Source organism: Macrobrachium rosenbergii, chromosome 10, assembly GCF_040412425.1.
Source record: "Macrobrachium rosenbergii isolate ZJJX-2024 chromosome 10, ASM4041242v1, whole genome shotgun sequence".
NCBI classification, from domain to species: Eukaryota; Metazoa; Arthropoda; class Malacostraca; order Decapoda; family Palaemonidae; genus Macrobrachium; species Macrobrachium rosenbergii.
In genome coordinates, this window is record NC_089750.1 from 72,349,852 (window position 1) to 72,421,940 (window position 72,089).

The 72,089-nt window shown below is 36.0% G+C and overlaps 3 protein-coding genes across 5 annotated transcripts in view; all 3 read right to left on the reverse strand.

The window, feature by feature from the left end:
- LOC136843032 (carbohydrate sulfotransferase 14-like) overlaps positions 1 to 14,534 on the reverse strand; it is a 20,080-nt gene extending 5,546 nt beyond the window's left edge. The window contains exons 1-4 of one of the 2 annotated variants that reach the window (XM_067111022.1): positions 14,435 to 14,534; positions 4,342 to 4,615; positions 3,399 to 3,559; positions 1,910 to 2,070 (exon numbers count right to left, since the gene is read on the reverse strand). In XM_067111022.1, coding sequence (XP_066967123.1) covers positions 1,910 to 2,070; positions 3,399 to 3,559; positions 4,342 to 4,597 — 578 coding nt within the window. In that variant the 5' untranslated portion in view covers positions 4,598 to 4,615; positions 14,435 to 14,534. Of the gene's footprint in view, positions 1 to 1,909; positions 2,071 to 3,398; positions 3,560 to 4,341; positions 4,616 to 13,643; positions 14,335 to 14,434 lie in introns of those variants that run through there. The other variant, XM_067111021.1, reaches the window with a different exon arrangement.
- A 3,378-nt stretch (positions 14,535 to 17,912) lies between these two features.
- LOC136842851 (methionine synthase-like) lies at positions 17,913 to 37,677 on the reverse strand. 2 transcript variants are annotated; one of them, XM_067110725.1, is made up of 22 exons: positions 37,484 to 37,609; positions 34,887 to 35,093; positions 34,354 to 34,553; positions 33,884 to 33,981; positions 33,586 to 33,740; positions 33,232 to 33,398; positions 32,763 to 32,857; positions 31,665 to 31,895; positions 30,598 to 30,725; positions 28,846 to 28,937; positions 28,423 to 28,536; positions 27,231 to 27,416; positions 26,256 to 26,435; positions 24,596 to 25,462; positions 22,551 to 22,667; positions 21,967 to 22,141; positions 21,063 to 21,218; positions 20,353 to 20,540; positions 20,104 to 20,234; positions 19,687 to 19,855; positions 18,961 to 19,164; positions 17,913 to 18,428 (listed from the first exon to the last, which is right to left on the reverse strand). In XM_067110725.1, the coding sequence occupies exons 2-22, from the start codon at positions 35,047 to 35,049 to the stop codon at positions 18,336 to 18,338; spliced, it is 3,909 nt and encodes a 1,302-aa protein (XP_066966826.1). In that variant the 5' UTR covers positions 35,050 to 35,093; positions 37,484 to 37,609; the 3' UTR covers positions 17,913 to 18,335. The 2 variants fall into 2 exon arrangements, with proteins under 2 accessions (XP_066966826.1, XP_066966825.1); XM_067110724.1 differs by lacking the exon at positions 34,887 to 35,093 and having other exon boundaries at positions 37,484 to 37,677.
- A 3,141-nt stretch (positions 37,678 to 40,818) lies between these two features.
- Positions 40,819 to 55,076, reverse strand: LOC136843033 (protein Star-like). The gene is made up of 7 exons (XM_067111024.1): positions 54,898 to 55,076; positions 53,398 to 53,542; positions 48,209 to 48,255; positions 46,378 to 46,536; positions 45,043 to 45,248; positions 42,116 to 42,278; positions 40,819 to 41,382 (listed from the first exon to the last, which is right to left on the reverse strand). The coding sequence occupies exons 2-7, from the start codon at positions 53,519 to 53,521 to the stop codon at positions 41,173 to 41,175; spliced, it is 909 nt and encodes a 302-aa protein (XP_066967125.1). The 5' UTR covers positions 53,522 to 53,542; positions 54,898 to 55,076; the 3' UTR covers positions 40,819 to 41,172.
- Positions 55,077 to 72,089: the final 17,013 nt, after the last annotated feature.

Genomic DNA, 72,089 nt, shown 5'->3' on the forward strand with positions numbered 1-72,089 from the left:
TACTTTCTTTTTTATAATTTCTGGTAAGCTTCGATGGTCATGAATATAATTCATGACCTTCTGGTAAAAGCCTTCAGTATCTTCTGTTACTAGAATTTTTATATACTCATAAGCTATAAAATTTTATACATTTTCACACTCCCAAAAGTTCTTATTTCAGATCAGGTTTCGTAGTGGAAAAGATTTACTGAAATCAGTAGCTTTTCACTTTCGTTTTTGTATGTAAATTTTGAATTATTTGTACATATTTAACTAACAGAATATGAAGAAGTATTTATTACACTGAATATAAGGTGCAATATATATATATATATATATATATATATATATATATATATATATATATATATATATATATATATATATATATATATATATATATATATGTATGTATATATATACATACATGCATACATACATACATTCAAAAGTTTTTCGTTCCCTTTAAGATACTGTTAAAATCACAAAATGACCGATGGGCATGCGATTTAAAGCCATACTCTGTACTCCTATTGTAAAAAAAAATCAGAGGAAAAATAAAACTACAATAGAAAATGTGTTCAAACAAGAGAGAAAGCTGGATGCTGGATGATGTGGCACTTCGTGAAACTGAGTAGAATGACTGGATAACGAAGGAAAAAAATAGATTGTGTCTTAGCTGCTGAAATATGCAAAGTTAGGGAAAGGATAGTGTTTATGGTGCAAAGGTGATTGTGGAAACAGTAAGTGCGCAAACGTGTTCTTCCGAAGATTGTATTATTATGGTGAGGCGTGGCAAAGGCAAAAGTTGTAATAGTAACAGTAAAAGGCCCAGGGAAAAAAAATGAGTACAATGGAACGTTTCTAGAAGAATGACATCGTGTTGGTTGGATTTTGGCGAATGGGGGAGGTTGGCTGTGCTAGGAGAGTTAGACGCAAAGATTGTTAACAGAAAGACGAGGTAGTTAGTAGGTAATGAGTTCTGGAGTAAATGAAAACGAAGTTGCTTGGTTGGTAGAAATCTGTGGTTTCCAAAGAAGAATAATTTTGAGTGTACACTGGAAAAAGAACAAGTAATGCTATGAGGGTATATGAAAACCTGTAGGCAACACGGAGTTCTCTCTCTCTCTCTCTCTCTCTCTCTCTCTCTCTCTCTCTCTCTCTCTCTCTCTCTCTATATATATATATATATATATATATATATATATATATATATATATATATATATATATAAATATAAACAGGAGAAGACTGAAAATCATTTCTTCTTTTTATTTACAACAACGTTTCGGGAAAAGACTCCTGAAACGTTGGTGTAAATAAAAAGAAGAAATTATTATCTTCTCGCTGTCCTGTCTATTGCTAAACTTAAGCTCCCACGGAGAAAACCTTACAAGTTATATATATATATATATATATATATATATATATATATATATATATATATATATATATATATATATATATATATATATATACATATACATATATATATATATATATATATATTTATTTATTTATATATATATATATATATATATTTATTTATATATATATATATATATATATATATATATATATATATATATATATATATATATATATATATATATCTATATATACATACATACATATATATATACATGCATACACACATAACACACATACACACATACACACACACACACATAACAGACATACACACACACACACACACACACATATATATATATATATATATATATATATATATATATATATATATATATATATATATATGAGAGAGAGAGAGAGAGAGAGAGAGAGAGAGAGAGAGAGAGAGAGAGAGAGAGGTAACCATACACATACAAAAAGGGCGGGTGATTTGAGATTGATTTAAAAAACTTAAGTCCCAGACTAATCCGAGAACCGTGGCGCTAGCTTTCCTGACCTGACTGTGATGATCTTGGTCGTCTGAGAGAGTTGTCTCATGATCTTCTTGATCGGCTGTCGCTGTATCTTGATCAAACGCAAGTCTTTGAAGATCGGCACTGAAGGGTGAGGCCCCCTGTTCACGATCCTGAGGTGTTCTCGCCAGGTAGACGATCCGGACTGGCAAGGCGTAAGAAATATAAAAAATAAAAAAATAAATGAATTGAAGCGTTTACTGTTGAGAAAAGTTCAAGTAGGATAGTGCAAATATAAGAAAATCTGTATTGCTTTTAGGAGTTGATTACATGTAATATTCATTGCTTATGCAATATAAGTACCAAACACGCACAGAAATATATATATATATATATATATATATATATATATATATATATATATATATATATATATATATATATATATATATATATATATATATATATATATATATATATATATATATATATATATATATATATATATATATATATATATATATATATATATATATATATATATATATGTATGGGCAATCGAGATCTTTCTTTTAATATTTCTATGTGACTATTTGTATTCTGTGTTCATATGTAATTACACGAATAAAGTAGGTGTTTTGGGTATAAGTAAAATAATTACATTAGTGACAGAAGAGGGCGTTTTCAAGATCTAACATGTGGAAATATAATAGTCTATACTTATAAGAAGACAAGCCTCGGAATAACTGACATTTTTATGTAATAAAAGGTATTCAGTAAATATGAAATGACAAGTATGCCTGAAATAACAAACGTATTATACTTTGGCTGTATTGTTCGAGCAGAAATTCCAAGATCAAAAGTCGAGATATAATATTTTTTTTTTTAAGTTTCGACGTACAGCTCCCTTTTCCTGAGAGACTTCAACAACTATATGTAAAATTTAGAGGCTCGTAACAAAATCTTTCTTTTCCCGCCGAAAGAAAGTAATGACGGGATGCTATTCCACTGTTGGCACTAACCCCGTAGTGCCAACAGTGCACCTCGTGCGGTGCACTGTAAGCGTTACTTAAGGTTCTTTGCAGCGTCCCTTCGGCCCCCCTAGCTGCTATCGCTTTCATTCCGTTTACTGTACTTCCGTTCATAACCTCTTTGATCCATCTTTCTTTCCGCAACCCTTTCCTAACAATTGTTCCATAGTGCAAATGCAAAAATTTTTCCTCCTGTTACACCTTGCAAACCTTTTTACTGTCAATTTCCGTTTCAGTTCTGAATGGCCTTAGTTGCCCCAGTGCTTGGCATGTGCGCCTAAAATCTGTAAATCAGTCAGTCAGCCTAACAATTGTTACATAGTGCAACTGCGAAAGTATTTCCTCCTGTTACACCTTTCAAACCCATTTACTGTCGATTTCCGTTTCAGCTCTGAACAACCCCATAGGTCCCAGCGCTTGGCCGTTGCCCTAAATTCTAACATTCTATTCTATTCTACCATTCCATTGTTAGATAAATAGTCTTAGTATTGTCTCTACATACCTTCGGTATTGGGCAGACAGCGGCTTTGTAATCAAAGAAATAGTTGAACGAGTTCCTGGCCGTTTTCTCGACGGGTTCTTTGTGGTGCAGGTGGCGGCACACGCTCTGAATCCAGCGGCGACGTTTCTTAAGTCTTTCTTGCGCTGACGTCAAGTCGTCCTCTGTGTGAAAAGGTTAGGTGAGATGCCATAGTTAGATGTCGTTCATTTGCCTTTTTAGCTTTCCGAAAAAGGAAACTATTGTTCCGGCTTTGTCTGTCCGTCCTCACTTTTCCCTGTCCGAGGCTAGCTCTGCAAATTGGTATGTTGATCATCCACCCTCCAGTCATCATACATACCAAATTGCAGCCCTTTAGCCTCAGTAGTTTTATTTGATTTAAGGTTAAAGCTAGCCATAATCGTGCTTCTGGCAAAGTTTATAGGGTAGGCCACCACCGGGCCGTGGTTAAAGTTTCATGGGCCGCGGCTCATATAGCATTGTACCGAGACCACCGAAAGATAGATCTGTTTTTGGTGTCCTTGATTATACGCTGTAGCGGCTGCACAGAAAACTCGAATGCGCCGAAGAAACCTCGGCGCATTTTTTACTTGTTCCTTTTTCTTTGCACCTCGTACGTCTGTGGCATATAGTATTAGTCAGAAATGTTTGTGGTGATAAAGAGAGAGAGAGAGAGAGAGAGAGAGAGCGAGAGAACTTGTTAAAGAACGTCTGAGTTTGCAGTTCTTGTCAGAATGCAATATAAACACGTAAATATTTTGGTGAATATTCTGTTATGCTGGAATCACGTTTGTACTTTGTAACACACTGTCTTTACTGTATGGATTGTTACTCTTTAGATTTTGAATTATTAAAATGTATGCAGTGTTAATTTTTATATATCGTGCATTCACAGTATAAGAGGTTTAGATCACTCATAACAGAACTGTGAAAAATAATATATTACCTTCTGGGTTGTACTCTGTAAGATTGCGGCCCATCTCACGAAGCTCCGTCTCATTTTGCAAGAGAACCGCGATGGCAGTTTGCGTATATTCCTCGTCCTGTCGAATGTCCTTCTTACTGAGACGGTCGGTCGCGTCGCTGGAGATCTCTGTGAACGCAGCCTCCCACAGGATGTGAGCGTACACGGTCGTGGCGATTATTAGAGCCGTTGCGAAAACAGCCCACTGAAGGCTCAGCCTTATGCGCACCGTCCTCATGGTCGCAAATTGCTTGTGCTGTGTAGAGGAAGGGATTTTGAATGAGTTACTTTTAAATAATGCTTTGCATTGCGATGTCGTTAAGTCTTCGAAGTTAGAGTAAAGGAGGGGATTTTGAATGAGTTACTTTTAGATAATAATTTGCATTGCGATGTCGTTAAGTCTTCTTAGTAAAAATAAAGGGGGGGATTTTCAGTGAGTTACTTTTAAATAATAATTTGCATTGCGATGTCATTGAGTCTTCCTAGTTACATTAAAGGAGGGGATTTTGAATGAGTTACTTTTAGATAATAATTTGCATTGCGATGTCATTAAGTCTTCCTAGTTAAAGTAAAGGAGGGGATTTTAAATGAGTTACTTTTAAATAATAATTTACATTGCGATGTCATTAAGTCTTCCTAGTTAAAGTAAAGGAGGGGATTTTGAATGAGTTACTTTTAAATAATAATTCGCATTGCGATGTCATTAAGTCTTCCTAGTTAAAGTAAAGGAGGGTATTTTGAATGAGTTACTTTTAAATAATAATTCGCATTGCGATGTCATTGAGTCTTCCTAGTTGAAGTAAAGGGAGGGATTTTGAATGAGTTACTTTTAAATAATCATTTGCATTGCGATGTCATTAGGTCTGCTTAGTTGAAGTATATAGTTATTTTCATGGAATAGCATCGATGCTCGGTAGTACTGTACATCTACGCGTATACATTCGTCATTTTTGTTTATAAACGCTTTTGGTAATATTTATTTATTATTTATTATCAGTAAGCTAGAATATATTATCGTCCTTTACTTTCATTGTAAATATGAATTTAGGTAAACATCTCTTCTTGGGACAAACTGCAGAAAGAGCCATTCTCTCTCTCTCTCTCTCTCTCTCTCTCTCTCTCTCTCTCTCTCTCTCGTGTATGTCAGTGTGTTTGAGGTTATTTGCTCCCTAAAAAAATCTCCAGCTCATGCGAAAACTTACTCTTTTACCTCATATATATGTTTGATGCACACCTGGCTCGTGTCTAATTTATGCAAAACTGCTGTGACTGTACAGGTGTGTGTGTGTGTGTGTCGTTTATTTTATTTCTATTAATTAAGAACCAAGTGTTTTGTTCAGTTCATTTGTTCATTTTATCATGAGATCCTTGTACTTTAGATAAATTGAGCGAAGAGTAGCATAAGATTTCCTGGAATGACTGTAGAAACTAAAAACTTTGCAAACTGGTGTCAGGTTGATGAGTTCAGATTTCAACTCACGCCACTGGCCACATTTCTGGAAATGTATATGATTGTTACCCTTGAAAAATTAATTTCATTTTTTCTTATATATAAAAAAACAATGAGTTTTTTTATATAGTAGTAAAACGGTGTTAGGAGTTTGTCGGAAAGTCCCTGTCATCAGTCTTAAATGTCTAAAATCTAGGAAACTATTTGTAGTTTCTGTTGTAAGGAATAAGGGATCAAATTGGTTATTAGTAACGAGGATTAAACCACTAACTTCAGTTAAGCTGTCATCCGAGTCCTTGGGGCTAAATTATCACAGGGACGTTTGATGTCGAACGAATTCATTCAAAATCTTCTAACGAATTCGTTCAGAATTCTCCAACGAATTCATTCAGAATCCTCCAACTAATTCATTCAAAATCCTCTAACGAATTCACTCAAAATCCTCCAACAAATTCATTCAAAATTCTCCAACGAATTCACTCAAAATCCTCTAACGAATTCACTCAAAATCCTCCAACAAATTCATTCAAAATTCTCCAACGAATTCATTCAAAATCCTCTAACGAATTCACTCAAAATCCTCCAACAAATTCATTCAAATTTCTCCAACGAATTCATTCAAAATCCTCCAACGAATTCATTTAGAATCCTCTGGCGAATTCATTCAAAATCCTCCAACGGATTCATTCAAAATCCTCTAACGAATTCACTCAAAATCCTCCAACAAATTCATTCAAAATTCTCCAACGAATTCATTGAAAATCCTCCAACGAATTCATTTAGTCCTCTAGCGAATTCATTCAAAATCCTCCAACGGATTCATTCAGAATCCTCTAACGAATTCACTCAAAATCCTCCAACAAATTCATTCAAAATCCTCCAACGAATTCATTCAAAATCTTCTAACGAATTCACTCAAAATCCTCCAACAAATTCATTCAAAATTCTCCAACGAATTCATTCAAAATCCTCCAACGAATTCATTTAGAATCCTCTAACGAATTCATTCAAAATCCTCCAACGGATTCATTCAAAATCCTCTAACGAATTAACTCAAAATCCCCCAACAAATTCATTCAAAATTCGCCAACAAATTCATTCAAAATCCTCTAACGAATTCCAACAAATTCAAAATCCTCCAACAAATTCATTCAAAATCCTCCAACGAATTCATTCAAAATCCTCCAACGAATTCATTTAGAATCCTCTAGCGAATTCATTCAAAATCCTCCAACGGATTCATTCAAAATCCTCTAACGAATTCACTCAAAATCCTCCAACAAATTCATTCAAAATCCTCCAACGAATTCATTCAAAATCCCCTAACGAATTCACTCAAAATCCTCCAACAAATTCATTCAAAATCCTCCAACGAATTCATTCAGGATCCTCCAACGAATTCATTTAGAATCCTCCAGCGAATTCATTCAAAATCCTCCAACGGATTCATTCAAAATCCTCCAACGAATTCATTCAAAATCCTCCAAGAAACGTAACATCATGCGTCTTATCAGTCTTTTTAAAGGCGCGATTCCACCGAGGCAACACAAGCAACATGCATTGTGCGACTTGACTGCCTTTCAACAAGTATGTTGAATGCGGCTTTAAACCAGGAGACATGTTGCCTTCGACAAGGCAACACCGTTGTTGCTATTCTTCTGTAAACTCTACTGTTTTTCTTGCGACTGGCGGGAAGGCGTTCTAACTAGGCAACAGGATAAATCTTGTGGCATGTGTCGGGAACACGGCAACATGATGCCACCTGTCGCAAGCCACACAGTCGCATGCTACGTGTTGTCTTCTGTTGAACTGGTGGAAACACAATTGGCGTATGCGACATTGTGGCATGCCAAGTTGCCAAAATCTTGCCTCGGTGGAATCGCGCCCTAACTCTTACTTTGGGTTTTAACTAAGAAATAACGTCCCTGCAAAAGTGTTAGCTTTGCACTGCTTTGTACTGATCACGGCGTAAAGATTTCAAACACAGCACAGTGTTTTAACGGTTTGGGAAGTTAAATCGTTACATTGTTTTCATTCAGTAATGGGAATAGTAGTGGTATTGTTTTTATGAGATAACAGAAATAGTGGCTATTGGTGCTGATGTTTTTGTTGCCTAGCTTTACTCTCTCTCTCTCTCTCTCTCTCTCTCTCTCTACAAACGTTTCGGACGGACTCTCTCTCTCTCTCTCTCTCTCTCTCTCTTAACAAAAGACACTTGCAAGCTCAAGAATAGTTATCACTTTTGCTTCGTCCTTTCTAAAAGTTGGATCTGGAAAAGCAACTCGGCAATGCCGTGCCTTCGCGTTGAGTAATCAAGCATTAACTCTATCTTTACTGTACTTACCACCTGGTTCGTGTCTTCTGCAGTTATCCTTACACTTGAAGTCAACTTTAAGAGATATACACTTGTGTTTATTATGCTAATTGGCAATTACCACATTTTGAAGCTAATCAGTGCTTCTTAGTATTTTTCGTTTAGAAATTCGTCATCGCAACACTAAATTATATATGCTTGAAAAATTGTTAATCATTTAATTAAACAGATGTATATTAATTTTGGAAAGCTTTGGAAATGGTGTATATATTGCTTTACGATTAAGTATGATGTGGTTATGTAAAAGTTCCGAGCAGCATTTACCCTCGTTAAAAAATTTTCATTTTTAACATCATATGATTTACCTACCAATTTTCGGATTTTTTTTTTTTTAGTCAATTACCATTGATTGCTTTTGTGACTCGAACGGGATAAAAAGTACTTTTATGTAATTTTGATTCATATGTTTACTTCACCATTTTCAATACTGCAGTGCCGGTTACCTTAAATATTGTGAGGTCAGTTCATTCTTAATTAGACAGTCCCTCTCAGTTTTAATTTTCTATAAAAGAAAACTATCGTGTCGTCTTTGTCTGTCCGTCCGCACTTTTTCTGTCCGCCGTCAGATCTTAAAAACTGCTGAGGCTAGAGGGCTGCAAATTGGTATGTTGATCATCCACCCTCCAACCATCAAACATACCAAATTTCAGCCCTCTAGCACTCTGCTAGGCCCGAGTTCGAGTCTCCGACCGGCCAATGAAGAATTAGAGGAGTTTATTTCTGGTGATAGAAATTCATTTCTCGGTATAATGTGGTTCGGATTCCACAATGAGCTGTAGGTCCCATTGCTAGGTAACCAATTGGTTCTTAGCCACGTAACATAAGTCTAATCCTTCGGGCCAGCCCTAGGAGAGCTGTTAATCAGCTCAGTGGTCTGGTTAAACTAAGGCATACTTAATTTTTTTAGCTTCAGTAGTTTTTATTTTATTTAAGGTTAAAGTTAGCCATAATCGTGCTTCTGGCAACGATATAGGCCAGGCCACCACCGAACCGTGGTTAAAGTTTCATGGGAGGCGGCTCATACAGCGTTATACCGAGAACACCGAAAGATAGATCTATTTTCGGAAGCCTTGATTATATGCTGTAGTGGCTGTACAGAAAACTCGATTGCGCCGAAGAAACTTCGGCGCACTTTTTACTTTTTTCTTTTTTTTTTCCACCGTAATGTCTTGAAAAGAACAGAGCGAGGAAAGGAAGAGTTTCAAATGCTCAAAATGACATGCCCTCATTTCTTGAATGAAACATTTTAAAGGGGAATAATTATGTAAGACAAAATTTATTTCTGAGGCAGTGGTCATTTATGTATGTGTAGATTCTTAATATTTTCATTTATGTTATAAAAAAGAAAGGTTCTGGGAAAATGTTCAGTGTTGAATATTTCCATTCAGGGTCTAAAAAAAAGGTTCTGGAAAAAGTCCACTGTTTAATATTTCCATTCAGGGTCTAAAAAAAAGTTTCGGGAAAAAAGTTCAATGTTTAGCTGCTGATTTTTTTGCTTAAAAGAACACTCCAAATGTTAATACTAATTGGATACAGTGTGGAGGAGTCATAGTGACTGGCGTGAAGTATTTACTATCCATTTCAGGGGCCGCGAGTCGTCGCTTTCTCAAATGTCTTTCAAACTAATTATTTGATCGAAATGGTACTTTGACAGAGTGTGCAAGACACTCCCCGCTAATTTTTGGTAATATATTGCATTGTCAAATGGTTTTAGTTAAGGCGTTTACTCTTGACTTACATGGTGTTGCCAAGCGTCGCCAAACTATGCATTCGAACGTCCTTTATCCCCATCCCGTCCCTCCCTCGCCCTTCCCCTCCTCATCCCTCCCTCAACCCACTTTCCTGGCCTCCCCATCTCCGCCCCCGCCCCCACTTTCCTGCCTATGGGCGATAGCGGACGTTCGGTTGCGTAGATTAGACCCTAACGCCTTAACTAACACCATTTGACAATGGACTATATTACCGAAAATTAGCGGGAGGTGTCTTGTACACTGTGTCAAAGTACCATTGCGATCAAATGATTAGTTTGAAAGATTTTTGAGAAAAAACGATTACTCGCGGTCCCTGAAATGGATAGTAGGTACTTGTAAGAAAAAGAATTCAGTGAGTGAATATTAGTTGGTAAAAAGGAAGTTATGATTAAGTAAACGGAGAACAGATAAGAACTGAGATGTCAGTCACTGTAATAAGAACGGAAAATCATTAGGTGTTTTGGACTAAAAGATAAATGATGCCCGTTATGAGTAAATAGGTGAAGATAAGAGGAATTTGTTAGGAAGAAATGCAACGTATAACTCTGCTTCAGGGGAAACGAAAGAATGCTAAAAGGAATAAGCTGATGTATAAAGTAAGTGAAGAGGCTCTTCATAAGGACTGTTTGTTTGTTTGATAGGTGTAACAGAAGAAAAACCTCGCAGTTGCGCTATGAATCAGTTGTTAGGAGAGGGTGGAAATTGAAAGGAAGAAAGAGGCTATGAACGGAGGTACAGTACAAGGAATGAAAGGGGGTAGCATCTAGGGGCCGGAGGCACGCTGCAAAGAACTTTAAGTAATGCCTACAGTGCACCGCATGAGGTGCACTGACGGTGCCATTATAGGTGAGGCAATTCAAGAAAGCGTTGGCCAAAGCTTAGAAACAAATTTTGCGATACATGGGGACTGTGGACAAGATGTCAGTCAGTGATATAGTCTCATGTGCTGTGGTTGACATTGGGACACCCTATTTACGAGGCTGATTGATAGTTATGAATTGGTTATGATGCCGTAAACCTTTTTTCCTTTAACAGGTGTTACTTATGAAGTAGCATTTGAAAAAGCAAATAGGTCGTTGAATGTTGGTTTCTTTAATCAAGTCTTCCTTTCGTATGAGAAATTTCCTTAGTTAAAACTGATAAAAAAAAAGTGTTACCTTTCCACCTACACTCTAGAAAAACTCGCCTTATTCAACATTTACAAGACAAATTGAATTTGTCTTAAATGTTGAAAAACTCGACTTATTCAGCATTTACAAAACAAATTAGTCGTTAAATGTTGCTTCGTTTTGCTCAACAGCCCTCCCATCCTAGGAGAAATTTCCCGTAGCTAAAACTGATAAAGAATTTAGTGCCTTTGCACCCACGCTACGGAAGAACTTGCCTAATTGAAGGTTCTGTTGCTTGTCTCACGCGGACTTGCCCTTTGCTGCTTCTCAGCCAGTTAAACCCGATTAAATTTCTTCGTAAGACACCTTGACCGTCGATCTTTGCATTTGGAATGGAAGATGGCCCTTTCTTGAGTGAGGATGCTGTGTTTCCTGAGGGAGGTCCCAAAGCTCACTGCGGTACCTCTTAACACCCACACCTCACACGAGTGTGATCGATATTTAATTAGCACTCGTCAAGTAACGCGTCTTGATCAACGTGGCGAAGGTTGCTGATGCTATAAAAGTTAGAATTACCTCAAAGAACGCGAGAATGTCGTCGTGTGTCCCGTAAGGGGGGTAGCGCCGTCAGCACACCTCATGCGGTGCACTGCAGGCATTACTTAAGGCTCTAGGCAGCGTCCCTTCGTCCCATAGCTGGAATTCCTTTTATGTCTTTAACTGTACCTGCTTTCATTTTCTCTTTCTTCCATCTTACTTTCCACCCTCTCCTTACAATTGTTTTTATAGTGCAACTGAGAGTTCCTCCTCCTGTTGCACCTTTCAGATCTTGTTTACCCTCAATTTCCCTTTCAGCGTTGAATGACCTCATAGGTCCCAGCGGTTGGCCTATGGCCTAAATTTTATATTCCATTCCATTCCATTGTCGCCGTGGCAACGCTCGTATACACACAAATGCATACTTAGGCCTACTTGTGCTTGTGTTTGCTTAAGCCTTAGTTTGGGTGGGGATGTGTTTTTCATTTGGCTGTAGGCTACGTAGGCCTACTTGTGTTTGTATTTCCTAAAGCCTTAGTTTGTAAGGGATGGAACATTGTTATAAATTTGGTTTCACGCTTACCTAAAGACTAAATGTATAAATAATGATAACGTGAAATAAAACCTGATTACATAAAATGATGCCGCTAGTAATCCTGATCTGTAGCCTACATCGTCGGTGTCTCCCACTCCTTGGGTTCCTGGTGTCAGCCCCTCTCGTGGCTTGCTTGATAGGTTCACAAGCAAACCAACCTTACCACCCCTATTAGCTGGGGTTGGCAGGTTTGAAGGGCCCATAAATTTACCTGCTGAATCATCAGGACCCACTGCCTGGTTATCCCAGATCCAAGCTTGGGTGGAGGGTGACTTGGGTGCTAATCATTGTGTATATTTTCGATCTCATGAATGGCATTTAATAATTCAGAGCCCAAAGGAAGGAATGTGGTTGTTACAAAGATTTTAGCTAAAGAAGCTGTCAGGAAATTTAGACGCATAGTCCTGACAATCAAGGAGCATTGCAGTAATTTTTACAAATTATTGCCATTCTGGTGCTTACGGAACGAAGGCTTTAATTCCTCCCACGATACTATGGATGTAATGGAACCACTCAGCGCTATGTCCACTGTAGTCCATTCAGAACCTCAGAATTATGCGAAATTATATAGATTTATGGCAAGAAATAAGGTAGTCGACGAAGGGCTGTCAGTGGAATTAAGCAAAACAATAGTCAGATAGCGTCATAGAGAAAGAATTCCAGATACACACGTCCCGTATATGTTTTTCTAAGTTACGTTAACTACAGATTTTACCTTTGAAACAGAAGCGTAAATAGAAGTTGAAGTGAGAGAAATTTGATAAAGATCCGGGGAAGTATCGTTGGATAAGCGAGGACTGCAGACGGGCCATTTAGGCTTAATGGCGTTTGGCCAGACCTCGAATATTAGAGAAGTAATTAGGCTAACAGATAGGTCATCTGCAAGGTAAGTTGGTGGGAGGCGGGGGAAGGCGTGTTGGCACTACATTTCAAGGCTAAACCAAGAGGAGAGTATTTGAGCTAGTATGTTATTCTAATTCTGAATAGGGCCATTTTACAATATCCGAGAACTTGAAACTCATAATATTTATTAATGGAGAGGTATGTAAATACAAGGAAGGTTTGTTTTGTCGTCTCTGAGTTTCTTCACAACTGAAAACTACCATATAAAGGTCGGAAAGCTTATATATACTTGAAATAATTAACGCCCAGCAAACTGAACAACCATTAATTATGAAATGATCCAGTTATAACTTTCAGCTATTGCGAAATACATTTATACTTTTCCATATCAAATTTAATATATCTATTTGGTTTTATATTGATTTAGTGAGCAAGACGAAATGAGCTGGACGAAGGCTCACCTGTTGATTTATTGATAAATATGCAAATTTCATTTTATTTTGCACGGTATAGTTACATCACTGTGGAATACTTAGCTCAGCAAATAGTTACAGTGTACACATCGGTAAATATAGTTCATTGATGTTAATAATAAAGTAAGACTTGCTACGCAGATGCATCTTACCTCTTCGTAAAATCGACGACTATATCAGTATATTATGTCCTCGGAGTACTCCTTTTTTTCTCCACTCCAGCGATAAGTACGCAAACTCATCATGGAATCCACGATCACTTCATTAACTTAAATCATTTTCTGAAGTTCAGATTCATGTACCTCCCTTAACTGATATAAAAACCCTAACACTTCTTGGCACTTCATTTACATTGAAAAAACACTTACACTTCTTGCCACTTCATTTGAATAAATAAAACACATTTCTTGGCACTTCATTTACATTTTTAAAAACACACAATTCTTGGCACTTCATTTACATCAAGGAATATCGCGCATAACTTAGGCTGTATCTTTTCATGGTGAACTGAAGAAGGCGAGAGAAAAGAAGATACCTCTGAGGTTTTGAACTCGGCAAAGTCCGGAGGACAAGTGTTCCACTTTGTATATTTTTCGCCGCATTAAAAAAAAAAAAAGCGCAGCTGCGAGAGCCGCGCACTATTATTTGCAATTCTAATGTTGTATGATGCAGAAATCTTCCAAGAAATGCTGTTGGCAAAGACTTTTTGAAAGTGTGTTTGGCGCGGTTTTAAAATGAGGTAGAAGTAATGATCTTATTTACTAAGTCAAAGATGCAATACTGTCTGGGTTTACATATAACTTTATAAATCATATAATTCCTCTGTCTTAAAAGCTTGGTGTCACTATCACTGCCGAATAAGCGGTTGCCGGCGTTCGGTTAAAATAAGGGAAACAATTTCCATATAGACTAAGTCGAAGAAATAATAGTCTTATTTACTTACAATTATATGCCATGTTTAATTCCTTGATTTGAAAAGCGTGGTATCATCTCACTGCTTTAGGCCATGTACACGTGTGCTTGCCCTTGGCTTCGTATGTTTAATGTTATTTACAGGATCCAGAAAAAACTGGGTCCTGGCTAATTACACACTCATTAGCGACTCGTATTGGGGGAGATAAAGCTTGGCCATAAAAGTAATAGCACCCTTACAGATGCCTAGACACACTTTCGAATAGGAACAGGTGGGCACGTTTAGCATTCACGTTAATGTATAGGAAGATAAATAATTAGCTATATGAGCGACTAAGTTATGTTACTGCACATTTATGCGTGTTTTTTTTTATCTTTTTTTCAGGTGAATTGGAAGAATTTTTTTTACTTATGCTTTTACAAGTAACTTTAGAATTTAAAAAGTATAACATTTGTTTTTACTTAGGATCAAAAAGTTATGTGATAAAACACCACACTGTTAATGAAAAAAATGACTGAATATCATTTGTTAATATACATAACTCGAGGCGACTTTATAAGATATCGTCCAATATCTAACTGTATTTAATCGAAAAGCAATGAATTGCTATCATAAATTTATGGAAATAATATTCAGTTAAAGTCTGCCTTCATCATAAGTATTTTTGCGTCTTGTTAAGTGCAATTTGCTTGATCACTTTCTTTATCATCAGTATCTTAAACTTCAAAGTTCAACCGAGAACTCGATCCAGACAAAGAAACAAAAAAAAAAAAAATCAAAATTACTCCACAAGGAATGAAAACCTTTATGCAAAAAATTATTTTGTGAATAAATCTTTCAGATAGATATTTTGGAAAAACTTGGTGTTTTTTGTAATCCGTCTTTTAAATATCATTCTAGCTTAGGTAATGCTTGTACACAATAGCTTCAATACACTTGAATTTTTTAATTTTCGTGGTAGTGTTTATTAAATCTTTATCTTAAGTCACTAAAAACGACCTTGAAATATCATTTTTCTAACTTGGCACATGTACATATAAACCGTAGCAGTGCACGTTTATAAACTGTAGCAGTACATTTTTAGCTTTCTGTAAAAGAAAACTATTTTGTCCGTCCTTCCGCACTTTTTCTGTCCGCCCTCAGATCTTAAAAACTAGAGGGCTGCAAATTGGTATGTTGATCATCCACCCTCCAATCATCAAATACACCAAAATTGCAGCCCTCTAGCCTCAGTAGTTTTTATTTTATTTAAGGTTAAAGTTAGCCATGCTCGTGCGTCTGGCACCGCAACAACACAGGCCACCATGACCAGCTTTGAATTTCATGAGCCGTGGCTGAGAGTTTCACACAGCATCATACAGAAAACTCAATTGTGCCGAAGAAACTAAGGCACATTTTGTACTTGTTTAAAATTATTATTGATGATTTTCCACCTCACATAATAGGCGTTCGTCCAGTGCTACCACAGGCGCTAAGATCATGATATTTATGCTCCATTAACATCAAAGAAAGGTAACACCTAAACAAAATGACATGCTATTTTAACTGCTGCTGAACCTGTAAATCATATGCGAGTATGCTACTTATGCCTGAATAATAGTTTCTTATATCACATGTGCCAGGTGTTCTTTTGATGCCATAAAACGCACTTATCACGGACACTTCGTGGTGGTGAAATATGAATTGTATTCGTAGGTGTATACGGTTGTTGGGAACAATAAGCATTCAACACTCACAGACCCAGGCGCAGCTTTTCTTAATGGATTGGAGAAACACCTGTGCCATTTTTTGTGACTAGTGAGTCATCTCTAGTGCTGCATTTAGTTGCTTTATGCTTTATACTCTGTAGTCTCTATAGTTGCCGTATGCTTTATACTTTATGCTCTATGGTCTCTATACCATGACGTTTAGTCTTACGTCCGTGTTCCTTTGCAAGAAGATACATTTCAGAACAGTTTCCTTTATTAATTTATTTTTTATTGTTTATTTACTTGCATATTGCTGTTTGTTAGTAAGCCTGTGTCCAATAAAAATTATTTTTACATACATATGCACATATACAGTATACAGTCCTGCCTCTTTCCTTCTGTTTGCTCTTCATTTAATTTTTCACGTACAATATTGTCATTTTATTTTGTAGAAGTGATTAATGAAATTGTTAGGAATACTGTATATGTATATTACAAATAATGATTATTATAATAATCAATATTCCTTTTGTGCTGCAGACCTTATTGTCTTTTATGCTACATGAGCACAAAGAAAAGACATCCCCATATCAAATATGTCAGAGGTTCCTTTGGTACTACATTGGTTATCGTGAATTCTAAATTTTGATCTATAAAGATGGATGAATGTTACACCCATAAATCAAGTATGCTGAACATTTACCACCAAATGATACCATAACCCATAACCCCAAATCATGACTGTTACATGAGTATGTAAAAAAGACACTTGCTTATCAGAATAAGGATGGAAGAAAGGTCTCCATGTAGAATACAACATGCTGGCTAATAGTGCTACAGACTTTGAAATCTTTTACGAATATAGAATTTAGGCCAAGGGCCAAGCGCTGGGACCTATGAGGTCATTCAGCAATGAAACAGAAATTGACCGTAAAACGATTTTAAAGGTGTAGCAGGAGGAAAACCTCCCAATTTGCACAATGAAACAATGGTTAGGAGCAGGTGGAAAGCAAGATGGAAGAAAGATAATATGAACAGAGGCACAGTACAAGGAATGAAAGGGGTTGCAGCTAGGGGCAGAAGGGACGCTGCAAAGAACCCTAAACAATGCCTACAGTGCATCGCATGAGGTGCACTGATGGCACTGCCCCCTATGGAGTTACAATCTTTTATACTGAGTATAAAAGAAAGCCTTCTACTGTATCAGTATGCTAGACAATCTCCCCTACCTTCTCCTTTGCAGTCACCCTAAATGACTTGACCTGTCATTGCCAAATCTTCTATGTATAGTTTATACGTTGGATATGCATTGTTATAGCAACTGGGCAAAATTTAACATGTAATTCTCTGTAATTATTTTATTTACCTGAATTTCCAATTGAACCCACAGGCTAATAAGCTTTTGGCATGCTTTCATTAACTTAGGGACCTAAGCTACAGTGGCTATCTCACATAATATTGGGCATAAAACCCATTGGGTATTACCTAAGCTAAGGTGGCTATCTCACAGAATATTGGGCCTGAAATCCACTGGGTATTACCTAAGTTACAGTGGCTATCTCACAGAATATTGGGCCTGAAACCCACTGGGTGTTACTTGAGCTACAGTGGCTACCTCACAGAATATTGTGCATGAAACCCACTGGATGTAGGCACAAACTCCATTAGCTTCAAAAAAAAGAAATTCTTATGTTTGGATTGATAATTGATCCGTTGTTTGTTTGAAAATACGCACTGTATATCTACATACTAGCAAACAGTCTTAAAAAATTCTGTACATAATTTTTAGTTACAGGGTACTATGAAAGTAAATAACCAAAGGAAATGGATTTTTTTTATTCTCCATATTTTTCAAAGAAAGAACGATTGAAAATACTTTTCAAGTTCTCTGACTGTCAAAATTATAATCCAAAGGTTTAGTAAAATTAGTGTATTTACTGTGTATATTCGTTTATCAAAAATGCAATGCTATTCATGTAAGGCATTTAAACAGCAGTAAGAAAATTACTGTTTCATAATTTTTCGTTCAGAAAATTTTTCATTAAGAACAATGAGAAAATGCCCTTTACAATTTTATATATATTATAAGAACACTATAAAAATTTTAAATAAATAATATAAAAGCACCAGTCATAGTTTCCATAAGTTTTCATTGAGAACAATGAGAAAATGCCCTCAATTTTTATATGATAAAATAAGAACACAGTTCAAAAGTTTGAAGTTAATAATATAAAAGCACCAAACTATTCTTCAGCTGGATCATATGCTAGGCAAGGATTTAGCCACTTTTCTACTTCCACCAAATCCTTTCCACGACGCTGCGCGTAATCCAAGACCTTGAAAATAAATTAAGGATTTAGAACATGTAAATCTATAGACTAAATTTGATCATTCGTTTACATAAACCCTAATAAATAGGGATGGAGATGTTTGTAAAAAATCATCTCAACCATTGTTCAAAGAAAATACAATAGTATTAAAATGTGGCTTTAGTTTATCCCAAAAATTGACAGGATAGCACACTTTGGTGTTGATCAGTGTTCCCAAAATAAAAGCTATTTAGGATGGATGTTATAAAGTGACATAGCATGGATGCAGGCATTTTGAGTTTTACCAGTTGACACTTGTACAAATTAGGCCTTGATACCTCTTGTCAATTATTCATGGCAAATCCTACTGAATTTACATAGAAATTCCACTCAAATGAATGTCAGCTTACGCAGTAATACATATCAAATTTTATTTAAAGTGTTCAAGGATTTCAAAGTATCACAGAATTATAGTGGTTTGTAATACTGCAATGCAATCCACTTCAATTGTCTGATAGCAGCAAAAGTAACCTTAAATGATGGCATCATCTAAACTTACCTGATCTTTTTCAATTTTACCAACACCAAAATAAAAACTCTTTGGATTGGCAAAATATAATCCTGAGACAGAGGCGGCTGGGGTCATGGCTAGAGCCTCAGTCAACCCAATACCTGTTAGCTCTTCTGCATTCATAAGGTTCCACATAGCAATCTTCTCCTGGTGGTCAGGCTGGCTTGGGTAGCCAGGTGCAGGACGAATGCCCTGAAGATAGCAATATCATTTGATATCATCAGTTTCTTGTGATCTCAAATGGAGATATAAAGTCTAGACTTTATTATTCAATAGTAATACCATTTTAAAACTTTGGTTGCAAATCTTATTCACATAACTGCTTTATACATATATATCAAGAGTAATGTAAACAGCGCACAACTAGGAGCATGCTCATCAAGGTTGCTTTGAATGTACTAATTGTATTATAAGCACTCCTAATATTGCACTGGTATAGTACTGAAATACTGCAACTGCAAGTAATAGTATAATTGTGATTTGAATAAAAATGTTAAAATATAGATATGACCCGGTGAAAGTAATGATACTGAAACTGACATTATTTGGAAAACAAAACATATAAAAGAACATGACATTCAAAAGTAAGCTTTCAAATACATTGTCATTACAGACCACAAATCATTATCATAAATGAAAAAGTTAATACAGTAGTCAGCATAAATTATCATCAGAGTTACAATCATACATAAATTGATAAAATGATTGTTTTACCTGATATTTAACCCTATGTAGATCATTAGCTTCCAAGTATTCATCACTGGCATACCCCCACAAGTCTTTCCTTACTCTTTCATGAAGCTCCTCAGCAAAGGCTTCAGCTAATCTGTCAGCAATTGCTTTGACTAGGATGATATTATAATCATCATAATCTGCTTGAAATCTGGAAGAAATAGTGCATGAATGAGCAGAAACAACCAGTGAATTGCCTCCCTCCAATAAGTAACCAAATCCCCAATACTACAGTGCTATATACTGTAGTGCAATGAGAAAACAATCACTTTTGCATTTGATATCATTAATGCTTGTTATAAGTACACATATCTTCATAATGACAAAAATCCTCAGTAAAGTTTAAACACTAGTTTAATCAGAGCTTCTACAACGTAAATGTAAACAAATTATACATACTGATTACATAGCTTCTCTGTTCCAAATCCAGCAGAAACAGCAAACATTCCAATGTAATCCTTTATTCCAGTTTCTTTGGGAGCAATGAAATCCGAAATGCAGCAAAATGGAGTATGACTTTCCTTGGCAGCCTGATAAAAATATTTAGAATTGCATAAAAGTTACTACTAAGTCCACTGACTAAAAAATGTCAAATATAAAAATTGAGCTGTGGCAAAGATTTAGGTTGCTTAACGTTTATGAAATTACCTGCTGCCTCAGTCCATGAAGTCTTGCAACAACCTGAGATCTGGACTCATCACTGTAAACTTCAATGTCATCTCCTACAGCATTAGCTGGATAAAACCCAACAATACCATGTGCTTTTAAAGTTCCTTCAGCAATAATAGTAGAAAGGAGTCTTTGTGCATCATCGAAGACACGTTTGGCTTCTCCCCCTAAGTGAACATAAAGAATTAGTACACCTGTATATAAATATTAACTACAGTAGAAGCTCAGACAATTCAAGTATTACATCCTAAATTATGACTCATATGTGATAACACATTACAGGCGGTAGAAGTAACCCGAAAATCGTCGTAGCCGGAACATCGTCGAAAATCGTCAAAAATCATAAGAAAACCTTACTTTTAATGCTCTGGGTGCATTGAAAACGATGTAAACTGCATTATTATTGAGTTTTACATCAAAAAAACCTTCAAATTATGATTATTCTGCCATTTTGGGGCCATATTTCTTCCGTCGGATAACGTAACCACGGAACATGCGTCGTAAGCCAGGAAATAATTTCTGATGAATATATTTGAAAAGCGTGAACGTTAAATGCGGAACCGTCGTAAACCGGGGACTGCCTGTATTAAATACGTGTTGAAGTTAAGGAGGCTATTGAATTCTAAAAGTCTCCTCTAAGAGATAGGACTGTGTTTTTACCATAAAAAAGCACAGTGAAGGAAACTTACCTACAGTAGCATCATTGAAAATTTTGGGATAACCTCTATTTGGATATTTTCCACGAAGTTGCCACACATCAAAGAAGGGTTTCCAGTTGATGTATGGCACAAGAAGATTTAGATCATAGTCTTTGAAGGCCTTCACTCCCAATAACTTTGGCGGTACTGTGAAGAAAATTGAAAACACATTAGACTCAAACGTATGCCTAAATAAAACTAATAAAAGCATGAAAAAAATGCCTCATTTACACCTGACTGATCTGATATAAATGGGTAGCAACCTACACAATGTTATTCATTCCCAACATTTAACTTCTTTGACTTTATGGAACATGTTTTAGGCTTGCCACCTGTGTTGCCGATACCTTGGTAATAAACATGCTACTGTCACAATGGAGCTATTAAAAGACTACAATTCAGGTACTGATTTCTTTAACTTGCTCTAGTCAGAAGTTGAAGATGACGTGGGATTAGTGACCATCAAGCACCCTACATAACAAATATAGAAAAATACATCACTGGCTAGAGATAATGCAAAATAAAATACATAAGTACAATAAATTTGTGCTTAAAGCTACCAAGCACATACATCCCCATTGTTATGCATAAGATTTCAAGCACTACATACAACCACCACCTAGTTCTGCAAATATCTGTAGTGAACATTTTTTCATGAACAATGACAGAAAAACTTTCTACTGAAATATGTTACCATAAAGATACAGGTACTACTTTACATTATTTTCACTTACTGTATATTCTTTACCAAATATTTTATAGTACATATTCTTTACTAATGCTCTAATTTATATGTTTTTTAAATATTCCAACAAAATGAAATTAAATGTAAACACATTAATGACGTTTCTTCAGAAAAAGAAATTCAGGAACAAAGCCTGCATTATTTACTAACCAGGTAAAGGCTCACTCTCCCAATCTATGGAGAACTTCTTTTCCCTAGCCTCTGATAAGCTTACAAACTTCTTTTCCCGAAGGTTCTCATAATGTTCCTCTCTTATCCCTTCATAATCTTCACTGAGCTCATCAATATAATCGTCATACACAGTCTTGTCCATTAGGGATGAACACTATAAAGAAATGTACAGTACATGTAAAATTTAACTGTCATACCAGTCACATACAAATAGAGAATTTCTGTACCAAAAATGTTAAGTCAGAAATACACTATTCACAAAAGTATGGAAAAATTCTAGTTACATCTTAATTACTTGACAACCTAAAGAGATTCAAAGGTAGATTTTCTTTTAAAAATACATGCTATATTAACAATACTTCTTCCATGTTAAAATGAAAGAGATTGTTAATCTCTACTAGAAAATTAATCTACAAACTAAGATTCTGTAAACCATATACAGTAATTCCCATTGTATACAGTATAAGGGATTGTTAATCTCTACAGTACTAGAAAATTAATCCACAAACTCTGATTTTGTAAACTACATACTATATACAATTATCTCCATTATATATACTAACCACAACTACACTTTTGGATGCATCAACAACATGGACAACAGGATGCTTATATCGTGGAGCAATCTTTACTGCTGTGTGGGTTCTGGATGTTGTTGCTCCCCCAATCAAAAGAGGAACCTAAAACGAAAGAGAATTGCCGGACATTGTGAATAAAAACTTATGAGCAATGCAGAGTTGAATACCTGACACAGTGCAGGGAATAATTTTCTTTTGATGTATATTTTGAAAATTGGAAAATTGTGGACATTAAGAAATTATTATTTAAAAATACACATTACTTGACAACTTGAACTAAAAAAATACAGTTAGAAATGTAGTTGACTTGCTTGACACTTTGGTACTGCCACATTAAAATTTAAATTTTACTGCTACAAAAATATAGAAATTAACTTTGAAAACATTGATCAAGAAAGAATGAATAGACTGCATTCCTCCCATTATGAGCAATTACAGAAAACATCTGATAAATTGCCATTACTCTTGTACAGTATATATATTTCATACATGAAATATGAAACAACAGGCAATGACAATATACCCTAAATTTTTTTTTTTATTTTTTCATATCTGTCAGTTTGGAATTCAGACTCTTAGGCATTATAAGAAATATAGTTATGATATATAGAGTATAGTGAACACAAGGGGATGTGCATAGGTTATGTACTCTATATGTAGGCAAATAACTTATACAATTTATTATGACCTTTGATAAATAAAATTTGAACCTACTACCAAATTTTTTATCTGTGAAGTGGAGCTTTGAACCAGACTCCTGCACAATTAGAAGACCAATTGTACTGGGTAGTCTTTAAACAATATTTAGCTATATTTAGCAACATTTAGCAATTCACATCTAAATAACCTCACAGAACAGAAATTATGCATCAACGTTTTTCCCAATGACAAAGGCTGTTTTGATAGAAACCAGTTTGAAACTTGTAAGTGAAAGATAATCTTGTTAGTATATTTCCCTCTATATTTTTCTTTTCATATAAAGTCAAGTAACTTCTGTACATTTTTAATTCAACAGATATCCAAGGAAAAAACCACAATGCCCCAGTTCCATATAAAGTCAAGTAAGTTTTGTACATTTTTAATTCGTACATTTTTAATTCAACAGATATCCAAGGAAAAAGCACAATTCCCCAGTTGGAGTTCAGTTGTTGTCTTGGCATCCCAGTTCTCAGTTAGTGGCAAGGAAGAACTTCCCATTAAAGGTTAGTTTATACAGTAAAATAGCCTGTATTTTGTATAGCTGTTATGTAAAAACAAAACTTTCTTTTCAGTACTAGGTCTCTTATGATATTCAGTTCACTGCATATAAAGTGATTATGAACCCTTCACTCTTTCTGATCCACCACTGTGGATCAAGAAGTGAAATTGTTTAAAATTGAGGACAATCTGTATGCATTACTCCAAACAAGGTTTAGAGTAAATGTAAGGAAGGTTAGAGCTGTCTCAACAAAATTATTCTATGAGGATTCTCTACACAGATATAAGTAATTTTTCAGAACACAAATTTTGCTATACTTTAAACCAGTGTCTCAAAATAAATGACGACCGATTTTTTCAGCCAAAATCATCAGCACAAGAAGTTATCTTTGAGCTTCCTTATTAGTTCCAACTCTAGGCATGTACATTGTATCACTTTATCCCATTTCTGGGCAATCAAGGTTAATTATACTGTACTTTTAACGTGATTGGATAACGTCACAATACCTATACGCAGAAAATTAGTAAAGAGGAGAATTCATCACAAACATTTCTTTCATTTTTCTCTATCTGTACTTTTCTTCATCCTTCTCACAAAACTTTCCTCTTTCTCTCTTTTCTTATTCCTGTTGTCAATATCATTTGTCATAATAAAGCAAAATTTACTGTGTAGCAGAGATAAGAAACAAAATTTTGTTATCTTCGCTTCATTAACATTATAAAAATAGAATAACTAGCCAATTATTGTGTAAGACAGATGCAAAGTTCATACACACACTTGAATAACATGACGTTCATACTCACACTTAAATAACATGAATGAGTCCACTCACCTGCAGTCCTAATCTCTCCATTTCCTTAGCCACAAATATCATTTCGTCAAGGGATGGTGTTATAAGTCCGGAGAGTCCAATAATGTCTGCCTTTTCAGCAATAGCACACTCCAAAATCTTATCACAGGAACACATCACACCCAGATCTATAACTCGATAGTTATTGCATCCAAGAACAACACCCACAATATTTTTACCAATATCATGAACATCTCCTTTAACAGTTGCTAGAACAATTGTACCATTATACCTCTCACTTTCTGAGGCAATGCTCCCTGATTCTTTCATTTTCCTTTGTCGCTCCTCTTCCATAAAAGGAATTAAATACCCAACTGCCTTTTTCATTACTCGTGCCGATTTAATAACTTGAGGAAGGAACATTTTACCACTGCCAAAAAGGTCTCCGACGACACTCATACCGTTCATTAATGGGCCTTCAATAACATTTAATGGCCTAGGATATTTTTCGGCATTAGCTCTTGCCTCTTCTGTGTCCATTTCAATGAATTTATCTATGCCTTTCACAAGCGAATATTTTAACCGTTCCTCTACACTCTTTAACCGCCAGTCATCAACGAGATTATCACTCTTTGCTTGGGTGGTATTCTTTTCTGCGTAGGCCAGTAGCTTTTCTGTACCCTCTGGATCTGTGTTCCATAATAATGCTTCAGCAAGGTCTAGAAGTTCCCGCTCGATGTCATCATAGAGAGGTAAGCAGCCTGCATTCACAATACCCATGTCCATACCAGCTTTAATGGCATGATATAAAAATACTGAATGCATAGCTTCACGTATTGTTTCTTTCCCACGGAAAGAAAAGGAGAAATTACTCACACCTCCACTAACTCTTGCACCAGGACAAGTAGCCTGAAAATAAGCACATCAGTGCAGTTATATATCAACTGATAAACTGGAAATAAAATATCTGCTATTGTACTTCAGTACTCCTTATGAATGCAAAGTCATATGGGTCATAAAAGTCTGATTCAGTAACTACTTTTAACTACTAAAGGTATATATCATTTCAGTAAATGGCAAGAGTATATGAAAACAAAAAATCCTGCTTATCTCTGCAAGGCTAACATACTTCCCAAATACAACATGGTTCTCATTTAAGCTTAACATGAAAATTCTTTAAAAGAAATTTTAGGTTTCATTCAAACCAGTCTTAGATAGTTGTATTTTTTGGTCTGAAGTGGCTGACCACAACTCATATTTACATGGGAGGCAATTAACTCCACTGTTTTAGTAGAGAGAGAACTGCCATCCGTGAGAGCAATAAACTCACATTTATCACCTATCCCATTAATATAAATCCTCATTTCTGGAAATGAGAGCTCTGTGCCCAACCAGAAGGGAATGGAGGGGGGGGGGACTTTGGTATGTAAAGACATGTTTTCTTCTAAAATGCATATTTACATAAATTAAAACTATTGTCTTGGCTAGGCAGATATCTTCTGAGATTTAAGAGAACATGGAGCCAAAACTTTACAATTACAACACAATTATACTGTAATAGTAATTATTATACTAATAATGTTAGAAATTACAGCAGTGAAGAAACATTAACCACCTGAATAATTACATTTATACTGTGATATTTATTGCCAAATATTACATCCCATATTTCATGTTATAATTATAAGGAAACTATAATTACCTTTATAACTTTAGTAGCTTCTATAAAACTGATACCATAAGTATTGTGCTCTTCAATACCAGTAGCTATCGTTAATATGTTTGGATCGAAGATAATATCGTTGCAGTTGAATCCAACTTTTTCAGTAAGTAACTTGTAAGACCTCTGACATATCTTGATTTTATTTTCAGTGTCCACAGCCTGAAAAATAAAATATTAGAGATCATTAATCTTAAATGTGTCTGTACTGACGAGCGTCTTATTCATATAAAAATTTGTAAAATGTAAGTCAGTAATTCACTTCAGAAGTTTTATAACCACAGAGTTATAAAAAATTAGTATACTGTAAAGCACCTTACTGTAATATGTACAAAAAAGTATTGTGTAATTCTTAAGTAATGACAAATACTATGCCAAAACATTGAGATTACATCTGTCCCATAGCACACATCATGGATGGCTGTGAAAGGATGAAGTTCAAAATTAAAAGGTCCAGCTGGAACAGAAAAATTACTACATTCTATGCCAGCAGCAGCATTTTAGAGGGGGGGAGAATATTTCTGTTTACTTTGTGACATGCTGCTGAATTACTAAGCCAGAATCAGGGGGAGCATTAACAAATTCAGTAAGTATACAGCAAAAAGAGGTTGCTGAACCACTGGTAAATAAGAGTACTGTATACCATACACCATGGGTATACTTTATGATGGCAGTAATCAGCCATGATGTGCATTTTGACCGCAGTACTGTAATGCCCTTCATATGAAAATAAAAAATCCTGATGTCTGCTTTATTAAGCAGGCAGGTAAAATTCTTCTATAACTATAAAAGATATCTGCATGGTGGATAAAAAAAGCAAAAGTATAATAACTTTATGATTCATACTTTACAAACAAGACTTCATTCACTACAATACAGCACTTTTGCATTACAGAACACATAGGCATTCATCAACAAACCAAACAAATGAAAGATTGTCACCAAAAGTTTACTCACCTGACCCTTTTCATCAAAAGCCATGATAACCACTGCAGCACCATATTTTTTTATCTTACGAGCTTTTTTAAGAAAGTCATCTTCTCCTTCCTTTAAGGATATTGAGTTCACAATACATTTACCCTGGGTAACCTTTAAACCAGCTTCAATTACTTCAAAGTTGGAAGAATCTATGCAGATTGGGACCTGAAAATGTGTTTAAATATTTAGTGAAGAGTTCTTAATAACTTTCAATACAAAATCTTACTTCTGCATTTCTTGTAAATTTTTTCCCACTGTGTAAGTCAAACAGCAGTTTGTGCACTGTAATCTTATAAAACCTCCTTGGAATGTGACTAACATTTTCCCAGAAGAATTCCTTCTAAGGGAAAGATTGGCTTTGTAATGTTGGTTCTGCGACCAAAAGCAATGGAAACAGTGTCTTAGTACAGTTAGAGTGACACATATTAGGTGAATGAGTCACTATCCTGGAACTTTTCCATATTCTGTCTCTAAACCTCATGACTAAACACAGAAGAGTGGCAAGACTATATTTGTTAGAATCACGATAGCAAACCTGCAAATGCTAGGGATGATAGCACAGTGCAATACAGTACTAATTACCAATCTGTCATAATAATCTGCAATGAATTGACAAATCCTCAATAAGTACTAGATGCAAATAAATTTACTGAACATGTAAAAAAAAAAGGTATAAAAAACAAGCTGAAATGACTGGGCATGTAAAGAAATGTACATGCCTGATAAAAAAGGCTATACAGTGAACCCCCCTGTATTCGCCGGGGGGGGGGATGCGCAAACAAACCCCCCCCCCCCGTGAATAGCTAAAATCTGCGAATACTTAAAACCCCTCTAAAAACACTCAGAACTGCCCATTTTGATAGTTTAAACACAAGAAAAACCCTGTAAAAATGCTTATACCCGAGTATTTTAATAGTTTGATCACAAAAAGTGCATTTATTCATGAAAATTATATGAAAATACAGTAATTAGTGAATATTTCTCAGTGGAAAACACCGCGAATGGGCGAATTTTCCGCGAATGATGGCTAGATATGTTCCACAGAGAAACCCGCGAATGCGTGAATCCGCGAATCATGAGAACACGCACACGGGGGGTTTACTGTAAATGTTAATGCTCAAAAACAAAAAGGAAAAACTAAGTAACATATGTACTGTGCCAATATACGTACTTTACAGATATCAGGTTCTGTTGCTACTAAATTCAGAAAACGAGTCATTGCTGCCTTGCCGTCAAGCAACCCTTCATCCATATTTACGTCTAAAATTTGAGCTCCATTTTCCACCTGAAAGAAATTGATTATAATAATGACTGGAACGCACCAGTAATGATAATCAGAACATAGCATATAAGAAAATTTGGATAAAGTACATAAATAATTCAATCCAGATCCGTATCTGTCTAATATCTAGTATAATTAAAGTTAGTGATGTGGATTCAGTTTTCATTTGAGCTAGCTACTAATCTGAATGTCCCTCTGTACTTAATACTAATTGGTTTACTTTACCTTCATTACAACACTATGTGAATTTCATAGCTTCATAATTTGAAAGTTTCATGACTAATCCAGTTAAGGTATGAAATGACACCTTACCTGCATTTTTGCGATGGCAAGAGCTTCTTCATAATTTCCATTCTTTATTAAACGACAGAATTTTCTTGAGCCTGCCACATTGCATCTCTCACCTACAACAAATGCAAATTATTAAATGAAAATTAGAAAGCAAATATTGTAATCTTCCTTCTAAATTTTGCAATTACACTAGATTTAGTTGTGAGGATCCATTTCTAAAAGGTAATAAAATGTATTTGATTTGAACAATTACAGGTATAACCTTTTAATTAACTGAATGGTAAAGAAAAAAAGAAAAAAGAAGTCAGGTTAACATTTTTTTCATTTGCCAGAAGATATTAATTTTTATAGCAGTAAGTAATTGTTCACACTTCTGTGTCTGTTGTGAATTTGATCAGAGATTCAGTACTATAGTACTGTGCATGCAATATCTACAATACAGTATAAGCCTCTTGATATAGCTCCAAAGACAACTCATCAATGATACATTGACCAACTATCATTTCACAATGGCATTTGCCTCTGTCTTCACACCCTCCTGCTCGAATTTTTGTCAAAATTTCTGCATATCTCACAATTCAACCATCATTTCTCCACTTTATTTACATTATAAGGTACAGTATATTCATAATTATAAAGAGTAACAAATATAAATCACTATGATGCAAATGTTTCAAAACTTGATTTAGAGGCTTCGAAATGGAAAAGATGTAAATCACAAAGCAATAGAATTATGAAATTGCCTCAACTAAATTTATCGCTCTGTGCTCCAACAGAATTAGTCCATGAAGCAGTAAATAAATATATCTACTGTATAACAGAATGTTAAACTGTATAATAAGCAAAACATAGCTAAACCATCATTAAAAATGTTTATGCAAAAAATCTGCATTTTCTATTCCCAAACATGCAATGAGAACTTTCTTCTTGTCTTATCTGATCTTTAAGGAAACGAAAGCTTACTTATTATCTTTTTTGTTTTCCAAATGCAGAGTTCCAGTTTGAAAGATTGTACACCATTTCACACTTGAAAATGAATATGGAAAAAAATACAGTATATTTCACATAATTTAAAAGCCTCATTATTAGCAGGCAAGAAAACATACTGATTATCTTGCTTACTGAAACTGAAAACATTGCTTGCTATTTAACTTCGCACATACAATTAAAACTTCCATCGTCTAGTATTCTTTAAAGTTAATAATCATATCTCAGCAGACATGAAATTTCTGCCCTTTCTGAGAAGAGACATGGCTATGCTCAAAATTCCACTTTCTGTTAATAATATACTTTGCTCACTTTCTACAAACAACATACGTATACTGTCTTAAACTGTCATCAAGTCCATATAATTTAAGGCCAGTAAATTATCTACATACAGTACCATAGTATTGAATAATGTATTCAATTCACAACAGACTGAAAAGTTTAAAAAAATTACAGATGCTTTTATAAAATTTCTAGTCCATTTCTCTCTGCAAAGTTATGAAGAATTGCATTGCTATGAGACAATATTTGGGTTTTTAACTGAATAATTCATAAACTCTGTATGTCAACAGAACTCCTGCAGTCACTATCAGACCACTGAGTCAATCTCATCTTTCTCATAGGAGGAAAGGAGAGAAGAAAGGTTCAGTACAATATTTCTGTACCTATTACTGCATATTTATATGAAAACAAATATAAATAGCAATGCAATTCAATAAAAATGTTTTATATACTTAAAAAATATTAAAATAAAATATAAGGCAAGACCCATAAATAATAACATACCGATATTTACAAAATTTGTGTTGGTAGTGATCCGCGTAGGTTCCAAGCCACACAACAGCTGTGCTCCCTCATATAATTCCAGTGGAGGAACTCGCGGCTTGATTGTCGCTACAGTGTCAGCAATTGCTCTGAAATCATTTTACAGTTTTCTGTCAACACAAAAACTTCCTTTAAAAAATTCTTTCTCCATTATGTATAAACAAAAAGCAAGTGTATACACGACTTTACTTGTCATTTCCCAACGAAAATTATAAGCCAGGTACATCTAAGAAAATAATTATCATGTATTTAAGCAGACATTACAAGAGGCTTTGAGATGCTTTCATGTAACTGAACTTCATATCACTTATTAATTATTGATGTCACCATCAAAAACTCTAAATCATGAAACTATCATAAACTTTAATATAGCACCTGCCAAAACTAAATATGGTAGACTTAAAAATTCATGATGGCTTATAATTACATCCAAAGCTAACCGGTACTAAGGCTTGGGGCTACAAGTCAAACTACTGTACTGTACTGTATACTACCTAACTGATATTGCTTTCTTTTGGTGCCAATTTACAGCTCAACTTTACTTGCTTTGCTTCAAAATATTAATTTGATTATTAATACAGACAGACTTGGAGAGCAGTCAAAGGCGGGCTGCATGTCAGATGCCCTAAAAAGATCTGAATATTCTTTTTCTTTCATAAAGCTTTTCTCTTTCACATCGTATTTCTTGAATTTAATATTAGCAATCATGTCCAACAGATGTAATAATAGAACCTATGAAGAATCCTCATACTGGCACTTTACTCACTAATTTTGCAAGTGACAACTTTATACTTTTAAATATTAAGACCAGAAATAACCCATTAATATAAGATTCAGTATACCTTGGGAATGGCTTGAACTACTTGCTTCATTGGCACTATCATTGGTGAACTTCTTGAGTCAGCTGTATACGTACAATACTGTACAGTGCCTTAAGATTAAAGAGTACTGTGCAGTACTTAAAAAAAGATTTTGTGCAAACTACTCTCTCAGTGCTTTTAATCCCTCAACAGACATTTTTTATTTACCTTATATGATCAGGAGTAGTACCACAACAGCCTCCAACCACGTTAACCAGTCCATCCAAAGCGAATTCTTTAATATGATTTGCTGTAGTCTCTGGTGTTTCATCATACTCTCGAACGGTATTTGGTAGGCCAGCATTGGGGTAACATATCACGAAAGATTTTGTATTCAAGCCAATATTTTCAATAAATGGACGCATCTCTACAGCTCCAAGGGCACAGTTCAAACCGATGCTGAAATAACAGAAAGAAAATCAATAGCCTCTTGACACATAAGACATTTTGAACTGACTGTTCATGAATGTTTGAAAAAACAAGAGGCAACAAAATTATACCTAAACACCTACAAAAAAATTAACAGATCTTCCTCAGTATAGTCATCCTTCAGAAGTTTTATTAGCACGTGTTTGAAGTCTAAAAATTTCAGTGTGGAAACTTGGATTGAGTTTCTAACTGCTAATAAAGCAATGTATGCATATTTTATTGAAATGTAAACTTTGTACTGTACACAAAGTAAACTCCAATAAAGAATGCTAAATAGCATCCATTGCCAGCTAAATAATCCTCAGACCCCATCATACTGAGATAGTTGAGTAACTATCTTACCACCTCCCAAATTCTTGATAGCAAACATTGTTAATTTTAATGTTATTGCAATATTTTCCCTTTGTGATGTTTCATGAGTAATGAGTTTTTTCACTCTTTAGTGCAAATTTCACCTCAATTCTCATCTTGTCAAGGTCTTTATCTATTTTAGCTATCATTTTTTTCTGTTTTCCTGGCTCTTCCGCTGGTCATCATCCTGAATTGGTAGTTACTGCACCAGATAAATTGCAGTCGATTAATCCAAATTTATTTCTGTTCGTGAGAAACGGCTCCTTTTCATTTTCCATCATGTACTCAAACATCTTCCATCTTTGAGAATAAATGTGTGAATTGCTCCTAAAAAAAGGTGCCTGGGTATGAAACATGAATATAAACCTCACCTTTTGGTATGAAAAGTAAACAAATAATTACTCCATATTAAAAGAACAAAAGAGGAACTGCAGTATAACCATAATACCAAGCTCACATGTATTCATAGTTAAAAAACAAACTTACCACATAGGCTGTGCATGAGAAATGCTGATAACAAAAGCATCTCCTGTCTGACCAGAAAGAGTTCTTCCAGACTTGTCAACTATGGTACCTGACACCTGAAAAGTATTTAAATGTTACCCCTTTGCATCAAGATAACTAACAGTATAGGGAATGAATTACACAATATTGTGCAATTTTCTTCTCATTCATGCATAGTAAGAGCAATGGACTTTGTTTATAATAATGTTGTCAAAGCATAAAACCTTATACAGTAGTTAAAATACTGATTAGTTTAAAAAAAATAAAAGCAAAGAGAAATTCTTTACCTCCACACATTGATACTTGGGTATGAGTGAAAAATATGATGGCTTTGAAATTACAATAACAAGCAAGGCATTCTGAAGTCCTGAATGGGTGACAGAAGTTGAAAGCCATTGATATAAAATATCTAGAAAAAGACAAACCAACCTCAAATTTGACAACTACTTACAAAAACAGGTACTGGGTCATAGTCCTCTTCAAACAAAGTCTGAATGGCAAATAGGGCAGCCTTGGAATTTGCAGTGTCAAAAATGGTTTCAACTAGAAGAATATCAACACCTCCATCTAGAAGGCCCTTTGCTTGCTCAGAGTATGCTTGGACTAATTCATCAAAAGCTATAAAGGAAATGAAAAATGTTAATTTTTCAATATACTTTTGTTATGTATAGCCTGTATAATCTAGATGATACTGCACTTTAAAATTGTTTATATACAGTATACTGAATATTTTCAGTGACTTTATCAAGATGCAAACATTTTCTGCATGATATCATCAGAACCAAATGATTCTCCAGGTACTTACTAATATTTCTGAAATCAGGCCGTTCGACGGAAGGAGATATAGACAGAGTTCGATTTGTTGGTCCCATAGCTCCTGCAACATAGCGCTGTTTACCTGTAACTTGCGTCACTTCATCTGCAGCACGTCTTGCAAGACGAGCTGATTCCAGGTTCAACCTAAAGAATATGAGTAACAGGTTACACACAAGTGCGTAATAGTTTATAATTCGTGCAACGTAAGCCAGAACAGTTCTTTGCGCAGTACTGTATATGGAATTATGCTACAACAAGAACATTGAATACTTAAAGCAATACTGTACCTGTAACAAATATGCTGGAGATGATAATCAGCTTGAGCAACCCATGTTCCACTGAATGTGTTGGTCTCTATTATATCAGCACCAGCTTCAAGGTATTCCTAATATAAAATGATAAAATAGACAAGTTGTATAAAATAATGGAAGAAAGTACAGTATATGTTAAATAAACAAGAAAAATGCAACATTAGATTAGTAGGAAGACTGCTTAAGATATACACTAATGGGTTTGATGGCATAGTTTTATTGAGTGCAACATTTTATGAAATGCAATGAAGTTTGTAATACAATATTAGCATGCAGAAATTTAGTCTTACCCAATCATCCAACAAGTTTCAATATATGTGATTGGCAAGCTAATAAAAGTTATTCCCAAAAGAAATCACCAGATATGTATAAAAGAGACATTTATTTTAATTGCAGCTTGATGATAACAGAGGGATTACCCTTGGCAAAATACAGTATGTAATTACCTTGTGAATCTCAAGAATAACCTGAGGTCGTGTTAAGGATAACAGATCATTGTTTCCTTTCAAATTACATTCATGGTCTCTAAATTCTTCTCCACGGTAATCATCCTCCTCCAGTTTGTGGCGCTGAATCATAGTTCCCATTGCCCCATCAATGACGAGAATACGCTGGCGAAGGGCATCGTGGATCTCCTCTGCCCTCCCTGCATTAGAAGGGAAAAAGATAAAGGAAGTACAATTGTCTGCTGGTGATATTTCAGATTAAATGACTGACAAGCTTGGTGTACGAATTACAAAACTCCATATTGTACTTTAATTGTAACTATTGTAATGAAAATATATAAAAAAAACAAGTTTCCTAACATTAAAATCCCCTTGTTGTATTAGCTCACACTTTCGAAGGCACCCCCTTGAGCCCATAGGGAGCTTTCACTTCAGTGTGACTAGCATGGCACACTGCAAAGATTGGTAATACTATCCCCTTTACTTTTAAGCATAACTTTCTCAACTTAAAAAAGCACATCTAGACAACTCACTAGGGTAAGAGGAATAATCCATGGCTATATTGGCATTCCAACCATTAGCTTTCCTTTGTAATAACCTGTTGTGGTGAACACATGAATTTTGGCCTACAAAGTGAGTGCAGAAAACCTTTTCAAGGGATGATATTTGTATTGTGAGCCATACTGGGCGCAACATGTGGATGGGTAGGAGGGGTATGAGTTTGTTGGTAATTCAGCATGCTGTTGACAAAAGGAAATAACATAGTAAACATATGTGTTTGACTAAATACAGTACATCATGCGTAATTACAATTCAGCATTTTAACGAGATGCTTCCCAATTTCTAAATTTCAGATCCCCTATAGCTACAGTGAAAGTAAAATTGACAGTACAAAATGTAACAAGCAATATGATCATCACAAAAAGGTTATGTAATGCTTCAGTATATTGTGGTGTACTATGTTAAAACAGTCCAGTAGCTTTAACAGGTAGCGCATGTTGTTTGTGTGCAATTCAATGGCCCTCCATATAATTATACCCCAGTACAATATTTACCACAAAGGCATTCTAGGTTTCACTTGGTTAAGTTCTTCATGAAATTCAGTGTTGATAGAAAACACTACTGTACAGGTTTCTTCCAAATCACCCAGTACACTTTATTATTTTAACTAGCCTTGGGATCCAGATTTCTTGTTCCCAACAAAGCCAACTGTGTAATCTCATTTTATTAATTTACATTCAGTAATCATATATTAGCCTTTCTATCATGCTGTGTTCACTATATTGTACATATTAAACCAGATTACTGTACATTAATTCAACTTCCTCTGACTTTAATTTTCTTTCACCTTCCATTAACACTAACAACCTAAAGAGTACATTTCTCTGTCTCAACATTCTTCAAACAACCTCTCCCCCATCTTCCAATGGAGTCAGCTGCATTAAATTTTACAGTTTGCAAAATTATCCCAACAGCTAACCTTTTCACATTATAAACCACAATAACACTTCCCTGAGACGCTCAAAAATGGACCCTCATAAGTCTAAGATCCAGGTGATGGCCCATTCCAGAGGAACTTTTCCATGTAAGGTTCCATTTCCATAGAAAATTCATAGGTACAATACCCCAAGAGAAATTTGAATGGTCAAGTAGGTGTGTAATTTTAAATGTTAAACAGCCTAGCCTAGAGTTTTTCTAATAGTTTTAGACTGGACTATTATGACTTTGGCAAGGAAGGATCATTGCACTTGGATGTGCTTAGGTCTGTGAAATAGGGGTTTTCTGTTAGTTGTGTACCTGCTAGCTCTAAGAATAATGGGGCCATGGGAGGGGGCAACCAAAATCTCAGGCTTAGGGTAGGTTTGTGAAAGATACGTAGAGAACAACAAGTAAACAAGGTATGTGAGCAAAGAAACAAATACTTTGTATGATTTATGCAGCATAAGTCACTTTTGGTGAGGGGGAGAGTAGTAATCAGTAGGCCCAGGTCCATAGGCAAGGTTAAAAAGATTCGCACTCACTTTTTTTTTTTTTTTTTTTTTTGACAGGGCCATATGCCTTGTGGGAGGAAGGGGGAGAGGTTATGGGGGGGGGGGGGTTATCGATCAGATGGAACCTGGCCCTCTAGGTTAGGTTGCATCCCTATTTTTCACTAATTTTTGCATTCCCCAACTCAAAAACCTCAGCTTCCCACTGAGGTTCCCCATTATTGTTAAACTTTAGACTTTAGAGTGTGCATAATGATTTAACCAAACTTATGTCATTTGTCAAAACCACATCAAAAACTATTGAGAAGATCTGAATCATCAGATGATAAAGTAATATCAGCCTAGCATACCGTAAGACAGCCTAGACATCCTACAAAAAGCCATTAAAGATCAAATAGGTTAGTTCCACTTCCCCTTAATCTGGATTAGGAGGAGCAAGAAAATGAATCTGCTATATTTCTAGCTGTACTACGCAATTAATTTGGAATACTGCAAGCTCCCACAGAAGAACTTGCCCAATTGTGGGTTAAATGATCAGTTTGCATCAACTGCACATCCCTTAAAGCATACCCTAGGTCATGTTGAAGGGGGGTGGTTAGGGGTGGAGGAAGACTTCTCAGTAAGGTGGGACCTGGCCATCTACGTTACACTGCACCCTTATATTTTACTTTTTTTTTTTTATTTCCAACTCAGGAACATTGGCTCCCCCATTATTGTTAAACTCAGGGGTGTGCATAATGATTTAACTAGAAATTATGACAGATACGAATGTCACTTGTCAAAACCACATCAAAAATTTCTACAGAAGCTAAATTTTATAGTTCCACTTGTATTGATTTAGGCTACCTCAGATATCCTAGGAAAGCTACAGTAGAATGGGTTAGGTTAGGCTTCACTTCCCCTTCACCCTTTTGAATTAGGATACAAAAGAACATGAGTTTGCTGAATTTTAAACTCTTCCACAAAAATAATTTAGGCTTCCATAGACTCCCCCCCCCCCAAAACAAAAAAAGGTCCAGCCCCGTTGAGGGTTAATTGCATATTGCTTTCATGCTAGCCTAACCTAGTACAGATCTAACCTAGCTTGCTGCGGATAGTTGAAAGCCTGACCTCACTGACCCCAAAAGTCTCAAAATAATTACCCGACATCCTTGCAGTTCGTTTAGGACGGGTCATTTTGACAGGTTATATCACACACGAAGCTTCACACATAAACGCGATCTGACACATGTTCATCAGCAGTGGCTACGTTCACTACTCGAGAGACTTTCAAATGACAGAAGTTGCGTATTTATATCTGCAGTCGGCGCGTCCGAATCGTGTGACTGACTTCGGACTGTGAAAGTTACAGACATTACGTAATGAAACAGTTATGTGATGCTCAAAGTATCGTATTGATTTAATTTATATTGTTCTTTATGACGAGTATTATTCGTTACATGCACTTAATGTTAATAAGGATAACAACATTAAGTAAGAAGTGAGGGTACCACATCGGCACATTCCTCACACGTGAACAACAGCTGATTACAACCCAAACTACTACGATGTCTGCACTGCCACACACACGATGAATGGGCAAAATTTTCCTGTGCTAAGGGAAAGCAACGTGGCAAAAGAAAAGTACAAGCTTTCCCTGAAGAAAGTTTGACTATTTTTTAATTATTAAAGTATATATCAAGTGAAGATAGCTGCAACAAACCACTTCGTTTCCCATTGAGGAATGGACGATAACTTCAGCAGTCTCCAAAAAGTTCCATTGATCAGTAATGTAATGTTTGCCCATTGAAAGACTTGAGATAAAATGATTTACTGATAAAATGAACAGGTCCTCAGAATTGTCAAGTTTGGTACATAGGGCAAGTGTATACGGGGTATATTTTTTTTTTATTTGCGCGATGTAACTGTCATTTCTCCAAAAGCCGAGCTAGACTGGTTGATAATTTTAAAATGAAAATAAAATGTTTAGGGTAAGAAATTTTCCGCTTCAGAATAGGGGAGAAATAAATATCAATTTTGGAATGGAGCTCTTCAAAAGCAACGCAGCTTGGAGAGAAGGATTCAAGGTTACGGGACAGACGACGAAGCAATCGAGTGCTTTCAGACGAAGGTCGTCACTCCTAAGGCCTACAAGAAGTTGGTGTTACAGTTACCATCGAAAACTAACCCTATAGCACTAAACCTTTCTTAAATAATCTGACTGTAGAAATCAAACGACAGATAACAGTTTATCAGATGGCACTATGCGGGTGTTATGGCAAGTGTTAGCAACAAGTTCTATTTTTACTGTGTGCAATTTTTTTAAAAGTGAGTGGTAATTATCTGTGAGTTATATGTCATACATATAAAGCACTAGGTCTGGTTCAGCCACGCCTATGATATGTATGTCATGAACAGACTGCCAAAGACGTGTCACTGTTCATTCCTGCTATCTGCTGACGTCTCGTGAAATTGGGTGTATCTATTTTATTTTCTATTCTTTTATATTTATTTTTTATTTGTTTATCTCCGTTTCCTAAAACTTTCCTCTCTACAGGCTGATTCCCCGTTGGAGCTCTCTTGGGTTTATAGTCTTTTGACTTTGTCCACAAGGGATTTCGGCTGACTATTTAAAGATGTCACGTTCATTTCCGTAATATTCATCGTATAAAAATCATTTGTCCTGTTCCATTCAAATCTAAATAACTTATCATGAGCAAAGCATTAATCCCGGTCAGCTCTTCGTTGGGCGAGTCTGTAGAGCTGTGGACTAGCATTCGCTAGGCCCGAGTTCGAGTCTCCGGCTGGCTGATGAAGAGTTAGAGGAATTTACTTCTGTTGGTAGAAATTCATTTCTCGCTAAAATGTGGTTCGGATTCCACAATAAGTTGTAGGTGCCGTTGCTAAGTAACCAGTTGGTTCTTAGCCACGATAAAACAAGTCTAATCCTTCGGGCCAGCCCTAGGAGAGCTGTTAATCAGCTCAGTGGTCTGGTAAAACTAAGGTATACTTAAAAGTTTTAATCCCGGTCTGTTCTCGAGCCGTATATGCTGTCAGCAATAATTATAACGGCCCACACACATTTTTTGTTTACGAATGCATGGCGCAGCCAGCAAAGACAACGATTTGTCAGTGTTCACAGCATTCGACGCACAGCTAAATGGCTTCATTTCTGTTCACTTTCTTCAAGACAGCGAGGGTACAGAGAGAGAGAGAGAGAGGTCACTGCAAGAAATTCGTTTCCCGTTGTATCCACCTTTGCGGCGTTTTCAGTACAAGTCCGTCGGGGATGACCGTAAAAACATAAACAAAAGACTGTAAATATCATAAAGATAATGACCACAAAGAAATATTGGTCCTAGATAACGACCCCCGGACTTTGCTTGGGGTCACTATCTAGGAAAGATCCCTCGCTTGCAGTTCTTTGTCCTCTTCTTTACTTTTATCCGAAACAGACTTTATCTCTACAGTTATGGAGGTGTTGAATCATTCCTCCCTATCCGGCTCATATTTATATTGTTCCTAAGTATACCTTAGTTTTACCAGACCACTGAGCTGATTAACAGCTCTCCTAGGGCTGGCCCGAAGGATTAGACTTATTTTACGTGGCCAAGAACCAATTGGTTACTTAGCAACGGGACCTACAGCTTATTGTGGAATCCGAACCACATACATCGTCTTAACTTGATTGAATGCAAGATTCTAAAACAGTAGTTAATTGCGTGTGTATGCTTTTTAGCTTTCTGAAAAGAAAACTATTGTGCCGGCTTTGTCTGTCCGTCCGCACTTTTCTGTCCGCCCTCAGTGCTTAAAAACTACTGAGGCTAGAGGGCTGCAAATTGCTATGTTGGTCATCCACCCTCCAATCATCAAATATACCAAATTGCAGCCCTCTGGCCTTAGTAGTTTTTATTTTATTTAATGTTAAAGTTAGCCATAATCGTGCGTCTGGCAACGATTTAGGCCGGGCCACCACCGGGCCTTGGTTAAAGTTTCATGGACCACGTCTCACGCAGCATTATACCGAGACCACCGAAAGATAGATCTATTTTCGGTGGCCTTGATTATTCGATGTAGAAAAACTCGATTGCGCCAAAGAAACTTCGGAGCATTTTTTACTTTATTTTTTATTAAGGCACTGTCGAACTTCCCAGTTCCAGGTGTGTTTTATTCCTCACACCGCTGGACTGTGGACCCTCAAAAGTTCAAACCAAGATGCAATGCATTACTACCCTAAAACAATTCACCATATATTTTACCCATTTGTTTATCTTTCTTGTTCTATGTTTATTGATGTATTTTGTTTCATTTCTAATAACTGATCTCTTCTTTCTGTATTTTTTTTTTCTGTAACTTCTTTCAAAGAACGACATATTCTTTGGAAGCTTGAATTTCAAGTCAGTAGCCCATATGTACGCTTGTTCCATATGAATAGGGATCATGTGCTGAATAATAATAATAATAATAATAATAATAATAATAATAATAAATGAAAGACTGTTCATTTTAATATTTATTAGAATAAGACACAGATGCAAACTACAAAAGAGAAGAGCGTACAAAATAGAAAAGTCGGCGCTACCGCAAAATCGGCGTTTTCTGAAGTAGGTGACATTATAAAGTCGGCGCTATCCTGAAGTCGGCGCTATCGTGAAATCTGCGCTATCCTGAAGCAACGTCCTTCGAACAAACTCTTCTGTCTTCAGTACACTCCTGAAGGACCTTCGTCCTGAAACAAAGTATAAACAAACTAGGTGCTGTCTTGAAAAGGCGCGCTATCAAATGGGAGTCGACGACGCTAGGGAGTTTCAAGTATATACTGACTCTGGTCGACGATATCCCGAAGTCGGCGCTATCGCAAAGGATTGACCCCTCGGAGGACGGTGCCCCACACTTCGGCGGACACGAAGAAGGCGTCGACGCCTTTGGTGCCGAGGTATTTATAGCCCCTCTCCTCCATGTAGCGGATGAGGTGGTTCACGTCCTCAGGGATTTTGAGCTTGTTAACTTCCACGTCAATTACGTGGATCGTCAGTTTGTCCCATGGTATCGTCTTCAGTACCTGAAAAAATAACAACATTTCAGGGTTTTATCTATAGACCTCTCTCTCTCTCTCTCTCTCTCTCTCTCTCTCTCTCTCTCTCTCTCATATATATTTATAGCCAGAAGAGAGTGTTAAAAGGCACAAGTACCAAGCGCTTTCGTGGATGTAATATATACGCTTCTTCAGGGTACAGTGTGCCCTGAAGAAGCGTATATATACAACACGAAAGCACTTGGTACTTGTGCCTTTTTTATATTTCCTTTTGGCTCTTGCAGTATATTTAGTCACGTGATCTTTACGATGGTATAGCATATATATATATATATATATATATATATATATATATATATATATATATATATATATATATATATATATATATATACATACATACATATATACAGTATATTATTGTTATTTTACGAGAAAGAGGATCATTCTTGCTCGTGTGAATGTATCCCAGAGAACTGACGGATTTGTCATTTAAATACCGCAATTAAGTTTTTTTTTTTTTTTTTTCGGGGGGGGGTATTCCAGTGAACCAGTGGTGCTATTCATTTCTTTTGAACCTTTGTACCTTCCCTTTAAAGGACGTTTCATCCTTAAATCCTGAACGGATTAAGTGAAAAAAAATTTAGTTTTTTTTGTGTGTGTGTATTCCAGTGAGGCAGTGGTACTATTCATTTTTTTAAAATCTCTCTACCTTCCCTTTAAAGGACGTTTCATCTCTCAGTCCTTAACTGATACAGACCTTCATCTCAGATCCTTCGATATCTAGGGACATGTAGTCGATGACGGAGACGTTGAGTGCCAGGAGGATCGAAAACAGCGGGACAGTTTTGACGGTGACTGTGGTGGCACCAGTGCCACTTCCGGACTTTATTTTACTCAGCAATCCGCTTGGTCCAGCGATCCTGGGGTGCGTCAGATAGAGTTCAGATAGTTGTTATTATTATTATTATTATTTGATGGGAGTAGACCCTCTTTCAGTTATGTTAAAGAGAATGGCAGCATCTGTGAAATTGATTTTGGATATGGTCTTCTCAATTCGTCTTATTATTTTTTCTCATCAGGGCTGATACTTGCTGATAACTGCCCGACGTTCATGCCCAGACTATGAACATCGGTCCGTTATTAGCAAGTATCAGCCCTGATGAGAAGATAATAATAAGAAGGATTGAGAAGACCATATATAAAATCAATTCAGCTGATGCTGCCATTCTCTTTAACAAAATATTATTATTATTATTATTATTATTATTATTATTATTATTATTATTATTATTATTATTATTATTACAAAATAAATGCAGCTGAAGCAGCAATAATATTCAATAAAACCTGTTTAAAAGAGGGTCTGATGCCAAATTACATTATTATTATTATTATTATTATTATTATTATTATTATTATTATTATTATTATTATTCAGAAGACTTCCCAATTCTTAAGGAATAAGTCCACAGGGCCATTGACATGAAATTCAAGCTCCCAAAGAATACTTTGTTCACTTGAAAGTAACAAAAGGTAATAGCAAATACAGACAGAAGGGATCAGTTATTAGCAAAGAAAAATATACATTTAACAAATGATAAATAAATAGACGAAAATGTAAGGAAATTATCAATTACAAGGAGAATTGCTGTAGAGTAGTTAGCGGAAACACCAGCTTACAAATCATCATTAAAATAAATGTCAGCCCTTTTCTTCTGCATAGCAAAGTCCATTTTGAATTCCGACGTTTCATGTAATTCCGCAGCGAATTCTGACAAGTTTATAGTTATAAGTTAAAGTTTGGGGGTCTCAGTCCACCCCACGTGCTATCTATTGCCTCTCGGGCGGACTTCAGCCGGGTAACCCGCCCCCCGCAACCATGTCGTCACTCATGGCAGTAACCATCCGGTAGACCAAGATCTTGCGGTAGATAGTCTCACTCTCCGCCCCTTGACGGGGAGCGAACGCTGGTCCCCGAGATTGAGTATATGCAATGGAGACCATACAGGTTATGAATTAATACCGTAGGCTAATCTCTGAGATAAATATATCAAGGGATTCCCGTTCTCTACATTTTTAAGTGCCCTTAGAAATCCCCAGAGATATTATTTTGTCAGCGAGACGGAAAAATGCGAGTGAACCGTAAATATGTAGTCACCTGTGACTGCACTGCTGTAAAAATAATAATGACGTCTATGGTAGTGATAGTGAAAATGTTGATAACAATAATAGTGATAATGATGATTATGGTGTCATCATCTTCAACATTGTTGTTGGATTTTTTAAAAATAAGTTTGGAATGATTTACATAGATTTATAAAAAAAAAATCTGCTATGTATTTATCGACGAGAATCTACCTTAGACCAATCATTGTGAAATGCAGAGAAAAGTGCAAGAAATTCACAAATTGCTTATTTTTTTTTTTTTAGACGATTTCTCAACTTTAATGAAAGGCAACTGGTGTGATTTCGTAATTGCTATCAGCTGCAGTGACGTCAAAAGCGAAAGTTTAGCCTGCCGAATGTAAAAAAAAAAAAAATCGTTATTATCGTCAACTACAGAAATATAGCGATGACTCATATACTGAAGAGATAAAGCCCTTTCTTCAGATTACCTTGAATTCATCAATGTCTGTCTCTCTCGGTCTCATCTCATTCGAGGTTGTCAAGGCCAGTCTCTTGATTATTTAACCGATATATATATATATATATATATATATATATATATATATATATATATATATATATATATATATATATATATATATATATATATATATATATATATATATATATATATATACATACATACACACACGTCAAATGCAAGGGCCGGTATGATAGACTCTCCGAAGTTTTTATGTACATTTATATATGTGTATATATATATATGTGTGTGTGTGTATGTGTATTTCAAATGCAGAGGCTTAATATGATGGGCTGCCCAAATCTTGCATGTGTCTCCAGCCGGAAGAAAATAAGAAAATGGATGAGAAGTGATGCTAAAAGAGAAAAATACAAAAAGCAAATGTTTATTACATGATAAATTAGTGAAATATTTTTGAATATGAGAGAGAGAGAGAGAGAGAGAGAGAGAGAGAGAGAGAGAGAGAGACGCATCTCCAGCCTGAAGAAAATAAGAAAATAGACGAGAAGCGGTGCTGAACGAGAAAAATAAAAAAGCAAATGTTTATTACATGATTAATCTGTGAAATACTTTGGAATGAGAGAGAGAGAGAGACCAAGGAAACGTTTAATAGGGAGATTAAACTCCATATTCTGTCACAAGTTATACCACATCATCAAAAATGTAAGGTGTGCGGTTAGTGAGCTTTGGTCAAATCGCATGCATTCATACTTGGTGTGTGTGTGTGTGTGTGTGTGTGTTTCCGTGTAGGTGTATATTTAAAATCTACTGGCTACATAAATTAAGAGCTGAATAAATTGAGGCTACCACCTGGGTGCTGAACTCTTGAATAGCTGCGAAGCAAGGAAGAACGTGCGCCACATTTTGTAATATTTTCCAAAGAGCCTGTTGAAGGAGCGGAATTCCTCTGATATAGTAAATATTATTAATTTTGTATGCACTCGTAAAAGGGTATGTATAGTGCGCGTGTTTGTATGTGCGCATGCGTGTTTTTGGACACCCAATCGTTAACCCGTCAAGAGCCTGTTTTAGCTTACCTCATCTGCGTCTTGGATGCCCTTTGGTTGAGCGAAAGGGCGCAGTTGATTGTGTGCGCTTTCCTTCCCTTAACTTGCAACAGCTTGTACGTCGCCGGGTTGGGTTCTATTAGCAAGCCCGTCCATCCAAGCTCTCTCTCAAAATAAAGGGAATTGCTGAAGGTTTCCCCATCCACGGCCCCAGCTTCGAGAAAGAAGCCGTTTCTCTGAAGAAAATAAAAAAAAATCTACATCTTAACTCCTGCATACTGTCATTTTTTTTTTCTTGATAAGCTCTCCACTGGAATCCTTGAAGTCCAAACGGAATGACTGAAGGAATTCGCCTTCACTTACACAAATCTCTCTGCCCTCTGACCAGCGAGGGTTCAAATCTCAACGGAAGGACAATTTCTCCACTCATTTCCTTTAGGACTTCAATGTTTTTAGTAGAAAGCATATAATAGAATATTATGAAATGGAAGTCGAGAGGTCATTATGACAAATAAATTGACAGAATTGAAAAACATAGACTTATATTACCTCTATCTGTTTTTATAGTGATATTATTTGATATTAACAGGCAGGAGGTTAGTGATAATAATACAGAATAATTAGTTTGGAGTTTTGTTACCTGGAATATCAATGGTTTTCTTTTTATTCCTCCAGGTTTTGTTTAAAAAAAAGCCATAATACTCTATCACTGGTTATCATCCCATTGAACTGCCGGAGGGGGGTTAGTGCTGTCAGTGCACCTCATGCGGTGCCCTGTAGGCGTTACTTAAGGTTCTTTGAAGCGTGCCTTCGGCCCGTAGATGCAACCCCTTTCGTTCCTTTTACTGTATCTCCTTTCATATTCGCTTTCTTCCATCTTACTTTCCACCATCTCCTAACAACTGATTCATAGTGCAACTGCTTTGAGGTTTTCCTCCTGTTACACCTTTCAATCTTTTACTGTCAATTTCCGTTTCAGCGCTGAATGACCTCATTGGTCCCAGTGCCTGGGAGGTGGGGTTCTTAACAGGAATTAAGGCGTTGTTTGCCAGAGGGAAAGTAGTAATATTGATAATAATGATAATATAAAAAAGAGCAAGGAGATGAGAAGAAATTTATTTCTGTATCCTTGCTCGATCCAAGCGACCAATTGGCAATCGCATGCTCTCTCTCTCTCTCTCTCTCTCTCTCTCTCTCTCTCTCTCTCTCTCTCTCTCTCTCTCTCTCTCTCTCTCTCTCTCTCTCTCTCACACACACACCTTTCCTTTAAGAATCAGGCTATTCTTCTCTCTCTCTCTCTCCTTTCCTTTAAGGATCAGGCTATTCTTCTCTCTCTCTCTCTCTCTCTCTCTCTCTCTCTCTCACCTTTCCTTTAACGATCAGGGTATCGACGATTTGTCCTTGGCTGTACTCAGAGAAATGTTTTTTTGCCGGTTCCCTTAGGTTGTACGGTACCTTGGAAGGCGGATGGAGCATTTTTCTACGAATATAATCGACCAGCTTTGGACTGTCCATTGGGTTGCCCTGGGGAAAATCATATTATTATTATTATTATTATTATTATATTATTATTTATTATTAATTATTATTATATTATTATTATTATTATTATTATTATTATTATTATTATTATTATTATTATTATTATTATATTATTATTATTATTAGAAGGAAGTAGACAGCTCTGTCTTAAACTAGGCCTGCATAATTAGGGTTAATTATTATCGAGCCTTCTCAGTTTTCCTTATAATTCTTTTCTTTTCCACGTCAATATGGGGCAGTAATGGGCGGAGGTCCGTATTTCTCTGCCAATATATTAGCGTTGGCCAATTACCGTCCAGTGTTGACATGGAAGGGAAAAATATTACGAGGAAAATTGAGAAGATGCAATATAAAATTTACTCAAATAATGAAGCTGGCATATTGAACAGGGTTTATTATTATTATTATTATTATTATTATTATTATTATTATTATTATTATTATTATTATTATTATTATTGTCTGACTCTAATGCCTGGTTGCTAGGTGGAAATGAGGAATGTGGGGAATATCGAAGAGAATGTTTGAAGAGTGGAATATTCCCGCTTCAACCGCTATGTTAAGAATGGAATTTCTTTATCAAAAATAATATGTACACAATTGACCAGAAAGTGTCGTACTTTTAATTTTCATATTTCGTGATGCAATGAAGTGTCTTCGGTGTTGGACGCACCCTGTTTTGAATAGTTATACGATTTTTTGATAAATGATTTACAATATGCTGTTGGAAATTGTTCATGTAGGTTGGGAATTAGTATTTCACCGCGAAAACCACGCTGAATCTTCACCGTTATTCAACAAAAGCTGATCATTTGGAGGGGGTACCCCTCCCCTCCCCTAGTAATTGTCTGTGCCAAATTTTATCAAAATCCGCTCGTTTGCTTTTGAAATATTTCGATGCAACTCAGGCACACACTTCTGTTTTCGAATTGTTTCGTTAAAACTTTGACACTTCAGTACAGAAAAGAGGATATCGAGATTAATACGTTTGTATAGGTTGCTATTTCTGGCGATGAATTATCATTATTATGAACGTAGATGTTACCACTGGTTAATACTGATTAAGCGCCTGTGGTTAGTTAACAGTTATCTTGGTGGAGGTCATTCCCAAATATATTTAACTTGGTGGAGGTCGTTCCCCAAATATATTTATCCTGGTGGAGGTCTTCCCCAACTATACTTATCATACAGCTGTTTGCGAAATTAAATTGCACATTTGTTTATTTATGCAATTTACTTATCAGTATTATCTTTCATATCAACGATGTGTTGTGGGGGATGTTTCTCATATTTGTACAAGCCAGTGAATCGTGTTATCATGCACGTTGAATGAAGACTATTTATAATAGCCTAAAGTTTTGATTGGTCCTGTTACTATGACTGAATGAAGGCGATTTTTTTTCGTTTATTTATAGATATTTTTGGAATAAGATATCCCATATGAGTTGTAGGAGATATTTTTCAACTATTTTTTACACGTGGCTGCCTCATTGTTTATGCCGAAAAAAATTATGAGAAGAAATATATGGGATTTCCTAATCGAATACAAGACCAGAATGTCATAATTCTTGTTTTTAATGTGTACAGGCATCTTATTTTTAGAGTGTTTTATTTCAGTTGTGATCAGTAATAACTATACATTAACAATTCTTACCACTAGTTCTTCGTAAGAGGCAGCTGGCGGTTCCGCAACGGAATCGTCTGTAAAAAAAAAAAAAAAAAAAAAGATTAACGAAAATAACGAGTGACATTTTCGTAGGTTTTTTAAGCTTACTGCTATAGTGTGCAGTTTTTTTTCTTGCTATTTATCTAATTTTCCGCAGGATTGCAATTACTATTTTTACTTTAGTTCTCCCTTATATTGCACCACATATGTTTCGCCATCGTCAGTTTGTGTGTGCATGTGTGTGTGTGCTTGTTTCTAAAATATCTTGAGAACATATTGATGAGTTGTTGCTTGCGAAATGGTCGTCCATTACTTGTAATCGTTATTATTAGCACACCATAAGTAGATCTCAATGTAATCGTGATGTTGTCACCCATTCATTAAAGAAAACGTTCTCAAGATTTGTGAAAGAAAACGTAATTGACTTAGTTTATTTGGGTAACTATGATAAAGGCGCGTCTTGTTCACTAATGCGAGAGCCTCTCGTCATTATCATCATCATGTTTGACATAGGAGGCAGAAAATAATTGTAAAACATTTCCTATTTTCTTTTTCTCACACTTAATATTAACGACAGTTATATGTGAATTGAGGATGGTTACAAGCAAGTTAAAAGGGGTAAGAGAGGACTAGATACCACGAAGTCCGGTTAGAAAGTCTTAGTGTAATGGAAAAGATGGAGAATGTTTTTTAGATGTCTTGGTTATACGTATGTGAAAATGATTTATGATGAGTAAATCTTCTAAGAAAATAACAATAAACAATATAAGACATATATATAAATATATACAGTATATATATATATATATATATATATATATATATATATATATATATATATATATATATATATATATATCCATTTTCTCCATTAGAGGATGGCATCATGAGTAAAGGCTTTCGATTCTCAACCAGAGATGGGATCGCTAGCCCTGTTCCCTTTCTTCACCCTAGCTAATGTTGGTATTCACGTATTGCAGTTCATACTTTCCAAGCTGCAAAAAAGATATGTATATATATATATATATATATATATATATATATATATATATATATATGTATGTATGTATGTATGTATATGTGTGTGTGTGTGTGTATGAACACATGGGAACGTGTTTTATAGAAATGAATTTCTGACTCATATCGGAAATGAACCCAAGTCTAGCTATACTTACTTTTCAAGTGAGAGACCAGGACGTTAGCAGTTCATCCGCTAAGACCCTAAAGGAAGTTGGAACTTGAGTACTCCATACCTGAGGTTTTTCCCGGGCAGGTGCCTAACGCCAAACATACCAACGAATTTGACCCAACTTCCCAACCCAACAGGAAGTGAATTGCTAATATTTCATTCGACTTTCCCCATCACCGTGAGATATGTATTTTATAATATATATATATATATATATATATATATATATATATATATATATATATATATATATATATATATATATATATATACATATATTAATATATGTATATTATATATATATATATATATATATAGCAGACAAGTTCATGAATTGTTCCAAAACAGCTGTTGCTAGAACGATCAACTTTTATTGTTCACAAGTGTTTTGTTGGCTTGATTAATCGAACTGAAAAATTTTATATCTAAACATTGTTCAGACATAAACTTTCGAGTTATGACAATGAGAATCTTTTATCTCAACTTAGGCTCTAAAGCAGCGGTTCTTATACCCTTTTCAATGTATGCACCCCTTTCAAATCAGCAGTCAGTTCTCGCACCCCCTGAAGTGCTGAAATTAAAAAAAAAAGCTAAAATACAAAGTTGATATGATGTATATTAAGAACAAAACCACGCTGCCACTTCATTAGGAAATTAGATGTAGGTTTATCCATAGCACAGAGCACTGCTGTAGAAATAATAATAATAATAATAATAATAATAATAATAATAATAATAATAATAATAATAGAGAAGACTCAATGCAAGATCAATGCAGCTGATGCAGCAATTTCTTTCAATAGCTCTTGCTTGAAAGAGGGACTGTTACCAATAATAATAATAATAATAATAATAATAATAATAATTATTATTATTATTATTATTATTATTATTACTTTATTTTATTTTATTTTTATTTTTTTTGCTGAAAAAATAACGTGCGTATATAACAGCGTATAATGCTTTATTAGCCGCGGCCCGGTGGTGGCCTGTCATGTAGCGTTGCTAGACGCACGATCATGGCTAACTTTAACCATAAATAGCATAAAAACTACTGAGGCTAGAGGGATGCAATTTGGTATGTTTGATGATTGGAGGGTGGATGATCAGCATACCAATTTGCAGCCCTCTAGCCTCGGTAATTTTTAAGATCTGAGGGCGGACAGAAAAAGTGCTGATAGAAAAAAGTGAGGACAGAAAAAGGTGCGGACGGACAGACAAAGCCATCTCAATAGTTTTCTTTTATAGAAAACAAATAAGAAACAAGAGTTTGTGGCCTATAAAGATTGTGATTTTAAGTGATATTCATAGTTATTCCAAATATGAACTCAAACAAGACATAGAGTCCAAAGTTTCAGCCTTCTGAATTAACTGCTGTCAAGAACGAAGAAGAAATTATGTCAAAAAAAAAAGAAACAAGTGTTTGCCGAAACTCCAAAAAAATGTTTTATATTTATTCGAATCAACGAACACCTGGGCCTTCTGTCCTCATTGGAAGGTTCTTCTCGCAGTCTGTGTGACGATGATAACAAAAGATAAAAAAAAATATTGTATGAACATTCAGCAAAAGAGAAGCTTTCCCCCGGGGAGAATGGCATTTTATTGAGAATTTTAAAGTTCGGGTTTCCCCCTGGTGTTGATCAGTGGTTCTTAGCCAGGGGTCCTCGCACGCATAGGGGGTGCGAAGCCTGTTCCTAAGGGGTGCGAGAATGCCTATGAATAATTAAAGCAAATTATATTTCTGTATATGCATATTATTTTTTTCTGAAAAATAAAATAAAATAAAATAATAATAATAATAATAATAATAATAATAATAATAATAATAATAATTTTTTATTTCAGCAATTCAGTGGTGCGAGAAATGACTGCTGATTTGAAAGGGGTGCGTACATTGAAAAAGCTTAAGAACCACTGGAGTAGATGTTCTCTTGGGAAATTCTAGGGGAAAATGTCACCAGAGGTTAGATAGATGCTCTGGGAGATTATTACAAAAAATAAGTTTACTCTTATCTAACGTGTAGGGAAATCTGTTGGAAGTTTTAATTTAAAGTACCACATCTTTGTCATAATTTGTTGCCTAAGAGGATTCTATAGAAGTGTTCCGTTATGTGTGTGTGTGTATGTATGTATATATATATATATATATATATATATATATATATATATATATATATATATATACACACATATATATATATATATATATATATATATATATATATATATATATATATATATATATATATAGAACACACGCATATATAAAGTCAAACACCACGGAGAAAGTGAAACAACGGAGTGGTTGCTAGGCCTTTCGACTTACTCTCCGTTACTTAGATAAGTAAAGGACAAGAAGTCGAAAGGCCTTGCAGTACTCCATTGTTTCTCTTTCCTTCGTGGATTTTGTCTTTACTTATACCTTATACATTGTAGTAACCGCAATACCTTCTTAAGTTCTCGATCTCTTCAATTCACGCTTTGTTCATAGGCTTTGTAGTGGCAGGCTTATAAAGAAATTGTGAAGAAATCGGAGAATTGATAGGGCATTGCAATTATCATGAGTTGCATACATATCTAGTGAAAAGTGATCAGCGCATTTTATATATATATATATATATATATATATATATATATATATATATATATATATATATATATATATATATATATACATACAGAAATAATATATATATATATATATATACAGAAATAATCATCAACACACAATCACGTGTGGAACGGAAATAAATTTCTGACTCACATCAGGATCGAACCCAGGTTCCAACTTCTTTGACTTGCGTGGCTTGGTTGGCAGCGGTCTCGTCTTTCAATTGAAAGACCTGGGTTCGATCATGACGTGAGTCAGAAATCTATATATATACAATATATACATATATATATATATATATATATATATATATATATATATATATATATATATATATATATATATATATATATATATATATGATGATGTAAGCATTAAACCGTTTTTGCTGACGGGTTGTGCCTCTGGGGGAAAGCATGAACATCTATTCAGAAGACATCCATACAACACACCCTTTTCTTAGACCTACTTTTACAGCAAACCAGTCACTCTCATATTCTAGTACAAGCTTCACTCTCGTAACAAAGACTTTTGTTTCTTCTCCCAAAACTTACCTTCTGCTTTTCAACATCATACACCTTCAACACCACCCACGTTACCTCTTATCAATTATGTTAAAATCTCTCTCTGGTTCCCACCCACTTCCTGGTGTAAACTCACACTGCTCTTCCCCTAAGAGTCCTCTGCTATCTATCGTATTTTCTCGATCAAAATCCTCCCCAGGAAATTTAACAGTTCGGCAGGAAATATGCTTTTGTTACGTACATGCAGTGCTATAGGCCTACATACGTGAAAAAGAGATACCATATGTTATATTGGGTCACTTGAGTCACAACGTTAAGAATAAAAGAAACAAGTAAGAAAAAAATGCGCCGAAGATTCCTCGGCGCAATCGAATTTTCTGTACAGGCGCTACAGCGTATAATCAAGGCCACCGAAAATAGATCTCTCTTTCGGTGGTCTCGGTATAATGCTGTATGATCCTAGGCCCATGAAACTTTAACCACGGCCCGGTGGTGACCTATCCTGTATAGTTGCTAGAGGCATGATTACAGCTGACTTCAACCTTAAATAAAATAAAAACTACTGAGGCTAGATGGCTGCAATTTGGTGTGTTTGATGACTAGAGGGTGGATGATCAGCATACCAATTTTCAACCCTCTAGCCTTAAGTAGTTTTTAAGATCTGAGGGCTGACAGAAAAAGTGCGGGCGGACAGACAAAGCCAGCACAACAGTTTTCTTTTGCAGAAAACTGAAAGGAGAGACATACATGAATTTCAAGCTATAAATTTGTAAAAAAAAAAAAAAACATACTGGAATGAAAAATAAGACTGTAACAACAATAATGTAGAGCGGACTCAGTGCCGTAGGCCTACCTGGTGCCTTCACGTAGGGCTGGGAAGACCTTCTGCTGACATAATAGCTGTACAAAACCGTGAAGAGGGCAGCGGTTGCGAAGCCACTAAGGTATTTGTGAGCCCCAGGCGACAGTCTCCCCATACTCCAGGCGGACCGATTTGCCTGCGAAAGAGAAAACGGGAATTTGCCCTTGAAAAAGAACTTCCAAATATATATAATGGAACTAAAACTGAAAAGGCGCTTTGCTTATATCCAGAGGATGGAAAGAGGGTGAGGTGGTCTTTGAAAAAGTTGGATTGATAAACGGCTGCTAAAACTGGCGTCGCAACACCTGTGGTCTTTGGAAAGGACTTGCGTGAAAGACATGGATAGGATCTGATAAATTATATTTGATTGGAGGTGTTGCGAAAGTGCTTGGGGCAATGGCCTTTATATGCAGGCGAGAGAGAGAGGACTGAAATTAGGTATTAGTCTGCGAACACTTTTGGTTAGTTTAGCTCTATTTAAACAGGTCATTAAGTTAAAAAATCCCAAATCTGTGTGACCGTCTTTGGACAAATTACTCATAAAATATTTGGTTACAGCACAATTGTAATTTGCCAGCCCCAGGGAGAGCACTCGTGTGATTTCCGAACTACGACTTGTTGGAAGAAGAACAAGAAGAAGAAGAAGAAGAAGAAGAAGAAGAAGAAGAAGAAGAAGAAGAAGAAAAAAGGGCCAGAGTGGCAAATCTGAATTAAATGAAGTCTAGTTTGTGACACTGATCACTCAGTTTGACCTGGCCGGTGCTGGATGAGATTCAGATATTGCAGGGAACCCTCAAACAGTATTAATACATTGTACATTTTAAAGCAGAATGTAGTTTGCCTCTCTCTCTCTCTCTCTCTCTCTCTCTCTCTCTCTCTCTCTCTCTCTCTCTCTCTCTCTCTCTCTCTCTCTCTCTCTCTCTCTCCCCGAGGTATTACTGTCTGACAAATCCTGTAATTGAAAAGAATCGAAGCTCCGGTTTCCAAAGGTTGTTAATGCGGAGGGCTCACAGATTATTCAATTTAACTGAAGACATTTAAACTGGCGTTGAAATTGTATAAGTGACCAGCGTTAATTTATTTATTCATTCATTCATTCATTTGCATGCTGAGGAAGCGTTTGTGTATTGCTCATTTTCACTTGCGTTTGTGATTTTTCGGGTCGATACGTGATGTGATCGATGTTGTATGTTTATAAAATAACTCGTGTGTGTGTGTGTGTGTGTGTGTATGTATATATATATATATATATATATATATATATATATATATATATATATATATTTATATTTAAATATATATATAAATAAATATATATATATATATATATATATATATATATATATATATATATATATATATATATATATATATACACACACACACACACGTGTGTGTGTAGTAGTATCTTTATGTGTGCTGATGTGCACGCATGGATTTCTATATCCCTAAGTACTCACACAAGACCTCACAGAGGAGAATGCCGCTTACCGTTCAGTATACAAGAAGTTCAGTGATGACACAGTTGCAAATCCGCCAATGCAATCCGGAGGCGACGATGACGATAGAACGTCCGTCTTGGACTGTGTTGCAACGCGTGACTGACGGTGAGTGAGCGAGTGAGTGAGAATGAGTGAGTCGACGTGTGCAACCTGAGCACGGGGGCAACTGCAGGCGGAGTGCCAGAGCCAGCAGGTGGACAAAAGGGGAAGAGAAGAGTGCCACGTCCCCTTTGACGTGGTGAATGAAACTGACGGTGGCGCTCTCGTGCATTGTGGATAGATACATGTGAAAAATTTATATATATATATATATATATATATATATATATATATATATATATATATATATATATATATATATATATATATATATATATATATATAAAGAGAGAGAGAGAGAGATTTTAGGAAGAGAAGGAGAGAAAGATTCAGGGAGAGACGGAAAGATAAAGATTCAGGAGAGAGAACGAGAGAAAGATTCAGGGAGAGAGAGAGAGATTCAGGGAGAGAGAGAGAGAGAGAGAGAGAGAGAGCAGAGAGAGATTCAGGGAGAGAGACAGAGAGAGATTCAGGGAGAGAGAGAGAGAACCAGGGAGAGAAAGAGAGACCGAGAGACAGACAGACAGAGATTCATCACTTCGTGAGACCTCACGGAAAGAGAACGTGTGGTTTTGAATTTTTTCCATTGACAGATGCTGAAGAAGCCAGTAGGGAAACCAGTGAATTTTGAGGGCTGATGAAATGTCTGCCGTTGCAATCGAATTTCGAGCACTGAAGACGACGCGTGCATTCTCGTCATCGTTACTTTGCGACACTTAGCGTTTTTGTGAAACTGATCACACGAGATACCATTCAACGGGGACGAACTTTACATCCCTCAAAATATTTCTTGGGTTTAGAGCAAATGCAACGCTTATCCAATCCTTCTCAGAATGGAAGTTAATCTCTAAACCTTTATATTATTATTATTATTATTATTATTATTATTATTATTATTATTATTATTATTATTATTATTATATTTTGGTCTGTCACAGCCATCTTATTGGACTGGGTGGTTTTTATAGTGTGGGGCTCCGGGTTTGCATCCTGCCACCTTAGGAGTCCATCACTTTTCTCACTATGTGCGCTGTTTCTAGTAGCACACTCTTCTACATGAGTCCTGGAGCTACTTCGGCATCTAGTGTTTCCAGATTCTTTTTCAGTGATCTTGGGATCGTGCCTAGTGTTCCTATGATTATTATTATTATTATGATGATTATTATTATTATTATTATTATTATTATTATTATTATTATTATTGTTATTATTATTATTATCGATTTAAATCCACGAACGATCACGTTTCGTTTGATAATAGGAGAAAAGGACCCATTTAGTGAAATATTTATATCCAAATATTTTTCTGTTGAAAAAATAATGCACAAATTTCACTCAACAGGTTTTTTATCTATTGCTATTACTTCCATTAGCTTTGGTTTTAATGTGTAAACAGTCTGCCAGATTTCATAGATTATGGTTAAAAGTATATATATATATATATATATATATATATATATATATATATATATATATATATATATATATATATGCTGGTACTCTCAGAACTGTAGAAAGGTAGAAGTAATTGTCTCCTAGATAACTGTTGAGTTTAACCTTCCTGAACCCCATCCACCTCTCTCTCTCTCTCTCTCTCTCTCTCTCTCTCTCTCTCTCTCTCTCTCTCTCTCTCTCTCTCTCTCTCTCAGTAGAGATACTGAATGAACACCTTACATTATTGTTTCAAAGATAACTGTTGAGTTGAACCCTCCTGAACCCCAGCCAGCTGTCTCTCTCTCTCTCTCTCTCCCTCTCTCTCTCTCTCTCTCTCTCTCTCTCTCTCTCTCTCTCTCTCTCTCTCTCTCTCTCTCAGCTGACGAAATATTTTAATAGTGTTCTTTTCAGTTTGTGAGAGCACACAGAGATTTTTTCTTTTTTCGGTGATTGGCGTTAGTATTTTTTTACGGCAGAAAACAAGTGCTCACAACTGCGATCACCTTTTTTTTATATTTATATATATAGATGAGCACAGATGTTCATAAAAAAAAGTTACGATTGGTATTGTATGAAATTTCGAAAGGGGAACAGACAAACTGATCAATAAATAATAGGAATAAAAGAAGAAATAAATAAAGATATGCAGAACTATTAGAAGAAAGAGATAAATATATGCAGAGTTATTAAAACAAATAGATAAATATATGCAAAGCTAATAGAAGAAATGGATAAATATATGCAGAGCTAATAGAAGAAATAAATAGATATATGCATAACTAATAATAGAAATAGATAGATATATGCAGAACTAATAGAGGAAATAGATGAATATATGTAGAACTATTAGAAATACCAAATAAACATTTGCAGAGGTAATAGATGAAATTGATTAATATATGATAAATAAGAGAATACAAATATATGCAAAATTAGCAGAAGAAATACATGAATATATGCTGAACTATTAGAAGATGATTATATGCAGAGCTAATAGAAAAAATAGATATAATTATGCATAACTAATAAAAGAAATAAATAGAATGCAAAACTAATAGAAGAAACAGATAAATATATGCAGAACTAATCGAATAAATAAATAGATATATGCAAAACTAATAGAAGAAATAGATAAATACAAGAACTAATAGAAGAAATAGATAAATATGCGCAGAACTAATAGAATAAATAGATAAAATATATGCAGAACTAATAGAAGAAATCGCCTGAGAATTGGATATCTTGAAAGGAATAACACTCGTACAGGTCCTGCATTGTGACTCCTTTTGTGTGTCAAAGGGTGAATTTCTCTAAAAAAAAAAAGAAAAATCGGAAAAAAGGAAGATGAAAAGAAAAAGAGAAAAAGGAAGATATTCTTAAGGAAAAGAGAAAAGAAGGAAGTTAAAGAGAAACGAGAAAAGAGGGAAGACAAAAAGAAAAAAAGAAGGAAGATAAGAGAAAAGAGGGAGAATAAAAAGAAAAAGGGAAAGAAGGAAGCTAAAAAGAAATAGAGAAAAAAACATAAAAGAAAAAAGAAAAACAAAGAGAAAAAGGAAATTAAAGGGAAAAAGAGAAAAGAAGGAGGATAAAAAGTAGAAGACAAAAAGGAAGATAAATAGAAAAAGAGAGAAAAGGGAAGATAAATAGAAAAAGAGAAAAAGGAAGGGAAAGAGAAAAAGATAAGAAAGGAAGATAAAAAGAAAAAGAGAAAAGAAGGAAGATACAGAGAAAGAGAGAAAAGGAAAATGAAAAGAACAAGAGAAAAGAAGGAAGAAAAAGAGGAAAAGAGAAAAAGGAAGATGAAAAGAAAAAGAGAAAGGAAGGAAGACAATAATAAAAAGAGAAGAAGGAAGATACAGAGAAAGATAAAGAGAAAAAGATAAAAAAGGAAGACGAAAAGAAAAAGAGAAAAGAAGGGAGATACAGCGACAGAGAAAAAAAGAAGATGAAAAGAAAAAGAGAAAAGAAGGAAGATAAAAAGAAAGAGGAGAAAAATGAAGATAAAAAAGAGAAAAAAGGAAGATAAAGCATCGCAATGAAAAGATTCACTGGGTTAAGAGAGCGATTGCGAAGAGAGGCGCTGGTTGATTCCCCTTAAAAGATCCCCTTACAAACTATAAAAGAAATCTTTCTTTCCTAACACGCTCTGTCTACTGTCACCCCTCCCTCCCTCCCCTTAATGCTCCCCTACCCAGCCCCTCCCCACTCCCTTCCCCTGGACCTCAGTAGCACCACCACGGCCACTATGACCCTACAATACCCGACCTGTTCCTCCCCCTGTACCTCCTCCAATACCCACTTCTCCCCCTCCCCAGCATACCTCATTAAAGTGCTCTACTGTTTTCCCCTCCCCCTCCCCTACCCCTCCCCCTTTACCGATGCCCCCGTTTGCGATCCCTCCCCTCCTACACCAGCTGGTGGGTTCCCAGCGGGACAGTCTTGAAGACAAACGGGTCTCGTTAAAAATAGTCTATCCTGAATTTTATTATCCAAATAAAATGTGACATTCCTACCCACATGGAAACATATTAAGGCCGAGGAATAAAACACTGACGGGAAGAGGGACGAGAGAGAGAGAGAGAGAGAGAGAGAGAGAGAGAGAGAGAGAGAGAAATCTGCCGCGTCTTCTCTCACCTGACTGGCTTTTTTTTTTTTTTTATCTCGCAGTAAAGCTGTTATTGTAAAACGAAAGTGACGTGCAGGTGTGCTATATGCATCACAGGTTGAAATGTCTATTTGTTGAGTTTTCTAGAAACACTTGGGCATATTTCAAACAATCAGAAGCTCCTAAAGTCGAAAGACTCTCTTGCATAATTTATATAAATCCTCTTTATATAACTGACAGCGACACAAGTCCATGTTATATCAGGATCAGGTATATTTAAATATGAATTCTGATGTTTCCATGCACTGTTGTTGATGTTTATATTTACAAATCTGCAGTCATAACTTTCAAGAAGTACAAAAATTCCTAACAAGGGTTTTATCCAAGATTCAGCAACTGGAAAATGAATTAGGGAATGGCAGCCTCTTTTCTGAATTAGTGTTCTCCTTGCAGGAAACTGCTTTTTGTTGTCTGTTATATATGTGAATCCATTGCTTTTATATTTAAATACAAATATGTTTACTGCGTCTGTATACATAACTAAAACAGAACTCGTAGTTAAGTCAACTTCGTGTTTCTTGAGTAGTTTGTTAGACCCTGTAATCAAAATGATATGAATTTCAAAGACATTCGTATCCATCTTGTGCTACGACAGAATCTGTGATAAACTCTGGGTTTTGTGATCTTCCACTCAGTGAGACATCCCTTCATGCCATCACCTGAATACAGCTGTCCATACTGCCTCCACTGTGCCAATGAATATACCTAATGGTGTATCCTCACTACGGTAAAACGTTTCATGGACACATGTCGGCAACTCATTGCTCACATATCACCAACAGGTTGAGGACAGGTCAACCACTTGTTGCATACATATTAACAGCGGGTTGGAGACATATTAGCAACTTGTTACATAAATAACACCAACAGGTTGAAGGCAAGTCTAATTTATTGCAGACAAATCACAACTGGCTGAAAGCAAGTCGGCAACTTATTGCCTACATATACCTAATGGTGTATCCTCACTACAGTAAAACGTGTCATGGACACATGTCGGCAACTTACTGCTTACGTATCACCAACAGGTTGGGGACAAGTCAGCCACTTGTTGCATACATATCACCAACAGGTTGGGGACAGATCAGCAACTTATTACATAAATAACACCAACAGGTTGAAGACAATTCATTAACCTATTGCAGACAAAACACAACTGGCTGATAACAAGTCGACAACTTATTGCATACATATCACCAACAGGTTGAAGACAAGTCAACATTTATTGCATTCATATCACCAACGGGCTGAAGAGAAATCAGCAAATTTTTGCATATTTATCACCAACATGTTGAAGACAAGTCGGCAACTTATTGCATACATATCACCAACAGGTTGAAGACAATTCAGCAACTTATTGTATGCAATTGTTTGCAATTAAGCCTCGAAAGTCAAATGAAGATGCAATGCATTACTTCCTCAAAACAATTTACCTATATTTTTTATCTATTTATTGATTTGTGTATTGATTTGTCTTTTTCTTTTTTTGATAACTGACCTCTTCTTTCTGTATTTCCTATTATATTCTGTAACTTCTTTCCAGTGAACGCCATTATATTTTTTGAAAGCTTGAATTTCAAGTCAGTGGTCCCTGTGGTGGGCTTGTTCCATACGAATAGGGTTATCTTCTGGATGATAATAATAATAATAATAATAATAATAATAATAATAATAATAATAATCAACGTGTCTGTAATGTGTGTGTAAGACGATTTGCTGACGTGGTTGTATGACGTGTTTCATTGCGTTTGGGACTCACCCTCAGACCAGCATAGTCAAACACAGCTGTTCTTCAACCACTACAACACAATACTGAATTTCACAGAACGAACGCTCTCCATTTTTCGTGACATATTTCTGCATGACTTCATTGACAGCTTCATCATAGACACCAACCATTTCTTACAGTATCGATTGATTATGACAAGGACGTTGCTTCATATTTTTACTGTTCCGTACATTGCACGTTTGTCCGCCTGCCGTTTGTGCTTGCTACGTTTGTTTACGGGTTATTTCCGCGGTTCATCCACGCAAGGAACTTCTATTCTATATACTTTATGCGGCGCCTCGGAAATGAATACATCTGAGGTACTTAAGGCGACTGTACTTGAGGATCTCCGCGACCCCTTCTTTATAAATGATCGGGATTTAGAGCGAAAAGGAGGAGGAAGAAGAAGAAGAAGAAGAAGAAGAAGAAGAAGAAGAAGAAGAAGAAGAAGAAGAAGAAGAAGAAGAAGAAGAAGAAGAAGAATGGGCGAAGGGATTCGGAGATCAGCCTCGATACAAAAACAAAACGAGTACGGACGTTAAGGTTGCTTTCCCTTTTTCTTATTATTATTATTATTATTATTATTATTATTATTATTATTATTATTATTATTATTATTATTATTATTATTATTATTAAGGTTGCTTTCCTTTTTTCCTATCATTATTATTATTATTATTATTATTATTATTATTATTATTACTGAACACGCCTGATTCCTCAGCATGTAAGGAAATAATTCTTGACACGCATTGCTCGATAGAAAGAGGTAACATACTGCGTGGTTAATTGGTAAGTTTTTACCTTATCTAGTGCCGATTGTGGCAGGTGTAACTAGTTGGTGTCCCACCTGAGGAAACTACTTCTCAGAGAGAAAGAGAGAGATGCTTTGTGAGCACAGTAATGGATATTATGATAAAGGGAGCCAGTTCGCTTTGCAGTATATAAGATATAAGTTCATTAAGATTTTAAGGAAGGATCTCAGAGAGAGAGAGAGAGAGAGAGAGAGAGAGAGAGAGAGAGAGAGAGAGATGCTTTATGAGCATATATTAATGCCAAAGGGAGCCAGTTCACTTTGCAGAATATAAGATATAAGTTCATTAAGGTTTTGAGGAAGGATAAACCCTAATCAACCTTTCCCTGTTTTCTTCGAGGTAATCCGTTGCTTATCAACTCCAAACTATAGACATTTTATTGTGCTGTAATACCTTGAGGGGGGATTAGCCAACTTCTTGGCATGCCTAATTGGCAATTATAATTCGCCTTGCTTATAACCACGTGCCTCATACTGATTGTTGTCAGTCTTGAGAGTGGTTTTGTGCAGAGGGCAGGGGGTGGGGTGTTGTAGTTGGAAAATGGTAAACAAAGATAAATTGTAACAATAAGAGATTGAAACAAAAACAAAAATTCTTTGTAGTGTTTCAAATAAAATGAAGGCAGCCTTCAATAGTAAATCAAAGCTCCTCTCTCTCTCTCTCTCTCTCTCTCTCTCTCTCTCTCTCTCTCTCTCTCTCTCTCTCTAAGTATGTTAGGAATTAGGAATCATGTCTGAAGAGATGTTATAATATTTACCGGGTCTAATCCGTATTACCAATATTTTTATATTTTCAGGTAGTGGTGAATGTTAAGATATCGTATTAGTATTACCGTTTGAAAATAACTGGGTAGGGCGAAGAATGCGGGATTATTAATTGTTATTAAACTAGGTTTTTTGCGATTTTTTATTTTAGAAATTTGGCATTATTTTCGTCTTTTTTTTTTTTTTTTTTGTTCCTATGGGCGGGACTTGCCGTCTCGACTCTCTCAAATTGACCTTCAGTTATGATGGTACGGTTGTCAGTATTTAAAAAAATATGTATATATATATATATATATATATATATATATATATATATATATATATATATATATATATATATATATATATATATATATATTAGCCTGCCCAGGTAAAGCCTTAGGTACACTGGCACTCAGGTTCCAACTTCTTTTATGACTTGTGTGGCTTGGTTGGCAGCGGTCTCGTCTTTGAATTGAAAGACCTGGGTTCGATCCTGATGTGAGTCAGAAATTTATATATGTATATAAACATACATAACTGAGTAATCATTATCTCTTGCTTTCTGACCGATTGCGCTACACCTGCTTCCGTTTTCTATATATCCTATACAATCTGCAGCATGTCCTTTTTTTGTGTTTTCAACGAGTGACCACATTCCCCAATATAGCGTTTAGTGCAATCTTTGCAATCTGAGTTTTTAAGTGTTTTCATCAAACTTGAGAGAAAGTTACTTATTAACAAGGCAATGACACAGTTTTTGTACATTATTCAGGTACTGCTTTATGAAATACACAGAATAGTCGAGTTTTCTAAGACCTTGCAATTGAAAAGACAATTGCGTCCTCAATAAAAAGAATAGGATCGTCAAAGCCATAAAGTAAATAAGTTTAGACATTGGCTCTTATATATCTGTCGTAATAAAAGATAAACAGACTAGTTTTTAACTTTTTTTTTAACAAGGTACTTTATTTTGTGGATGTTTTCACAAATGCAGAGTTTCTTTTTGAAACTTTTTACCGTTTTTGTCAATAGTAGGACCTAGTATATATATATATATATATATATATATATATATATATATATATATATATATATATATATATATGTGTGTGTGTGTGTTTGTGTATAATGTATGTGTATATATATATATATATATATATATATATATATATATATATATATATATGTGTGTGTGTGTGTGTGTGTGTGTTTGTGTATAATGTATGTGTATATATATATATATATATATACATATATATTTATATATATACATATTTATATATACTGTATATATGTATATACATATAATATATACTATAATTTATATATAAATCTATATATTTATATATATATATATTTATATATATATATATATATATATATATATATATATATATATATATATATATATATATATATATATAATGTTTGTGTCTAAGGATTCGGTCGTGACATTTAAACATTTAGAATGAAAGTAAAAATAAATACTAATGTATTTTCCCCCTGTGCATGTTCAATACAGTTTTTCCACGTTTCAGGGCCCATACACTCTCGACAAATGCAGCCCAGCAGACGTTCCTAATCCTCCCTCGATTCCTAAAGAGCTTTCTATAAACCCCATTCTCGAGATTTCACCGCGAATCATTCCAGCCCCCATCTTCCTCCGCTGGACTGGAAAACGGCTGCGACCCGCTTTCCAGTTTGTTTCCAGGTCGGGCTGAGACCTTTCGTTTCGCGTTTAGCCTCATCCCCTTCAGAGGCCGCGTTCCTGGAGTCTCATCGGCCTGGAATCTTAAAAGCCTTGTCTCCTGGATTCCAGATTCATTCTGGTCGGTTCCTTTGCTCTGGAAAAGAAACTAAAAGGTGCGAAAGGGGAAGGGAAAGATGGGAAATACGTTCTTTTCCAGAGGCGTTATGGAATGTGGAAAGAATGATTATTTTTGTCCTTAAGGTGAAAGTTATCGGTATAAGAAGACTCATTTCATTATTTTACTAAGTATTTCAGTTTTTTCTTTTGTTGTGAGTATGGGGATTATTTGCTATAATTTACCCAGGTTATTTTGACGAAAGAACTAAGGAAAATAATAACCTTCAAAATGAAAGGGAAGGTTTGGTCAGTATCTAAATCTCGGTCTGGAACAAAGGAGCTTCTATTCGATAATAATAATTAGACTCCGTGGGGGAGTAGTGCCGTTAGTGCGCCTTATGCGGTGCACTGTAGGCATTACTTACGGTTCTTTGCAGCGTGACTTCGGCCCCTAGCTGCAACTCCTTTCATTCCTTTTGCTGCACTTCCTGTCATATTCTCTTTCTTCCATCTGACTTTCCTCCCTCTCTTAACAGTTGATTCTAGAGCAACTGCGAGGTTTCCCTCCTGTTACACCTTTCCAACCTTTTACTGTCAATTTCCGTTTCAGCGCTGAATGGCCTCATAGGTCCCAGTGCTTGGCCTTTGGCCTAAATTCTATATTCAATTTAATTCGATTCGATAATCAGTAGAAAAAGAGAGAGAAAACAAAAAGACGAGTCATTTTGTCCATTTTTAAGAAAATATGAAGGAAGTTTTCCCATTTTGTTTTTAGCTCCCCGAATGAAGTTTGCCTGAGACTATGTATTCAGACGTGTTTGTTTGTTTGTTTGTTTGTTTGTTTTCTGTCTGTCTGTCAGCATGTCTGCCCAGATGACATTTTTAAAGGACCTTGTTGGTTTGAAATTAAATTTTGTGCGTGTGTAAGCGGGATGGGGAGAGGGGGTGGGTGGGGGGAGGGAGTGTTGTAGTGAGTCGAGAGGTGTCGCCTTTTGAATCAGGAAAGAAATATGATCATGTTTCTGGGAGTCAGTCGACTATAGTGGGTCGTATCTGGAGATGGAGAAAGGCAGCGGGCTGACAGCCTCATCCTAAAATATTTTCTGAGAATCGGCAGGGTAACACCTGTGGTCAATCCTGTAAAAGATATAATTATATATATATATATATATATATATATATATATATATATATATATATATATATATATATATATATATATATATACATATATACATATATATATATATATATATATATATATATATATATATATATATATATATATATATATGTCTGTGTTTTTAAGTTTATTTAATCATATGTACGTTGAGACATACAGTATATGTAAAATGAGGTATGCCAACTAATATAACTTCGACACATATTTATTTGTCTTTCAGTTTTTCCTCGTACGTAGACATCCCTGGTAAGGATTGCAAAATAGAATGTTCCTTGTAATTCTCCAAGTTACTTTAACTTGAACGGAGCAAGGAACAACAACAACTGCAATGTATACAATAGCAGCAAAAATCATATGAAAAACAAATCTTTAATAAAAAAAAAGGAAGCCCTACAACCTGCATTTAAATAACAGCAAATTGATAATAATAATAATAATAATAATAATAATAATAATAATAATAATAATAATAGCAAACAGGTGGGAACAATAGCACACATAAAATCAGCGGTGTGGTTCTGTTTGTGTGTTACGTATGTATATAGTGTCGGAAACCCCCCTCCCCCCTCCCCCACAAGCCATTTGGAACGGTCTCCCATTGTGCGTGCAAAGAGCATTAAAGTAATATCTACCGTTGGGGCATAATGGGACGAAAGGGACACGTGATATTGTTAGGTTGAGTGTTGTCTTCTTTTTTTTATTCTTCTTCTTCTTCTACTCCTTCTTCTTCTCTACTTTCTTTACATCGGTGGGTCTCCTCCTCCTCCTCCTCCTCCTGTCAATCCCCCTCTTCCTCTCCTTCTCCTCCTCCCTCCTTCTCCTCCTCCTCCTCTTCCTCCATCTCATCCTCCTCTATCTCCTCCCTCCTACTCCTCCCCATCTCCTCCTCCTCCTCCATCTCATCCCCTCCCCATCCTCATCCCTCCTCCATTTCCATCCCCTCCCATCCTCCTCCTCCTCCTCCTCCTTCTTCATCTCCTCAGCCTCCTCCTCCCCCCTCCTCCTCCTCTTCCTCCTCTCCTCCTCCTCTCCCCTCCCCCTCCCCTCCCTCCCCCTCCTCCCCTCCCCCTCCCCCTCCCCCCTCCCCTCCCCTCCCCTCCCCTCCCCTCCTCCTTCCTCCTCCTCCCCCTCCTCCTCCTCCTCCTCCTCCCCTCCTCCTCCTCCTCCCCCTCCCTCCCCCCATTAAGCTGAATGTGATACTATAGTAAGAAGCGCCATTTTGGTCTTTCCTCACCTCCTTTGCATCGTCTTTCCTCATTTTCCCTTTGAAGTAACAGGAAGGTCCTGTTTAAGACTACGGAAGGCCTTAGACCTATTGTACATCAGTTACGGTATGCCAAGCCTCTTCTGTTTGCTCCCTTATTTATTTATTTATTTTTTTTTTTTTTGCCCTCCCATTTTCTTTTCCTTCCTTAGATTTTGTTGGCTTGATTAATTTATCTCTATCTCTCGTTTATTGTATATTATATGCCTTTCTTTTTCCACTCCTGTCTAGTTGCAGTCTCAAAGAGATTTGAAGAATCTTAGTTTTCAAAATGGTCTGACAAATGGTATTGCTATTCAAATATGATTCTCAATAATTTGCCTCCTTACTTTGCAGACTCATATCCTGTAGTGATTGACAGCGCCAAACCTGTTGTTTTCCTTATTTCTGGCGGCGTCCCGCAGGGTCCTTACTTAATCCTTCATTGGTTTTCTTATTGTTTTTCTTAATGTTTTTCTCACTCCTGATATATATCTTCTCTTTATGTATTAATCTTCGTAACTTTCATTTGTAACTAGTTCCATATTGCCTTTAATCTTGTTAGTTTTCTGTAAAAGAAAACTACTGTGCCGGCTTTGTCTGTCCGTCCGCATTTTATTCTGTCCAAACTTTTTCTGTCCGCACTTTTTCTGTCCGCCCTCAGGTCTTAAGAGCTACTGAGGCTAGAGGGCTGCAAAGTCAAATGCTGATCATCCACCATCCAATCATCAAACGTACCAAAGTTCAGCCCCCTAGCCTCACTAGTTTTTATTTTATTTAAGGTTAAAGTAAGCCATAATCGTGCTCTGGCAACGATATGAGCCAGGCCATCACTGGGCAGTGGTTAAAGTTTCATGGGCCGCGGTGATACAGCATTATACCGAGACCACCGAAAGATAGATCTATTTTCGGTGGCCTTGATTATACGCTGTAGCGGCTGAACAGAAAACTCGATTGCGCCGAAGAAACTTTGGCGTATTTTTTACTTGCTTAAAATTGGTGCTAGTTTAACCCCGTTTCATACAACGGGTTTAAGTAGGCTAATTTTGTTTTCCCTACAACAGTTAAAAACATTCTACCTAAGAGCTCAAATCTATATACATTATAAACCTTTCAAGAACAGCTCTTTGAAGAGCTGCCCTGTCAGTCGAAGTGAGCTTTTGTTCCCGGGGGTAAATTAACCTTTAGCCTACGTGTTATTTACAGGATGTAAGTAACATAATCCTCGGTAATGATATACCATATACTAAAGGCTCACTTAAGGTAAATGATGATGTCATCGGAATATCGTTTAGTCTTTGACTAATTACTGTTCTTTTCAGAATTTCGAAATTATCGGAGACCTAAAATGATAGGAAAATAAGATTAAGGAGATGATCTCCTTCTTGTTGTTGTTGAATTTAATGATTAAAAAATAAGTTAGGATAATAAAAATTGCTTAGTAGCCTTTGTAAATAACTTGTTGGTAATTGGGGCTTCCTTTTAAAGGATATAGGCTGTGACAGTTAAGACAAGATTTTCCACGCAAAACAGTTCAATTAGAATAATGAGAGAGAGAGAGAGAAAGAGAGAGAGAGAGAGAGAGAGAGAGAGAGAGAGAGAGAGAGAGAGAGAGAGAGAGCAGGTTGCAGGTTGTTATACTTAAAAGGTAATGATTCCTTGTGCTAAGATTTGTCTCTAAGTAAAAAAAAAGAGAGAGAGAGAGAGAGAGAGAGAGAGAGAGAGAGAGAGAGAGAGAGAGAGAGAGAGAGAGAGAGAGAGAGAGAAAACAAGTTATTACTCTGTCAAAGTAACATGAATTCTACCATTAAGACTTGTCTATAAGTAGAAAAAAAAATAAATAAAAGCAGATAGAATTTAAAAAGGACTATGTAGAACTTTTAAAGAGGGAGAGAAACTGGAAGGCGAGGGAAGGAGGGGGTGAGAAAGGAAGGAGGAGGGAGGGGGGTAGGGGTGAGGGAATGGAAAAGGGCGCCCTAAGAACCATTAGCAAAGGAAGCGTCTCGACCGCAGCCTTATTTGACATTATTGACAAGGCATTTTACAACGCTAAGTAATGTCGGAAACTGACGGAGCAGCTTAGGGTAGAAGGGGGAAAAGAACCTCTCTCTCTCTCTCTCTCTCTCTCTCTCTCTCTCTCTCTCTCTCTCTCTCTCTCTCTCTCTAAAAATTATGAAAAGCTTTATTAATAACGTAGGAATACTTCTAGTTCAGAACGCCGTTAGGTTATCTGAGAGGCTGTATTTACTGAGACGTAAGCAGAATGGTATTTACTGAGACGTAAGCGGGATAGTATTTACTGAGAGAATGGTTTATTTACAGAATGGTATTTACTGAGACGTAAGCGGGATAGTATTTACTGAGACGTAAGCAGGATAGTATTTACTGAGACGTAAGCAGGATTGTTTACTGAGACGTAAGCAGAATGGTATTTACTGAGACGTAAGCGGGATAGTATTTACTGAGACGTTAGCGGGATAGTATTTACTGAGACGTAAGCGGGATAGTATTTACTGAGACGTAAGCAGGATAGTATTTACTGAGACTGACTCAAAAAAGTAGAACGTAAAATAATCTCGTATATATTTAACAGAAATTGGAGGTGGTTTTAGTGGCCCGAGAGACGGTCCTCTCTATATATGTCAGATAGGGAGGAAGATTTTTGGGAGGAATGTGTCAAACGCCATACGTAGCACTGCAAATAGAAAAAAATTTATATTTAAGTTAAAAAAAAACTTTACAGAAGTTACTGTAGATTTCTCGCTTCGCAAAAAAAAAGCTGTTGTCCTCTTCATGAAGTGCAGATACACGTAGGGGGGTAATGCCGTCAGTGCACCGCACGGGGTACACTGTAGGCATTACTAAAGGTACTTTGCAGCGTCCCTTCGACCCCTAGCTGCAACCCCTTTAATTCCTTTTACTGTACCTCCATTCATATTATATTTCTTCCATCTTGCTATTCGGCCCCCCCCCCAGTCCCCCACCTCTCCTAACAATTATTTCAAAGTGCAGCTGCGAGGATTTCTCCTGTTTCACCTTTCAAACCTACTCTCAAGTTCATTTCCAGGGCTGAATGACCTCATAGGTCCCAGTGCTTGGCCTTTGGCCTCAACTCTATGTTCCATTCTATTCCATTCCATGAAGTGGAGATAAAGGTGTCCATTCATTTAAAATCTATTTGGAACTTAAATCTCAGGGTTATAATGTCGTGTTATGAACTGGTAAATAATTACGACTGCTTCATATGAACGCAAGTAGAAAGTTGATGAGGTGATGGATATTAATACCGAATTACGTGTTTTTTTTTTTGTATAATGTAAAATACCAGTTGTATAAGATTTGGATAATGGTTTCCAACGGTAATATACTAATAAATTGACGTAACATGAAAAATGTATTTCTATAGCGGAAAAGTATGCAGTGTAATGCATCTCATTCAGTACTTCTGTTTCGAAAATTCCTTCAGTTAATCTCTCTCTCTCTCTCTCTCTCTCTCTCTCTCTCTCTCTCTCTCAGTTCCCCTTTTTTCTAGCCATTCTCATCCCCATCACCTTTCTTATATTGAACTGGTGCCTCATCCCTTGGTCGCAAGCTTTTCATTTATCTATTCTGCCACAAATAAAAAAAATAAAGAAAATTTAGAAATATTAAAATTTTCCCAAAGAAGCAATTTTTTAATACCTAGCGATTACTCACTATAGTTGATCGTATGTACTGTTCCTGTGATTACTTATTTTTTATTTTAGTTTTCTGCAAAAGAAACTATTGTGCCGGCTTTGCCTGTCCGTCCGCACTTTATTCTGTCCGCACTTTTCTCTGTCCTCCCCCAGATCTTAAAAACTACTAAGGCTAGAGGGCTGCAAATTAGAATGTTGATCATCCACCCTCCAATCATCAAACATACCAAATTGCAGCCCTCTAGCCTTAGTAGTTTTTTATTTTATTTAAGGTTACAGTTAACCATAATCGTGCTTCTGGCAACGATATAGGATAGGTCACCACCGGGCAGTGTTTAAAGTTTCATGGGCCGCTGCTCATACAGCATTATACCAAGACCACCGAAAGATAGATCTATTTTCGGTGGCCTTCATTATACGCTGTACAGAAAACTAGATTGTGCCGAAGAATCTTCGGCTCATTTTTTACTTGTTTTTTTTTTTCACTCGCTGTACAACACTAAGCGCGCTGTTTCATTTTGTCTCTCAATTTTAGTCCTGGAATTTTTTTTTTTGCTTCAGTGCCACTGTATTCAGTGTTTTTCCTATCCATCGTAGGATGGATTTTTGGTTCCTTTGTGCTACCCCCCTTTTTTTTTCAGCTTCACATTCCGTTTAGCCATTCCTGTTTCAATAATTTTTTTGTCAACATCAGCACGAATAGCTCATATCAGATGTGAAGTTTAATGCTTGTTTATGTCTGGTTGTTGTGTGTATAAAATCCTCTACCACGAATCCATTAAATAAAACTTTACAACATAAAATCTCAGAAAGAAAATATCACGAGAAATAAACATGTAACAAACGCGCCGAAGAAACGAGTTTTCTGTACAGCGTATAATGCTGTATGAGCCGCGGCCCATGAAACTTTAACCACGGCCCGGTGGTGACATGTCCTATAGTGTTGCCAGACGAACGATCATGACTGACTTTGACCTTAAGTGAAATAAAAACTACAGGGGCTGGAGGGCTGCTATTTGGGTATGTTTGATGATTGGAGGGTGGATGATCAACATACCAATTTGCAGCCCTCTAGCCTCAGTAGTTTTTAAGATCTGGAGGCGGACAGAAAAAAGTGCGGCCGGACAGACAAAGCCATCTCAACAGTTTCCTTTTAGAGAAAACTATAAAACAACAAAGATCCACAACTGGATTCGTCTGAAGAGAAGAGTTTGGCTGTGACCCCGGACCGCCCTACATGATATGGCAGATGATGACAAATGGTTTTCTACCTTTTGCCAGCTCGCTCACCTGAGTTTTCTGTTTACCTTTCGGCAGAGGGGAGAGAGAGAGAGAGAGAGAGAAGCAGGCAAAGGACGCTTGTGAAATTATCCCCAACCCCCGCTTTCACTCATTCACTTCTCTGCTTTTGAATATGTTTTCACTGAAGTTGATTGTATCAATTTATCTATTTATCTGTCTATCGGGGATTATCTAAATCTGTCTATTTATCTGTTTAATCTGTCTATTTGAAGAAATATGTATAGTGAGTAAAGAGCCAAGAATGTGCAATAACTAGTGAGGTATAACGTTTATGAACATAAATTATAATTATTATTTTATATTAATGCTATTGCTTTTTTTTTTTTACCAAAAAAAGGTGAAATAACTAAAACTGTAAATCTGTAAATCTGTTGAGAGTATTTTGACACCTTCACAAAAGCTATAAATGTAAATCTTCATGGTGCATCACTATGTTGTGACCGGA

What these genes read in the sequence shown, in the direction of transcription:
- LOC136843033 (XM_067111024.1), bottom strand. Translation starts at nt 53,521, where the DNA reads ATGGGGAGACTGTCGCCTGGGGCTCACAAATACCTTAGTGGCTTCGCA. An exon ending in GCCCTACGTGAAGGCACCAG is followed by an intron (nt 48,256 to 53,397) that starts GTAGGCCTACGG and finishes TTTTTTTTACAG; the next exon opens with ACGATTCCGTTGCGGAACCG. An exon ending in TCGAAGGATCTGAGATGAAG is followed by an intron (nt 41,383 to 42,115) that starts GTCTGTATCAGT and finishes TTATTTTTTCAG; the next exon opens with GTACTGAAGACGATACCATG.
- LOC136842851 (XM_067110725.1), bottom strand. Translation starts at nt 35,049, where the DNA reads ATGTTGCGCCCAGTATGGCTCACAATACAAATATCATCCCTTGAAAAG. An exon ending in GCCTGATTTCAGAAATATTA is followed by an intron (nt 33,399 to 33,585) that starts GTAAGTACCTGG and finishes TTTCCTTTATAG; the next exon opens with CTTTTGATGAATTAGTCCAA. An exon ending in CATCCAAAAGTGTAGTTGTG is followed by an intron (nt 22,142 to 22,550) that starts GTTAGTATATAT and finishes ATTTCTTTATAG; the next exon opens with TGTTCATCCCTAATGGACAA.